Source organism: Pagrus pagrus (genome assembly GCF_965226575.1).
Source record: "Pagrus pagrus genome assembly, contig: HAP1_SCAFFOLD_34, whole genome shotgun sequence".
Classification (NCBI taxonomy): Eukaryota; Metazoa; Chordata; class Actinopteri; order Spariformes; family Sparidae; genus Pagrus; species Pagrus pagrus.
In genome coordinates this window covers 401,983-474,071 of record NW_028175429.1, presented here as the reverse complement: position 1 = coordinate 474,071, position 72,089 = coordinate 401,983, and the positions used below count along the sequence as shown (strand labels likewise).

Below are 72,089 nucleotides of genomic sequence, written 5' to 3'. Positions count from 1 at the left end.
TCATGACTGTATCTCCATACACCCATATTTGGCCAAACAGGTCTCAGTCAATCTCTAGCCAACTATGCATTTTAAATGACTAAAGGGTCTCAATGGCACAATTTGGGTGTTTTAGCCTTTAGATACTGGGAAAGTGGTCTTCAATAATCTCATGAATGCTGGAGTCATACTTAAGTTACTCCCTGGTGTGTCAAACAAAGGTGTCATGACTGTATCTTCATACACCCATATTTGGCCAAACATGTCTCAGTCATTCTGTAGCCAACTTTTTCATTTTTGATAAAGGGTCTCAAAGGTACAAGTTGGGTGTTTTAGCCTTTAGGTACCGAGAAAGTGGTCTTCAATAATCTCATGAATGCTGGAGTCATACTGAAATTACTTCCAGTTGTGTGAAACAAAGGTGTCATGACTGTATCTCCATACACCCATATTTGGCCAAACAGGTCTCAGTCATTCTCTTGCCAACTTTGCATTTTTGATAAAGGGTCTAAAAGGTACAAATTGGGTGTTTTAGCCTTTAGATACCGAGAAAGTGGTCTTCAATAATCTCATGAATGCTGGAGTCATACTTAAGTTACTCCCTGGTGTGTGAAACAAAGGTGTCATGACTGTATCTTCATACACCCATATTTGGCCAAACAGGTCTCAGTTATTCTCTTGCCAACTTTGCATTTTTGATAAAGGGTCTAAAAGGTACAAATTGGGTGTTTTAGCCATTAGATACCGAGAAAGTGGTCTTCAATAATCTCATGAATGCTGGAGTCATACTTAAGTTACTCCCTGGTGTGTGAAACAAAGGTGTCATGACTGTATCTCCATACACCCATATTTGGCCAAACAGGTCTCAGTCATTCTGTAGCCAACTTTGTATTTTTAATAAATTAAGTGTCTCAAAGGTACAAGTTGGGTGTTTTAGCCTTTAGATACTGGGAAAGTAGTCTTCAATAATCTCATGAATGCTGGAGTCATACTAAAGTTACTCCCTGGTGTGTGAAACAAAGGTGTCATGACTGTATCTTCATACACCCATATTTGGCCAAACAGGTCTCAGTCATTCTCTTGCCAACTTTGCATTTTTGATAAAGGGTCTAAAAGGTACAAATTGGGTGTTTTAGCCTTTAGATACCGAGAAAGTGGTCTTCAATAATCTCATGAATGCTGGAGTCATACTTAAGTTACTCCCTGGTGTGTGAAACAAAGGTGTCATGACTGTATCTTCATACACCCATATTTGGCCAAACAGGTCTCAGTTATTCTCTTGCCAACTTTGCATTTTTGATAAAGGGTCTAAAAGGTACAAATTGGGTGTTTTAGCCATTAGATACCGAGAAAGTGGTCTTCAATAATCTCATGAATGCTGGAGTCATACTTAAGTTACTCCCTGGTGTGTGAAACAAAGGTGTCATGACTGTATCTCCATACACCCATATTTGGCCAAACAGGTCTCAGTCATTCTGTAGCCAACTTTGTATTTTTAATAAATTAAGTGTCTCAAAGGTACAAGTTGGGTGTTTTAGCCTTTAGATACTGGGAAAGTAGTCTTCAATAATCTCATGAATGCTGGAGTCATACTAAAGTTACTCCCTGGTGTGTGAAACAAAGGTGTCATGACTGTATCTTCATACACCCATATTTGGCCAAACAGGTCTCAGTCATTCTCTTGCCAACTTTGCATTTTTGATAAGGGGTCTAAAAGATACAAATTGGCTGTTTTAGCCTTTAGATACCGAGAAAGTGGTCTTCAATAATCTCATGAATGCTGGAGTCATACTTAAGTTACTCCCTGGTGTGTTAAACAAAGGTGTTATGACTGTATCTTCATACACCCATATTTGGCCAAACATGTCTCAGTCATTGTGTAGCCAACTTTGCATTTTTGATAAAGGCTCTCAAAGATACAAGTTGGGTGTTTTAGCCTTTAGGTACAGAGAAAGTGGTCTTCAAAAATCTCATGAATGCTGGAGTCATACTTAAATTACTTCCAGATGTGTGAAACAAAGGTGTCATGACTGTATCTCCATACACCCATATTTGGCCAAACAGGTCTCAGTCATTCTCTTGCCAACTTTGCATTTTTGATAAAGGCTCTCAAAGGTACAAGTTGGGTGTTGTAGCCTTTAGATACAGAGAAAGTGGTCTTCAATAATCTCATGAATGCTGGAGTCATACTTAAATTACTTCCTGTTGTGTGAGACAAAGGTGTCATGACTGTATCTCCATACACCCATATTTGGCCAAACAGGTCTCAGTCATTCTCTAGCCAACTATGCATTTTAAATGACTAAAGGGTCTCAAAGGTACAAGTTGGGTGTTTTAGCCTTTAGATACTGGGAAAGTGGTCTTCAATAATCTCATGAATGCTGGAGTCATACTTAAGTTACTCCCTGGTGTGTGAAACAAAGGTGTCATGACTGTATCTTCATACACCCATATTTGGCCAAACAGGTCTCAGTTATTCTCTTGCCAACTTTGCATTTTTGATAAAGGGTCTAAAAGGTACAAATTGGGTGTTTTAGCCATTAGATACCGAGAAAGTGGTCTTCAATAATCTCATGAATGCTGGAGTCATACTTAAGTTACTCCCTGGTGTGTGAAACAAAGGTGTCATGACTGTATCTCCATACACCCATATTTGGCCAAACAGGTCTCAGTCATTCTGTAGCCAACTTTGTATTTTTAATAAATTAAGTGTCTCAAAGGTACAAGTTGGGTGTTTTAGCCTTTAGATACTGGGAAAGTAGTCTTCAATAATCTCATGAATGCTGGAGTCATACTAAAGTTACTCCCTGGTGTGTGAAACAAAGGTGTCATGACTGTATCTTCATACACCCATATTTGGCCAAACAGGTCTCAGTCATTCTCTTGCCAACTTTGCATTTTTGATAAGGGGTCTAAAAGATACAAATTGGCTGTTTTAGCCTTTAGATACCGAGAAAGTGGTCTTCAATAATCTCATGAATGCTGGAGTCATACTTAAGTTACTCCCTGGTGTGTTAAACAAAGGTGTTATGACTGTATCTTCATACACCCATATTTGGCCAAACATGTCTCAGTCATTGTGTAGCCAACTTTGCATTTTTGATAAAGGCTCTCAAAGATACAAGTTGGGTGTTTTAGCCTTTAGGTACAGAGAAAGTGGTCTTCAATAATCTCATGAATGCTGGAGTCATACTTAAATTACTTCCAGATGTGTGAAACAAAGGTGTCATGACTGTATCTCCATACACCCATATTTGGCCAAACAGGTCTCAGTCATTCTCTTGCCAACTTTGCATTTTTGATAAAGGCTCTCAAAGGTACAAGTTGGGTGTTGTAGCCTTTAGATACAGAGAAAGTGGTCTTCAATAATCTCATGAATGCTGGAGTCATACTTAAATTACTTCCTGTTGTGTGAGACAAAGGTGTCATGACTGTATCTCCATACACCCATATTTGGCCAAACAGGTCTCAGTCATTCTCTAGCCAACTATGCATTTTAAATGACTAAAGGGTCTCAAAGGTACAAGTTGGGTGTTTTAGCCTTTAGATACTGGGAAAGTGGTCTTCAATAATCTCATGAATGCTGGAGTCATACTTAAGTTACTCCCTGGTGTGTGAAACAAAGGTGTCATGACTGTATCTCCATACACCCATATTTGGCCAAACAGGTCTGTCATTCTGCAGCCAACTTTGTATTTTTAATAAATTAAGTGTCTCAAAGGTACAAGTTGGGTGATTTAGCCTTAAGATACTGGGAAAGTAGTCTTCAATAATCTCATGAATACTGGAGTCATACTTAAGTTACTCCCTGGTGTGTGAAACAAAGGTGTCATGACTGTATCTTCATGCACCGATATTTGGCCAAACAGGTCTCAGTCATTCTCTTGCCAACTTTGCATTTTTGATAAAGGGTCTAAAAGGTACAAATTGGGTGTTTTAGCCTTTAGATACCGAGAAAGTGGTCTTCAATAATCTCATGAATGCTGGAGTCATCCTTAAGTTTCTCCCTGGTGTGTGAAACAAAGGTGTCATGACTGTATCTTCATACACTCATATTTGGCCAAACATGTCTCAGTCATTCTGACGCCAACTTTGCATTTTTGATAAAAGGTCTCAAAGGTACAAGTTGGGTGTTTTAGCCTTTAGGTACCGAGAAAGTGGTCTTCAATAATCTCATGAATGCTGGAGTCATACTTAAATTACTTCCAGTTGTGTGAAACAAAGGTGTCATGACTGTATCTCCATACACCCATATTTGGCCAAACAGGTCTCAGTCATTCTGTAGCCATCTTTGTGCTTTTAATAAATTAAGTGTCTCAAAGGTACAAGTTGGGTGATTTAGCCTTAAGATACTGGGAAAGTAGTCTTCAATAATCTCATGAATGCTGGAGTCATACTTAAGTTACTCCCTGGTGTGTGAAACAAAGGTGTCATGACTGTATCTTCATACACCCATATTTGGCCAAACAGGTCTCAGTTATTTTCTTGCCAACTTTGCATTTTTGATAAAGGGTCTAAAAGGTACAAATTGGGTGTTTTAGCCTTTAGATACCGAGAAAGTGGTCTTCAATAATCTCATGAATGCTGGAGTCATACTTCAGTTACTCCCTGGTGTGTGAAACAAAGGTGTCATGACTGCATCTCCATACACCCATATTTGGCCCAACAGGTCTCAGTCATTCTGTAGCCAACTTTGTATTTTTAATAAATTAAGTGTCTCAAAGGTACAAGTTGGGTGTTTTAGCCTTTAGATACTGGGAAAGTAGTCTTCAATAATCTCATGAATGCTGGAGTCGTACTAAAGTTACTCCCTGGTGTGTGAAACAAAGGTGTCATGACTGTATCTTCATACACCCATATTTGGCCAAACAGGTCTCAGTCATTCTCTTGCCAACTTTGCATTTTTGATAAGGGGTCTAAAAGATACAAATTGGCTGTTTTAGCCTTTAGATTCCGAGAAAGTGGTCTTCAATAATCTCATGAATGCTGGAGTCATACTTAAGTTACTCCCTGGTGTGTGAAACAAAGGTGTTATGACTGTATCTTCATACACCCATATTTGGCCAAACATGTCTCAGTCATTCTGTAGCCAACTTTGCATTTTTGATAAAGGGTCTCAAAGGTACAAGTTGGGTGTTTTAGCCTTTAGGTACCGAGAAAGTGGTCTTCAATAATCTCATGAATGCTGGAGTCATACTTAAATTACTTCCAGATGTGTGAAACAAAGGTGTCATCACTGTATATCCATACACCCATATTTGGCCAAACAGGTCTCAGTCATTCTCTTGCCAACTTTGCATTTTTGATAAAGGCTCTCAAAGGTACAAGTTGGGTGTTGTAGCCTTTAGATACAGAGAAAGTGGTCTTCAATAATCTCATGAATGCTGGAGTCATACTAAAGTTACTCCCTGGTGTGTGAAACAAAGGTGTCATGACTGTATCTTCATACACCCATATTTGGCCAAACAGGTCTCAGTCATTCTCTTGCCAACTTTGCATTTTTGATAAGGGGTCTAAAAGATACAAATTGGCTGTTTTAGCCTTTAGATACCGAGAAAGTGGTCTTCAATAATCTCATGAATGCTGGAGTCATACTTAAGTTACTCCCTGGTGTGTGAAACAAAGGTGTTATGACTGTATCTTCATACACCCATATTTGGCCAAACATGTCTCAGTCATTCTGTAGCCAACTTTGCATTTTTGATAAAGGGTCTCAAAGGTACAAGTTGGGTGTTTTAGCCTTTAGGTACCGAGAAAGTGGTCTTCAATAATCTCATGAATGCTGGAGTCATACTTAAATTACTTCCAGATGTGTGAAACAAAGGTGTCATGACTGTATCTCCATACACCCATATTTGGCCAAACAGGTCTCAGTCATTCTCTTGCCAACTTTGCATTTTTGATAAAGGCTCTCAAAGGTACAAGTTGGGTGTTGTAGCCTTTAGATACAGAGAAAGTGGTCTTCAATAATCTCATGAATGCTGGAGTCATACTTAAATTACTTCCTGTTGTGTGAGACAAAGGTGTCATGACTGTATCTCCATACACCCATATTTGGCCAAACAGGTCTCAGTCATTCTCTAGCCAACTATGCATTTTAAATGACTAAAGGGTCTCAAAGGTACAAGTTGGGTGTTTTAGCCTTTAGGTACCGAGAAAGTGGTCTTCAATAATCTCATGAATGCTGGAGTCATACTTAAATTACTTCCAGTTGTGTGTAACCCAGGTGACATATTCTTCTCCTCTTTGTCAGTCAGATTAAAATCTGGCAAACGGTGTCTGTTTGAAATCTTCTTCTCTCTGTCAGTTTAAAATCTCGCGGGGTTAGGTCTGGTTCTCGCGTGGTCCAGCTGGACCAATTGCGGTGATGCTGTTTAGGGACGTCACGGGGTCACGTGGGGTGTCGCGACCAACCGCGTTTAAGTAGAGGGCCGCGGTGTCAGTCTCGGTAAGAGCTGTGCGGAAGCTACAGGTGAGGCGAGCGACAGGTCGGGTAAACTATTATTTTACTCTGCTTTTCATTGTTATGACGACCGATTGATAAGCGATCTGTTAACTCATAGGAGCCTCTTGCCGGACCCAGATTGCTGTGCGGAGATCTGCAACGAGTGAGCGTGTAACTTGCACAGAGACCGGTGAGTTCAATTGTTTGTAGCTTTAGCATTAGCCAGCCAGCGCCGTTCATTTCAATTGACGTGGTTAGCGTTTGGTTAAACATGCCTGGGTTCTCCGAAATCAAAACATTGAATCGCTGTGCAGAAGCACATTGCTGTACTGGAAATTAATGTATTTTTAATCATGGCATTCGTAACATAAGGGATGTGTCTTATGAGCTTTTGAATCATGATATTTGTATTGATAGTATGTGGTTAAATCATGATTGCTAAATGATATTGTAAATGTTGTTTATGATTTGCAGAAGATGTTTATTTATTCTATTGTTGAATCATGAATATTTGGAGAAAGTTACTTGAGTGCTATTAGTGCTTTGGTCGAATTATGTGCGCATTGTATTAGTATTAATTGATTGATTATAATATATAGAACTATGGTCCTGTCCTTCAGGCCAGGTTCTGGATTGATGGCGAGCTAAGGAGCAGGCCTAGAGCCTACAGCTGGACAAGACGGCGACGAATCATCTCCCCTCCTGCCAGGCCGGTAGGGGGCTTCCTGTAGCCCATAACAAACTCTCACCCCACTTGCTGCCCCATTGCCGTCACCACACACACACACACACACCTTCTCCCGCATATACTTTCCCCCTGGACTCAACTTTAACCCAGACGTGGGTTCTCCATGAACTGTGGGTGGGCAGCTGGGTTGTGAACTGTGCTCAGTGAGCAGAACATCTAGGGTTCTTTGCTATGTCTAAAGTATCCTCGATCACATATGGTTGAATGCGTAGCTACACGAGTCATTTGGACTGGCCATCCAAAAGTATTGATTATATGTTTCCACTGTACAAAATTAGCACTTTAACTGTTGTTGTTTGTTGTTGATGTCAATACATTTTCCTAAAAGCAAATCTCAGTCTCTCGTTTACTCCCTCCGAGTTCGTAACCTGTCTTCTTGTCGTGGGTCTATATTGATGCTACATTGTGATTACTAGTCCTAGCCTTAAGCTAATGTAGCGTGGGTACAACAAAGGTGTCATGACTGTATCTCCATACACCCATATTTGGCCAAACAGGTCTCAGTCATTCTCTTGCCAACTTTGCATTTTTGATAAAGGGTCTCAAAGGTACAAGTTGGGTGTTTTAGCCTGTAGGTACCGAGAAAGTGGTCCTCAATAATCTCATGAATGCTGGAGTCATACTTAAATTACTTCCAGTTGTGTGAAACAAAGGTGTCATGACTGTATCTCCATACACCCATATTTGGCCAAACATGTCTCAGTCATTCTGTAGCCAACTTTGCATTTTTGATAAAGGGTCTCAAAGGTACAAGTTGGGTGTTTTAGCCTTTAGGTACCGAGAAAGTGGTCTTCAATAATCTCATGAATGCTGGAGTCATACTTAAATTGCTTCCAGATGTGTGAAACAAAGGTGTCATGACTGTATCTCCATACACCCATATTTGGCCAAACAGGTCTCAGTCATTCTCTTGCCAACTTTGCATTTTTGATAAAGGCTCTCAAAGGTACAAGTTGGGTGTTGTAGCCTTTAGATACAGAGAAAGTGGTCTTCAATAATCTCATGAATGCTGGAGTCATACTTAAATTACTTCCTGTTGTGTGAGACAAAGGTGTCATGACTGTATCTCCATACACCCATATTTGGCCAAACAGGTCTCAGTCATTCTCTAGCCAACTATGCATTTTAAATGACTAAAGGGTCTCAAAGGTACAAGTTGGGTGTTTTAGCCTTTAGGTACCGAGAAAGTGGTCTTCAATAATCTCATGAATGCTGGAGTCATACTTAAATTACTTCCAGATGTGTGAAACAAAGGTGTCATCACTGTATCTCCATACACCCATATTTGGCCAAACAGGTCTCAGTCATTCTCTTGCCAACTTTGCATTTTTGATAAAGGCTCTCAAAGGTACAAGTTGGGTGTTGTAGCCTTTAGATACAGAGAAAGTGGTCTTCAATAATCTCATGAATGCTGGAGTCATACTAAAGTTACTCCCTGGTGTGTGAAACAAAGGTGTCATGACTGTATCTTCATACACCCATATTTGGCCAAACAGGTCTCAGTCATTCTCTTGCCAACTTTGCATTTTTGATAAGGGGTCTAAAAGATACAAATTGGCTGTTTTAGCCTTTAGATACCGAGAAAGTGGTCTTCAATAATCTCATGAATGCTGGAGTCATACTTAAGTTACTCCCTGGTGTGTGAAACAAAGGTGTTATGACTGTATCTTCATACACCCATATTTGGCCAAACATGTCTCAGTCATTCTGTAGCCAACTTTGCATTTTTGATAAAGGGTCTCAAAGGTACAAGTTGGGTGTTTTAGCCTTTAGGTACCGAGAAAGTGGTCTTCAATAATCTCATGAATGCTGGAGTCATACTTAAATTACTTCCAGATGTGTGAAACAAAGGTGTCATGACTGTATCTCCATACACCCATATTTGGCCAAACAGGTCTCAGTCATTCTCTTGCCAACTTTGCATTTTTGATAAAGGCTCTCAAAGGTACAAGTTGGGTGTTGTAGCCTTTAGATACAGAGAAAGTGGTCTTCAATAATCTCATGAATGCTGGAGTCATACTTAAATTACTTCCTGTTGTGTGAGACAAAGGTGTCATGACTGTATCTCCATACACCCATATTTGGCCAAACAGGTCTCAGTCATTCTCTAGCCAACTATGCATTTTAAATGACTAAAGGGTCTCAAAGGTACAAGTTGGGTGTTTTAGCCTTTAGGTACCGAGAAAGTGGTCTTCAATAATCTCATGAATGCTGGAGTCATACTTAAATTACTTCCAGTTGTGTGTAACCCAGGTGACATATTCTTCTCCTCTTTGTCAGTCAGATTAAAATCTGGCAAACGGTGTCTGTTTGAAATCTTCTTCTCTCTGTCAGTTTAAAATCTCGCGGGGTTAGGTCTGGTTCTCGCGTGGTCCAGCTGGACCAATTGCGGTGATGCTGTTTAGGGACGTCACGGGGTCACGTGGGGTGTCGCGACCAACCGCGTTTAAGTAGAGGGCCGCGGTGTCAGTCTCGGTAAGAGCTGTGCGGAAGCTACAGGTGAGGCGAGCGACAGGTCGGGTAAACTATTATTTTACTCTGCTTTTCATTGTTATGACGACCGATTGATAAGCGATCTGTTAACTCATAGGAGCCTCTTGCCGGACCCAGATTGCTGTGCGGAGATCTGCAACGAGTGAGCGTGTAACTTGCACAGAGACCGGTGAGTTCAATTGTTTGTAGCTTTAGCATTAGCCAGCCAGCGCCGTTCATTTCAATTGACGTGGTTAGCGTTTGGTTAAACATGCCTGGGTTCTCCGAAATCAAAACATTGAATCGCTGTGCAGAAGCACATTGCTGTACTGGAAATTAATGTATTTTTAATCATGGCATTCGTAACATAAGGGATGTGTCTTATGAGCTTTTGAATCATGATATTTGTATTGATAGTATGTGGTTAAATCATGATTGCTAAATGATATTGTAAATGTTGTTTATGATTTGCAGAAGATGTTTATTTATTCTATTGTTGAATCATGAATATTTGGAGAAAGTTACTTGAGTGCTATTAGTGCTTTGGTCGAATTATGTGCGCATTGTATTAGTATTAATTGATTGATTATAATATATAGAACTATGGTCCTGTCCTTCAGGCCAGGTTCTGGATTGATGGCGAGCTAAGGAGCAGGCCTAGAGCCTACAGCTGGACAAGACGGCGACGAATCATCTCCCCTCCTGCCAGGCCGGTAGGGGGCTTCCTGTAGCCCATAACAAACTCTCACCCCACTTGCTGCCCCATTGCCGTCACCACACACACACACACACACCTTCTCCCGCATATACTTTCCCCCTGGACTCAACTTTAACCCAGACGTGGGTTCTCCATGAACTGTGGGTGGGCAGCTGGGTTGTGAACTGTGCTCAGTGAGCAGAACATCTAGGGTTCTTTGCTATGTCTAAAGTATCCTCGATCACATATGGTTGAATGCGTAGCTACACGAGTCATTTGGACTGGCCATCCAAAAGTATTGATTATATGTTTCCACTGTACAAAATTAGCACTTTAACTGTTGTTGTTTGTTGTTGATGTCAATACATTTTCCTAAAAGCAAATCTCAGTCTCTCGTTTACTCCCTCCGAGTTCGTAACCTGTCTTCTTGTCGTGGGTCTATATTGATGCTACATTGTGATTACTAGTCCTAGCCTTAAGCTAATGTAGCGTGGGTACAACAAAGGTGTCATGACTGTATCTCCATACACCCATATTTGGCCAAACAGGTCTCAGTCATTCTCTTGCCAACTTTGCATTTTTGATAAAGGGTCTCAAAGGTACAAGTTGGGTGTTTTAGCCTGTAGGTACCGAGAAAGTGGTCCTCAATAATCTCATGAATGCTGGAGTCATACTTAAATTACTTCCAGTTGTGTGAAACAAAGGTGTCATGACTGTATCTCCATACACCCATATTTGGCCAAACATGTCTCAGTCATTCTGTAGCCAACTTTGCATTTTTGATAAAGGGTCTCAAAGGTACAAGTTGGGTGTTTTAGCCTTTAGGTACCGAGAAAGTGGTCTTCAATAATCTCATGAATGCTGGAGTCATACTTAAATTGCTTCCAGATGTGTGAAACAAAGGTGTCATGACTGTATCTCCATACACCCATATTTGGCCAAACAGGTCTCAGTCATTCTCTTGCCAACTTTGCATTTTTGATAAAGGCTCTCAAAGGTACAAGTTGGGTGTTGTAGCCTTTAGATACAGAGAAAGTGGTCTTCAATAATCTCATGAATGCTGGAGTCATACTTAAATTACTTCCTGTTGTGTGAGACAAAGGTGTCATGACTGTATCTCCATACACCCATATTTGGCCAAACAGGTCTCAGTCATTCTCTAGCCAACTATGCATTTTAAATGACTAAAGGGTCTCAAAGGTACAAGTTGGGTGTTTTAGCCTTTAGGTACCGAGAAAGTGGTCTTCAATAATCTCATGAATGCTGGAGTCATACTTAAATTACTTCCAGATGTGTGAAACAAAGGTGTCATCACTGTATCTCCATACACCCATATTTGGCCAAACAGGTCTCAGTCATTCTCTTGCCAACTTTGCATTTTTGATAAAGGCTCTCAAAGGTACAAGTTGGGTGATTTAGCCTTAAGATACTGGGAAAGTAGTCTTCAATAATCTCATGAATGCTGGAGTCATACTTAAGTTACTCCCTGGTGTGTGAAACAAAGGTGTCATGACTGTATCTTCATGCACCGATATTTGGCCAAACAGGTCTCAGTCATTCTCTTGCCAACTTTGCATTTTTGATAAAGGGTCTAAAAGGTACAAATTGGGTGTTTTAGCCTTTAGATACAGAGAAAGTGGTCTTCAATAATCTCATGAATGCTGGAGTCATACTTAAGTTACTCCCTGGTGTGTGAAACAAAGGTGTTATGACTGTATCTTCATACACCCATATTTGGCCAAACATGTCTCAGTCATTCTGTAGCCAACTTTGCATTTTTGATAAAGGGTCTCAAAGGTACAAGTTGGGTGTTTTAGCCTTTAGATACCGAGAAAGTGGTCTTCAATAATCTCATGAATGCTGGAGTCATACTTAAGTTACTCCCTGGTGTGTGAAACAAAGGTGTCATGACTGTATCTCCATACACCCATATTTGGCCAAACAGGTCTCAGTCATTCTGTAGCCAACTTTGTATTTTTAATAAATGAAGTGTCTCAAAGTTGTGTGTTTTTGCAATAAAATATGGGAATGTTTGTATGGTCGTGGTGGAAGTAGCTTTAGAATTAACTAAGGGTTCATCTAATTTGGAGCTATATTGGCCTGAAACTGTTGGAAATATTCAAATGTTTTGCAGATGAAATTACTGAGAGGCTTCAAATCACCACAGGACTGGAGTGCAGAATCACTGAAAAAACTTTTTGCCTTCTAGCTTGAGAGGAAAAAAAGTTTCTCTCGCAGGGGAGTAGAGTAGTTATCTCACAATAGTGTTTTCTCTGTACATACATTTCATTATAATCACTATATACTGTCCTTACCAATGCCCTCCGAGGCAAACTGTGATTTGTGAATTTGGTCTATACAAGTTTGATTTGATTTGTGCTATGTATATCATTGCTTTGGAAATTAAAGACCTTTCTTTATTGAAATACCTCACAGGAAGTGGATGGTGCTTTGTTTCAAGCAAAGCAGGCCCACTACGTGCAAAGGCTGAGAGAGTTGAGGGCAACAAACCCAAGGCCACCAACTCTCTAACAGACATAGATAGATGGACAGATAGCTTATTAATCACAAAGGAGATTGTCTCCGGGGAGAGAAAATCCTTGGGCCTTCATTTTCTCAACAATATGGAGAAATGTCAGGTATAAGTACTGCTGCACCTAGTTGAGGCACCCTTTCTCTATGGCCCCTCCTGAGGTTTCTTCCATCTCTGTTCCTTGTTAAGGGATTTTTTTTTGGGGGGAGGGGGGCTTCCTTTCCTGACCCAAGGGTCAAAGGACAGTGGATGTCTCTCCCTGTACAGATTGTAAATACCTCCGAGGCAATCTTTCAGTTTGAGCTATCCAAATAAAGTTTGATTGGAGGTCGGCACCAGTGACTTGACTTACTTGTTGCAGTGGCCCAGGTTGGTGTATGACTCATATGTTGCTAAAATGGTTCTCTTTGTTTTCTAGTTGGCCAACTGCATCGAAAAAGGCTGGGTATAAACCAACATCAGTCAAGAATGTGCTCACCAACGCGAAGACCTTCCTCTCCCACGTAGAGCTCTTTCACTGAAAAGAAAACCACCTGACAGCCACCCAGATTGGCCAGAGACTGCATCAAGAGACTGCAGTCAGACTTTCTGGGGGAGGTGGTGGTTCATAGGCAGTGGGTCAAAAGGAATAAGAGGGGTAATGGTTTTCGAAGGAACACTGCTAAATCATCATTAAACATTTCCCCAGTTTGGGATCAATAAAGTAAATCTATCTTTCAAGGCAGCGTATTTCATTTACAAAAAACAGAACAAACTGAAAAATCTTCCTATTAATGTCTGCTCAATGTTTGTCATGTGTATATCCAGGGAAACTGGTCAGTGCCTCGGAGGAGCAAAAATTCATCATGGTGGCAGCGATGAGGACCCCTGCTCTGCTGAGTAAGTATCCTCCTTATCCTTTGCTTTGTTATGGATGGGTTTCTCTTTTGGTGAAGGACAGATTGTAAAGCCCTCTGAGGCAAACTGTAATGGCTAGTTTGCATTATGAAATTTGATTTCTGTCAAGCTAATGCACAACTTTAATTGTGGTCCCAAAACACCCATTAAGAGTCTTAAGAGCTTTAGGAGATCCCAAAGTATGACAAAGGTAGAAGAGGAGGCTCCTTTCTTGCTTTCGTGGGCCATACAAAAATGGACAGATTTAGATAGCACCTTTCTCATCCTTGCGACCATTATAGGCGCTGTCCAACTCTAGTCAGCATTAACCCCATTCACACACATTCATGCATGTACCGATGGCTATGCCACCAGGAGCAATTGGGGATTCAGTATCTTGCTCAAGGATGCTTCGACGCATGGACTGCAGGGGCACGGGAATCAAGCCACCATCTTTCCAGTTGGTGGATGACCACTCTGCCTCCTGAGCCACAGCTGCCCCTAATGAAAGACTAATCATTTTTTTTCTTTTCCACAGTAAATGCAGGAAAAGGTACAATGGATCACCGTAGAGCTCCTGCAGGGTTACCTTGTCATCGTCACTGGACACTGGCCAGTGGTGTACTGCAGCCTCACAAAGAAAGAGGTCTGGGAGCAAGAAGAAAAGGAGGGCTTTTACATGGTGTGGGTGAGTTAAACATGATGGCCTGTGGCAAGGAAATTGAGTTGACCACAACTAGACTTGGTTATGTCTTTGAAGATGTTTCACCTCTCATACAAGTTTTATCATCATCATCATATATGATCATCATCACCAAGTCAAGTTGTATTATTTTTTATGTGTATTTTAGATCGAGAGTAACAACACCCAGGCCACATATGGGCACGCCCAGATGGTACTTGATTCTTCTGAGCATCGGTGGCTGCGAAGATTCATCAGAGTCCTCGATTGAGTCTACCCAAAAGTGCCTCTTGTTTTCCATAATATGGAGGGAAAAGAGCACCGGAAGCTGGGCCTTCTGCTGAATGCAACATGGAGCAACGCAGGCCTCACCAGTAGCGTGACATTCAACCAGATCCACTCCAGCATGAGCAGTCAGGTGAGTGGCACCTTTCACCCTAACCCACCACCCTCCACCATCAATCAGGGTTAAGTGTTACCATAAACTTACACATGTCTAAGGAACATTACTAAATCCAGGAGCTGAAAGTGGAAGTGTAATAGTTTTTGATGGAACCAAGTCTTTGAAAGACTTATAACCAAGTCTATTTGCGTTCGATTGAATTTCCCTAAATCTTTGAAAGAATTCTTAACAAGAACAGTTGCATTCGATTGAATTTCCCTGAGGTTCCTTTGTGTCGGTCCATGCTGCCTTCAACACCAGGCCCAGCCTCCGGTGCACTTTTCCCTCATTGTTGGGAAATATCACAGGTATTTTTGAATATGCACGCTAAAGGAGTCTGATGAATCTCCGGAGCATCCATGCTCAGTAGAATTGAGCACCATCTGGGTGTGCTTCTTCTTATTCTTATGACTCTCGATCTAAAAAATAGCTTTACAATAGCATAGCATAATTTGAGTGGTGTTGATGACAATCATAATAATAATAATAATAACTTGTATTTATATAGCGCCTTTCAAAATACCCAAGGTGCTTTACATGAGAATTAGCAGGGGTTTGGAGTTGGCTTAAAGGAACAGATTAAGGGAGAGAGGGCGAAGAGGTGGGTTTTGAGGAATGATTTCAAGGTGTCCAGGGTTGGGGCATTGTGGATATTGGGAAGGAGGGTTCCAGAGGGTTGGTGCAGACACACTGAAGGCTCTGTCCCCGAAGCTTTTAAGTCTGGTGCGAGGGATGGAGAACAGGCCCATGTCCGAGGACCGCAGGTTCCGGGATGGAGTGTGTTGGTGGAGAAGGTCGGGCATGTAGTTTGGGGTGAGTGCATGGAGGCATTTGTAAGTGAGGAGGAGAAGTTTATAAGAAATACGGTATTTGACCAGGAGCCAGTGGAGATGGATGAGGTTAGGGGTGATGTGCTGCCAGAGTTTGATGTAAGTGAGAACCCTGGCTGCTGAGTTTTGCACAAACTGGAACATGTCCAGGGTTTTACTGGGAACCCTGACAGGACTCCATGACATTAGTCCAGATGGGAAAAGAGGAAAGCGTGAATCAGAGTTTCAGCAACAGAGAGTGAGGGCCAGAGATGGGAGATGTTCCTGAGGTGGTAGAAGGCAGACCTGGTGATGGATTTGACGAGACTGGTAGGAGAGGGTGGAGTCCATGATGATGCCCAGGTTGCGTATTTCATGGGATGGAGTAATTGAGCAGCCGTCAATGTGGAGGAGGAGATCCCCAATCTTCCGGAGCACTGGATTTGGGGCCACGACCATGAGCTCTGTTTTGGGGACAAACTGAGATCGGTTTGCTAGATAGGACTGAAACCATGTAAGGTCTGTACCGGTGATGCCAAGGTAATGGGATAGGCATTTGAGGAGGATTGTGTGGGAAACAGTGTCAAAAGCTGCAGAGAGGTTGAGGAGAATGAGGATACTGATTTTGCCAGAGTCTGCAGCGATGAGAAGGTCACTAGTTATTTTGATGAGGGCGATCTCTGTGCTGTGGTGTGCTCTGTAGGCTGATTGCAGGGGTTCGTAGAGCTCATGGTCAGACAGATGTTGGTGAAGCTGGGCAGCCACTGCTTTTTCCAGAACCTTGATGAGGAAAGGCAGGTTGGAGATCGGCTGGAAGTTGCTGAGACCATCAGGGTCCAGACCAGGCTTCTTTAAGATGGGAGTGATGGAAGCAGTTTTGAAACTGGGGGGAACAACACCAGATGCTAGGATGGAGTTGATTATGTCAGTGATGAAAGGGCAGAGGGCAGGGAGGCAGGCCTTCACCAATGGAGTTGGCATGGGGTCCAGCAAACATGTGGAAGCCTTGGCCTTTGATATCAGACCCGAAACTTGCCATCATATATGATGATGACGATGAAACTTGTATGAGAATCAAAGACTTAAAACCAAGTCCAGTTGCGTTCAATTGATTTCCTTGAGATAACTATGAACTGGATGATGGAGAATATTCACAGACTTGCTTTTGGAAGGAACATTACTAAATCTTTAAGCTGTAATTGAAAGCGTAATGGTTCTGGAAAGAACACTACTAAATCTGAAAGATGAAACTGGAAGTGTCATGTCAGATCCACCCCAGGTGGCTTTTTAATGCTAAAAAATGAAACAAACATAACATTTTGAAGACTAATGTTCACCCTCTGTTTGTCATCTGTATGTGACAGTGAATTTATAATCCATTTCCTCCTTCCAAGGCACGGAGACAGCTGTCCAAGGATGAGTTTGGTCGGGTTGTGGCCGCCATGTGCCATTACGTGGCTCTCTGAAGGAGAGAAGGAGTTAATGAAGACGAGAAGGCGGCTTTTCGGAGCAGCAGGGAGGGAAGAAAAGCAAAGGAAAGAAGGACAATGGTCAGAAGGATGAGGAGACGTGCCCAAGCCTTTGAACCAGACACCGACCCTGAGCGCCTGATGATCAAGACGGATGCAGCGGAAAAGCAGGGATCAGAAACAATTTGACTCAAATGAAGAGGGGGGGCAGCGTGCACACGGACCAAGGGAGGCGAAATTGTCCAGGTTCCCAGGCTTTAGACAATTGATGGTTAGCCTAAAGAAAATTGAGGATTTGTAGTTAAGCATTGCTGAGTGGAGTCATATATTTTATATCTGTATATATTGTACTTATGTATATTTTATATCTGTAGATATCTTATATCTGTATACATTATCTATTATTTTATATCTGTATATATTTATTTATTTTATATATTTAGTTGTGCCTGTGCTGCAGAGGCTGTAAGATGGGAAAGAAGAAGAAGAACGGGGACATTATCACATGCTGCCTCACCTCCTGGAGGTGAAAGGTCAAACTATATAGAAACTTAATAATCATGTCATCAGAACTTCTCATCTTCTCTGCAGGTTAGAGGTTGTCAGTTGGGAGCACAGAAAATAGTAACAATATGATGCCTGGAAATGTGGACTACAGTCAGACAACTGAAATTACAGTTAAATGAAACAGCTGCAAAGAGTTTTTGTTTTTTTAAAGAGAAGTTTTTATTTCCATCAAATTGTAGGAGCAGTGACAGTACAAAAGGTCTCGCATTGTAAAAATAGAAAAATAGATTAAGGTTATGATCAAATTTTTAAAAATCAAATAAAACGCTTGTTGCTCACAGTATTTTAGCAAACAACTGTGTTCAAACATGTCCTTGTTCACACAGGTCACAAACATCATGGACCGGATCTACTAAACGTTTGTGTGTGTAAAAACGTGTGCAAACTTGATATCACCCCCCCAAAAAATGTGCCAGCTGATCAACTTACGGGTTGCACTAAGGATTGTGTCTGTCAAATGTGCAAAATAGCGCGCGCTGTCAATTTTGCACGTTTGGCATAATGAATATCCAATTTGGGGCGTTTTTACCAAAGTGTGCAAAATACAGGGAGGAGAAAATGCAAATGTGTTCATTTAGCACACGCAATGTGATTTACTAAACCTGACGATGATTTAGGTGGTGGTGACTGCATCTGTATTTAGTACGTTTGAAAGGAAGATGCTAAGCAGTTGCGGGCTGCAGCAATGGACCACTAGCGGGCTTCCCGGCCCGCTAGTGGTCCACTTGGATGGAGGGACCTCACCACTACCTGTGTGCCCTCTTCACCCCCTCTCACCGCGGCATTTATGACCATCGTAAGACAAGACACATCGCTGACGCAGCAGCCTGGTGTGACCCGAGTGTCCCCCCGATCGCCTGTGCCAAAGAGGATACATAGCGATCTTCCTGCGTAGGTGCGCACAGATGTAAATGGTAAATGAACTAATTTATATAGCGCCTTTCTTGTCTTTACGACCACTTAAAGTGCTTTACACTCGAGTCGACATTCACACACTGGTGGCCGAGGCTACTGTACAAGGTGCCACCTGCTCATCAGCATATCCAGTCACACGCATTCATACACCGATAGCTATTGGGGTTCAGTATCTTGCCCAAAGATACTTCGACATGTGGACTGCAGGGACCGGGGATCGAACCACCGGCCTTCCGGTTGGTGGACGGCTGCTCTACCTCCTGGGCCACAGCCGCCCTGGTACTAGATGTGGGCTGCCCCCCCAGTTTTGCTAAGGTTTTATTAAAGGCTATTTTTTCTTTTGTTCTCTGCCTTACGTCTTGCCATCTTCTTTTAACTTCCCCTGTTGTTCTCCTGGTTTTACCAACGCATTGACTTGTTCACAAATACTCTCCCATATAGCGTTTTTTCTAGTGATATTATTTTTTTCATTTCATTCATTTTGCGCTTACGGGCTGCCTGCTCCTTCAAACTCTCCACGGCGGAAACCATTAAGACACGCAAAAAACACGCAAAACCCTCTTTGCATACTGCTTTCTGCACCTGTTGTCATTTACGCAATTCTCCTTAGTTGATCACCCGCAAAACGCACGCTAACCAAACGTGCAATCTGTTGGACTGCGCACGCAATATAGTACCCCTTATTTGGGATCTTAGTAGATCCGGCCCTATGACCGATAAATTATGAGTCCACCATGTTGCTGTTAAGTGATGGGCTGGAGTCAGCTTTGTTATGACAAACTTAGGCACTAATGCCAGACCCATCAGCCACACACTGACTGTAATTGTCAGCCTGTGTTAGACATTTTGAAATTGATTCAGTCTCTCTTCTCTTCTTCTGTGTAGTTCTGGATGGTTTGGTGATGTGTCCTCGGTCTTTCTTGTAGATGGGAATACACATGAGTTTTGCCTTCTCCTGGACGATGATGGTCACTTAGAGCAGTATCATCACTTGACTTCACACAGCAGAGGGTGGACGCTGCGGTGAGAAAAAGAGAGAAAGTTTACAACACAGAAGAAGAAGACGACTGATTTTGCCTAATCTGAGGCTGGACTGTCACACACAGAGGAGTCATTAACCACAACCACAACAGTTAACCACAACTGTTACAGCAGCAGAAGTATACATGTAAAAGTGCAGGTAGTTTAAATAGAATGAAAGAAAATGAAAGAAAATATAAAATAAATCCTAATATATACAGAATATAACAAAATATCAAATATACAGAATATAAACTATAAAAACTATAAAAACAGGAAAAGAGTGAGAGTGGAAAAACAATGTGGCAGTGAGCAGGTATGCAAAAACAGGACTATACAGCAGAGAGTTGCGAGTTGACTCTGACAGACAGATGTGAGTTATTGTACATTGTGATAGCTTGTAGCAGGAATCATGACAACACCCAGGTACTTGTAGTCCTCAACCTCCTCCACATCCTCGCCCAGAACACACAGTGGCTGTGAAGTAGTCCTCTTCCTCCTGAAGTCAATCACCATCTCTCTGGTCTTGTTGACATTCAGCCTCAGGTGATTGCATCCAGCCCACTCTACAAAGTCATCCACCACTGCTCTGTACTCCCCTTCCCTTCCCCAACTTATACACCGGACAACAGCTGAGTCATCAGAAAATTTCTGTAAGTGACATGACTCAGAGTTGTATTGGAAATCTGTGGTGTATAAGGTGAAATGGAAAGGGGACAGCACAGTCCGCTGTGGAGCTCCTGTATCACTGACCACCGCATCAGACAGGACACTGCCCAGACAGACAAACTGTCACCTGCCTGTCAGGTAGTCAGTAATCCAGGAGACAATGGAGGTGTCGACTCCCAGCACCCGCAGCTTCTCGCCCAGCAGCAGTGGCTGAATAGTGTTGAAAGCGCTGGAGACATCAAAGAATATGATTCTCACAGTGCTGCCACTACTACCCAGGTGTGAATGGGCTCATTGCAGCAGATAGATGACAGCATTGTCAACTCCCAGATTGGGCTGGTAAGCAAACTGTAGAGGGTCTAGCAGCTCCTTCACCCGCGGTCTCATGTGGGCCAAGACCAGCCTCTCCAGCACCTTCATCACATGAGATGTGAGGACAACTGGTCGGTAGTCATTGAGGTCCGATGGAGTTGACTTTTTTGGGATAGGAACAAGTCAGGACATCTTCCACAGCACTGGGACTCTCTCCAGACTCAGGCTCAGGTTGTAGAGATGTTGGAGAACAGGAGACAGCTGGCTAGCACAGGTCTTCAGGATCCTGGGGCTGATACCATCAGGTCCTGCGGCAGGGAGGAGAGGGGGAGGGGTGTAAACAGTGTGGGTGAGTGGGGGGCTCTCTCCAGACATCCTGATGGTTGGTTGCCCTTCACTTTACATCCAGTGATCTGTTTCATCCCAGTCCACACATCCCTCACATTGTTCTGCTGGAGTTTGGCCTCCAGCTTCCTCCTGTAGCTGTCTTTACACCCCTCAGCATCTCCCTGAGTTCATGCTGCACTCTCCTCAGCTGCTCTCCGTCACCAGACCTGAAGGCCCTCTTCTTCTTGCTGAGGAGTGCTTTCAGGTCACTTGTAATCAATGGCTTGTTGTTGGGGAAGCAGTGAACAGTCCGGTTGGTGTGGTGGTGTGTTCACAGAACCTGATGTATTCTGTGATGCAGTCCGCCATGTCATCGATGTCCTCCCCATGTGGCTCACAGAGTACATCCCAGTCTATTGTCTCAAAGCAGTCCTGCAGTGCCCCAGCAGCCTCCTGAGTCCACATCCTTACTGTCCTTGTGTGAATATACATAAATAACATAAATAAAAAAATTTCAAGCAGCCTCCCATGAATGCCCAGCATGTCTTTCTTTGCCACACACAGGACTTTCTGGCAGTCATCAAGGCTCCTCTGATCCCGAATGAAGCGGTCATACCTAGAATAAAATACAAGACAACAGTAAGCAGGAGAGTTACACATGTGTCTGTATCACATAATCTTGAAATAGCAGCAGTGAAACAGAATCCATGAAAAAGGAAAGAAATAGCAGGCAGATTAACAACTGATCGGACTTCACAGGTAACCCTGCTGAGAGACATTGCCACGGGTTTCCTGAAGGCCGTGAGAGGTCAGTCCGCATGACACTTCAGGCCTGTGTTAGTGACGCTTTATAACACCTGGCTGACCAGATAATGGACATGGAGCAGAAACATTCAGTCTCCCTGCTCATTGTTCTGGTGGATTTCAACAGAGCAAACCTCAACCATGACCTGCCTAAATATATACAGCATGTGTCCCACCAGGGACACAAACACTCTAGACCACTGCTATTCAACATTAAAGAACGCCTATCGCTCTGTCCCCCATGCAGCCTTGGGGCGCTCTGATCACTGCATGGTTCATCTTCTACCAACTTACAGGCAGAAGTTAAAATCTGCTACGCCTGTAGTAAAGACTGTCAGGAGATGGACCACCGATGCAAAGCTGGAACTACAGGCCTGCTTTGACTGCACAGATTGGAATGTTTTTGAGGCTGCAGCTTCCGACCTGGATGAACTCACTGACACTGTGACATCGTACACTATCTTTTGTGAGGACACGTGTGTACAGACTAAAGCCTTCTGCACATACAAAAATAATAAACCCTGGTTCACTTCAAAACTCAAGCAGCTTCGCCAGGTCAAGGAGGAGGCCTACAGAAGTGGGGACAGAGTCCTGTACAACCAGGCCAGAAACACACTGACAAAGGAGGTCAGAGGAGCAAAGAGGCATTGCAAACAGGTTTTCAGCCTGTTCAGGTTTCGAACTGAATGAGTTCTACTGCAGGTTTGAGAAATCATTCACACCCATCACCGTGCCGCCCCTAAGTGCCAGCAGTTGCAGCAGCTCCTGCTCAATTTGAGTTTCTTTCACTTTTTTTAGCAGTTTTTAGCAACTAATCTTAATTTCTGGATACCAAAGTTGCTGTGTTTGCTCTGGTCTTTTTTTGTTTTTTACACTTTCCGTGACCGGAGGGCCCCATGCCCAGCCACGACCCTATTGTTTACAGTCGGGATCAGCTGCTAGCCCTATGTTACACAGCGGTGCTGCCCCAGGATAGACCCGATGTTCCCCGTGAGTTGAAGAAGAGGAGACGGGGGACCCGAGCTGGAATTCAGTGCCGTAGGAAGAGTCGTTTCTGACCTGTCCTTCCGACCATCGTTATGGGGAATGTGAGATCTCTTCCCAACAAGATGAATGAGTTAACGGCGCTGACCCGGCACCTGAGGGAATATCGTGAGTGCAGCATCATAGTGTTTACGGAGACATGGCTGAACTCACTAACACCGGACACGACTGTTTCTCTGGAGGGATTTCATTTGCGGCGCACGGACAGGAGCGGTAAGAAGAAAGGAGGGGGGCTGGCTGTGATTGTTAACGATAGATGGTGTAACCCCGGGCACATCACTGTCAAAGAGCAGCTGTGTTGTAAGGACATTGAGCTGTTAGCTGTTAACATGAGACCGTACTATCTGCCCAGGGAATTTTCACATGTTCTGGTGGTAGCAGTGTACATTCCCCCCCTGTCCTGCACTCAGCTGTGAGCAGGCTGCAGACACAGCACCCACAGGCCCTCCTCCTCATCTCTGGGGACTTCAACCATGCCTCTCCTTCCTCCACTCTGCCCAAATTTACCCAGTATGTCACCTGCCACACCAGAGACAATAAAACACTGGACTTATTTTATGCCAACACCAAGGAGTCATATTTATCATCACCTCTCCCTCCCCTGGGGAGATCAGACCACAGCCTGGTTCATCTCCTGCCTATGTATAAACCCTTAGTGCACAGACAACCAGCTGTGACCCGCACAGTCAGAAGATGGTCTGAGGAGACTGAAGAGGCTCTGAGGGACTGTTTCGAGACGACTGTCTGGGAGGAACTATGTGATGTTATTTATTAATGTATATTTATTATTCTTCTATCATCTTGCTGCTGCAATAAGTGGAATTTCCCCACTGTGGGATGAATAAAGGATATTCTATTCTATTCTATTCTATTCTATTCACCCGCTCTGACCCTGACATCAGACAACCATCACCACCCCCTGCTCCACCCTCACCCCTCCCCACTCACCCCCCACCATCAGCACTCCCTGCTCTACTCACCCCCCACCACCAATGAGGATCTGTGAAGGGGATGTGTACCAGCTCTTCAGGAGACAGAAGACCAGGAAGGCCCCAGGTCCAGACGGCGTCTCACCCTCCTGTCTGAAAGTCTGCGCTGACCAGCTGTCCCCCATCTTCACAGGGATCACTGGAGATGTGTGAAGTCCCCTCCTGCTTCAGACACTCAACAATAATCCCGGTCCCAAAGAAACCCTCCATCTCAGGACTGAATGACTACAGACCCATCGCCCTGACGTCTGTAGTCATGAAAACATTTGAGAGACTGGTGTTGACTCTCCTGAAGGACATCACAGGACCCCTGTTTGACCCCCCGTAGTTTGCCGACTGCAAACAGGTCAGTGGAGCATGCAGTCAACATGGGACTGCACTACATCCTCCAACACCTCGACTCCCCAGGGACCTATGCAAGGATCCTGTTGGTGGACTTCAGCTCAGCGTTCAACACCATCATTCCAAAAGTCCAAAAGTCCGCACTAAACTGACCAAGCTCACAGTTCCAGCCTTCACCTGTGAGTGGATCACAAACTGCCTGACAGACAGGAGGCAGCAGGTGAGGCTGGGGAAAATCACATCCAGCACCTAGACAATAAGCACTGGAAGCCCCCATTTCTCTCTCTACACCAACGTCGTCAACAGATAACTTGAGTGCAGAATCACTGACAAAATTTTCAGCCTTCTAGCTTGAGAGGAAAAAAAGTTTCTCTGGTTGAACCAAGAAAGATCCAGGCCCTTAGACCTGTACACCCTTAGACCATATGTAGGTGTTGGTGCTAGATTGGCTTGTTAGGCAAATCCTTGGGGCTACATCCACCAAAGTTTATACACATTATCTAGGCTCCCCAAGGACCATGTCCTGTGAATTGCAGTTGCAGATTTTCTTTTAATGGATACAATGAAAGAATGAGGGGGGGAATAAGTCTGTTGCTGAAGGTGCTTCTGTGTGAGGTTAGCACCTGGTGGAGAGGGTGAGTACTGTTGTCCGGGATACTATGCAGTTTGCACAGCATCCTCCTCTCAGACACCACCACCAAAGAGTCCAGTTGGACCCCCAGGACAGAGGCAGCCTTCCTGATGATCCTGCTGATGTTGTTGCTGTCTGCTGCCCTCAGCATGCTGCCCTAGTATACAATCCCCAAATAGATGACTCTGGCCCTTCTTGTACACAGCCTCAGTGTTCTTGGCCCGGTCCAGTTATTTGTCCAGCTGTACTCCACAGTATTTGTAATCCTGGACAACCTCCACAGTCACACTGTTGATGGAGATGTGTGGGGGCAGATTTCCTCCTGCAGAAATCCACCACCACTTTGTCTTGGTGGTGTTGAGATGCAGATGATTGGTCACACACCATTCGACGAAGGAGTCCACAACTCCCCTGTACTCCTCCTCCTTCTCACTGACACAGCCAACGATTGCAGAGTCGTCCGAAAACTTCTGCAGTTGGCAGGTCTCAGAGAGGAACTGAAAGTCCGAGGTATACAGGGTGAACAGAAATGGGGAAAGAACAATTCCCTGTGGTGCCCCAGTGCTGCTGAACACAGTATCAGACACACAGACCTGCAGTCTGACATATTGTGGTCGACCCATCAGTCTGTAATCCAGGAAACCAGGGGAGAGTCCACCTGCATCGCCGTCAGCTTACTTCCCAGCAGGGCAGGCCTGATGGTGTTGAACGCACTGGAGAAGTCAGGGTGGAGCAGGCAGATGATGGCATCCTCCACTCCTAGTTTTGGCTAGTAGGCAAACTGAAGAGGGTCCAGTGATTAGCTGACAAGGGGCCAAAGAAGTGAGAGGACCAGCCTCTCCAGAGACTTCATCAGGTGGGACGTCAGTGCCACCGGTCTGTAGTCGTTGGAGGTGCTGGGACGTGCCTTGTTCGGTATAGGATGTCTTACTGGGTATTATATATATATATATATATATATATTACTTTTCTATAATAACTCCATGGCAGGCGCTGCTAAGCTAGTGGCGTTGTACATCCTCGCCAACAACGATGTTCCGACTATGTCACTGAGGCGGGTAGACTCCTGATGAGGCTCCAGCCTAGCCCCGACCATCGACCCCGACGTGGGACGGCGGGCAGGAGCAGGCTGAGTAGCCCCGTTGGTGGTCCACTCCCTTCGGTGACATCGTCAACGGAACATCAGTGTTGGTCGTTAATCTGATCGTTTATTTGCAGATTCGTCATGATAACAAATCATCTGCATGGATAGTGGCGATCATATCGCCTTCAACTTTCAAACAAATCAGCCCATTTCAACAGATGGAAGAACAAAATACGATCCGCATGATGCCGAATCCAATGCCGGTAACATTGACTTCGTCCAACTTGAAGTCAAACATGCTCATTTCAAACACAATGAGAAGTAATAATTCTATTACTGCTGTGCGATGTTACACGGGCCCTACCATAGTTGTTGTGAAATGTTTCTTTGCTTGCATCGAGCCCGGCCGATGGCCCACCCCCGGGAGCCATACAACCCACTGTGATTTGTAGGTTCGTTCAGCTCCAGCTCGCGCAAAAAAGGGACGTTCCACACACAACGTGGCAAAGTGCCATTTGCATAAAACTTGGGGGCTGCACTAACATTAGTGAGTTTGAGACCCATGATCTGAAGGCTAAAACACCCAACTTTTACCTTTGAGACCCTTTGTTATTAAGATACAAAGTTGGCTAGAGAATGACTGAGTCCTATTAGGTGAAATATGCTGTATGGCGATACAGTCATGACAGGAAAACTTAGGTATCACTCCAGCATTCATGAGATTATTGAAGACCACTTTCTCAGCATCTAAAGGCTAAGACACCCAACTTGTACCTTTGAGACCCTTTATTAACAATGCAGATGAATTGACTGGAGTGCAGTTCGAAATCCCCGCTGCCGGAGCTTAACGAACGTGCCAGCTCGTTAACCCCGTCTGTGTCTCTTGCATATCCCATAGAGAGCTGCTGCTCCTCCAACTAGAAGTTCCATAAAACTTCCAGGTTCGACGAAAAACGGCGAAAAAGTCGGATCCATAGCATTGTTGATGTTTAAGAGTTCCTTCCGAGTGTATAATGAGGCGCCCATCCGTGGCACCATCTTGGATTTATAATAATATAATATAATAAACACCCAACTTGTACCTTTGAGACCCTTTATTAAAAATGCAAAGTTGGCCACAGAATGATTGCGACCTGTTTGGCCAAATATGGGTGTATTGAGATACAGTCATGACCCCTTTGCCTCATACAACAGGAAACTTAAGTATGAATCCAGCATTCATGAGATTATTGAAGGCCACTTTCTCTGTATCTAAAGGCTAAGACACCCAACTTGTACCTTTGAGACCCTTTTTTAAAAATTCAAAGTTGGCTACAGAATGACTGAGACCTGTTTGGCCAAATATGGGTGTATGGAGATACAGCCATGACACCTTTGTTTCACACAACAGGAAGTAACTTAAGTATGACTCCAGCATTCATGAGATTACTGAAGACCACTTTCCCAGTATCTAAAGTCTAAAACACCCAACTTGTACCTTTGAGACCGTTTATTAAAAATGCAAAGTTGGCTACACAATGACTGAGACCTGTTTGGCCAATTATGGGTGTATGGAGATACAGTCATGACCCCTTTGTCTCATACAAGAGGAATTGAAGTATGACTCCAGCATTCATGAGATTATTGAAGACCACTTTCTCGGTATCTAAAGGCTAAGACATCCAACATGTACCTTTGAGACCCTGTATTAAAAATGTAAAGTTGACTACAGAATGACTGAGACCTGTTTGGCCAAATATGGGTGTATGGAGATACAGTCATGACATCTTTGTTTCACACAACAGGAAGTAACTTAAGTATGACTCCAGCATTCATGAGATTAGCAAAGACCACTTTCTCTGTATCTAAAGGCTAAAACACCCAACTTGTACCTTTGAGACCCTATATTAAAAATGCAAAGTTGGCTACAGAATGACTGAGACCGGTTTGGCCAAATAATGGTGTATGGAGATACAGTCATGACTCTAGCATTCATGAGATTATTGAAGACCACTTTCCAAGTATCTAAAGTCTAAAACACCGAACGTGTACCTTTGAGACCCTTTAGTTATGAAAAATGCAAAGTTGGCTTGAGAATGACTGAGACCTATTTGGCCCAATATGGGTGTATGGTGATACAGTCAGGACTTCAGCATTCATGAGATTATTGAAGACCACTTTCTGGGTATCTAAAGGCTAAAACACCAAACTTGTATCTTTGAGACCCTTTATTAAAAATACAAAGTTGGCTACAGAATGACTGAGACCTGTTTGGCCAAATATGGGTGTATGGAGGTACAGTCATGACACCTTTTTTTCACACAACAGGAAGTAACTTAAGTATGACTCCAGCATTCATGAGATTATTGAAGACACGTTCTCGGTATCTAAAGGCTAAAAGACCCAACTTGTACCTTTGAGACCCTTTTTTAAAAATGCAAAGTTGGCTACAGAATGACTGAGACCCGTTTGGCCAAATATGGGTGTATGGAGATACAGTTATGACCCCTTTTTCTCATACAATAGGAAATGTAAGTATGACTCCAGTATTCATGAGATTACTGAAGACCACTTTCCCAGTATCGAAAGGCTAAAACACCCAACTTGTACGTTGAGACCCTTTATTAATGATGCAAAGTTGGCTAGAGACTGACTGAGACCTGGTTGGCCAAGTACGGGTGTATGGAGATACAGTCATGACCTCTTTGTCTCACACAACAGGGAGTAACTTCAGTATGACTCCAGCATTCATGAGATTATTGAAGACCACTTTCTCTGTATCTAAAGGCTAAAACACCCAACTTGTACCTTTGAGACCCTTTATTGAAAATGCAAAGTTGGCTACAGAATGACTGAGACCTGTTTGGCCCAATATGGGTGTATGGTGATACAGTCAGGACTTCAGCATTCATCATATTATTAAAGACCACTTTCTCAGTATCTAAAGGCTAAAACACCCAACTTGTACGTTGAGACCCTTTATTAATGATGCAAAGTTGGCTAGAGAATGACTGAGACCTGTTTGGTCAAATATGGGTGTATGGAGATACAGTCATGACCTCTTTGTCTCACATAACAGGGAGTAACTCAAGTATGACTCCAGCATTCATGAGATTATTGAAGACCACTTTCTCGGTATCTAAAGGCTAAAACACCCAACTTGTACCTTTGAGACCCTTTATTAAGAATGCAAAGTTGGCTACAGAATGACTGAGACCTGTTTGGCCAAATATGGGTGTATGGAGGCACAGTCATGACACCTTTGTTTCACACAACAGGAAGTAACTTAAGTATGACTCCAGCATTCATGAGATTTTTGAAGACCACGTTCTCGGTATCTAAAGGCTAAAACACCCAACTTGTACCTTTGAGACCCTTTTTTAAAAATGCAAAGTTGGCTACAGAATGACTGAGAGCCGTTTGGCCAAATATGGGTGTATGGAGATACAGTCATGACCCCTTTGTCTCATACAATAGGAAATGTAAGTATGACTCCAGCATTCATTAGATTCCTGAAGACCACTTTCCCAGTATCTAAAGGCTAAAACACCCAACTTGTACCTCTGAGACCCATTACTAAAAGTGCAAAGTTGGCTACAGAATGACTGAGACCTGTTTGGCAAATATGGGTGTATGGAGATACAGTCATGACCTCTTTGTCTCACATAACAGGGAGTTACTTAAGTATGACTCCAGTATTCATGAGATTACTGAAGACCACTTTCCCAGTATCGAAAGGCTAAAACACCCAACTTGTACGTTGAGACCCTTTATTAATGATGCAAAGTTGGCTAGAGAATGACTGAGACCTGTTTGGCAAAATATGGGTGTATGGAGATACAGTCATGAGACCTATGTTTCACACAACAGGGAGTAACTTCAGTATGACTCCAGCATTCATGAGATTATTGAAGACCACTTTCTAAGTATGTAAAGGCTAAAACACCCAACTTGTACCTTTGAGACAATTTATTAAAAATGCAAAGTTGGCTACAGAATGACTGAGACCTGTTTGGCCAAATATTGGTGTATGGTGATACAGTCAGGACTTCAGCATTCATCACATTATTAAAGACCACTTTCTCAGTATCTAAAGGCTAAAACACCCAACTTGTACGTTGAGACCCTTTATTAATGATGCAAAGTTGGCTAGAGAATGACTGACACCTGTTTGGCAAAATATGGGTTTATGGAGATACAGTCATGACCTCTTTTTCTCACATAACAGGGAGTAACTCAAGTATGACTCCAGCATTCATGACATTATTAAAGACCACTTTCTCAGTATCTAAAGGCTAAAGCACCCAACTTGTACCTTTGAGACCCTTTATTAAAAATGCAAAGTTGGCTACAGAATGACTGAGACCTGTTTGGCCATATATGGGTGTATGGAGATACAGTCATGACACCTTTGTTTCACACACCAGGGAGTAACTTTAGTATGACTCCAGCATTCATGAGATTATTGAAGACCACTTTCCAAGTATCTAAAGGCTAAAACACCCAACGTGTACCTTTGAGACCCTTTAGTTATGAAAAATGCAAAGTTGGCAAGAGAATGACTGAGACCTGTTTGGCCCAATATGGGTGTATGGCGATACAGTCAGGACTTCAGCATTCATCATATTATTAAAGACCACTTTCTCAGTATCTAAAGGCTAAAACACCCAACTTGTACATTGAGACCCTTCATTAATGATGCAAAGTTGGCTAGAGAATGACTGAGACCTGTTTGGCCAAATATGGGTGTATGGAGATAGTCATGACACCTTTGTCTCACATAACAGGGAGCAACTTCAGTATGACTCCAGCATTCATGAGATTATGAAAGACCACTTTCTCAGTATCTAAAGGCTAAAACACCCAACTTGTATATTGAGACCCTTTATTAAAAATGCAAAGTTGGCTAGAGAATGACTGAGACCTGTTTGGCCCAATATGGGTGTATGGAGATACAGTCATGACTCCAGCATTCATGAGATTATTGAAGACCACTTTCTAAGTATGTAAAGGCTAAAACACCTGACTTGTACCTTTGAGACTCTTTATTAAAAATGCAAAGTTGGCTACAGAATGACTGAGACCTGTTTGGCCCAATATGGGTGTATGGTGATACAGTCATGACTCCAGCATTCATCAGATTATTGAAGACCACTTTCTCAGTATCTAAAGGCTAAAACACCCAACTTGTAATTTGATACCCTTTATTACTTTTATTCTCCAGTTCTTGTATGCTCTTACTCAATATCTCCAGTGTTTCCTCGGTGGGGGCTGTCTGCGCTGGGGGCTGCGTTTGGCCGTGTTTGGGATGTCTCTGTCTCGTGGTGAAAATCAGTGGGCTTGGTGGGGGGCCTATGGCAGTGCTTAGCCGTGCTGCTGTGGGGCCCTCGCTGGCATGTAGCTGGGTGGGCGCCCGAGTGGAGGTGTCCTGGCCTGGGCTGTGGGCGGCCCCTGGTGCAGACGGCCTCCTGTGACAGCGTTTCCTGACCTGGCTCCTCTGTGTTCTGCCACATGTTCTTAAGATCAATTTTATTTGTGTGTGTGTGTGTGTGTGTGTGTGTGTGTGTGTGTGTGTGTGTGTTTATATGTGCTGGGGTTGGGGCCTTGGGTGGGGTAGGGCGGGATGGGGGTTTTTTTTAAAACATGGAAAGCACTTTGTGCTACATTTTTAATGCATGAAAAGTGCTTTAAAAATAAAGTTATTATTATTATTATTATCATTGTTATTATTATTAATATAAAGTTATTATTATTATTTATTAATAATGCAAAGTTGGCTACAGAATGACTGAGACCTGTTTGGCCAAATATGGGTGTATGGAGATACAGTCATGAGACCTCTGTTTCACACAACAGGGAGTAACTTCAGAATGACTCCAGCATTCATGAGAGTAGCAAAGACCACTTTCTAAGTATGTAAAGGCTAAAACACCCAACTTGTACCTTCGAGACTCTTTATTAAAAAGGCAAAGTTGGCTACAGAATGACTGAGACCTGTTTGGCCAAATATGGGTGTATGGAAATACAGTCATGAGACCTCTGTTTCACACAACAGGGAGTAAATTCAGTATGACTCCAGCATTCATGAGATTATTGAAGACCACTTTCTCAGTATCTAAAGGCTAAAACACCCAACTTGTAATTTGAGACCCTTTATTAATAATGCAAAGTTGGCTACAGAATGACTGAGACCTGTTTGGCCAAATATGGGTGTATGGAGATACAGTCATGACACCTTTGTTTCACACAACAGGAAGTAACTTTAGTATGACTCCGGCATTCATGAGATTATTGAAGACCACTTTCTAAGTATGTAAAGGCTAAAACACCCAACTTGTACCTTCGAGACTCTTTATTAAAAAGGCAAAGTTGGCTACAGAATGACTGAGACCTGTTTGGCCAAATATGGGTGTATGGAAATACAGTCATGAGACCTCTGTTTCACACAACAGGGAGTAAATTCAGTATGACTCCAGCATTCATGAGATTATTGAAGACCACTTTCTCAGTATCTAAAGGCTAAAACACCCAACTTGTAATTTGAGACCCTTTATTAATAATGCAAAGTTGGCTACAGAATGACTGAGACCTGTTTGGCCAAATATGGGTGTATGGAGATACAGTCATGACACCTTTGTTTCACACAACAGGAAGTAACTTAAGTATGACTCCAGAATTCATGAGATTGTTGAAGACCACTTTCTTGGTATCTAAAGGCTAAAACACCCAACCTGTACCTTTGAGACCCTTTATTAAAAATGCAAAGTTGGCTACAGAATGACTGAGACCTTTTTGGCCAAATATGGATGTATGGAGATACAGTCATGATTCCAGCATTCATGAGATTATTGAAGACCACTTTCCAAGTATCTAAAGGCTAAAACACCCAACGTGTACCTTTGAGACCCTTTAGTTATGAAAAATGCAAAGTTGGCAAGAGAATGACTGAGACCTGTTTGGCCCAATATGGGTGTATGGTGATACAGTCAGGACTTCAGCATTCATCATATTATTAAAGACCACTTTCTCTGTATCTAAAGGCTAAAACACCCAACTTGTACCTTTGAGACCCTTTATTAAAAATGCAAAGTTGGCTAGAGACTGACTGAGACCTGGTTGGCCAAGTACGGGTGTATGGAGATACAGTCATGACCTCTTTGTCTCACACAACAGGGAGTAACTTCAGTATGACTCCAGCATTCATGAGATTAGTAAAGACCACTTTCTCAGTATCTAAAGGCTAAAACACCCAACTTGTACCTTTGAGACCCTTTATTAATAATATAAGGTTGGCTAGAGAATGATTGAGACCTGTTTTGCCAAATATGGGTGTATGGAGATACAGTCATGACACCTCTGTTTCACACAACAGGGAGTAACTTCAGTATGACTCCAGCATTCATGAGATTAGTAAAGACCACTTTCTCAGTATCTAAAGGCTAAAAGACCCAACACCCACCCAAGACTTTAAACAAACATAAATTCTTCCTCAAAAACTTTCATGTATTCAAGAACATTTATTCTGTCCTCAAGGACATGGCAATTGACTCAACACTGTGTCTTTAATCAATTTCGGTCCCTACATTTCAAATAACTTTGAGTAAAGATGTTGAGACAAACTCCGAACAAACATGAAATCATCAAAATCATATTTAGGAACTTCACTGTGTCCTAATGGATGTGTTCCCTGGACATCCTGTTCTCCTTTGTGACCTAATCTGAACTATTTTTAGGTAAAGGTTCATATATAAACCAGTCTTATATTTATCTTAACGAACACAGAACTTTATGGGATTCTTCATCCTTGGACTTTTCTTCCTCTGAAGAACATGGCTCCTAAAAGGATGCAAAAAGATGTTGTTTTCCAATATATCTGTAATGTAGTAAACAGCCCTAAAACCTTCTTCATACTGCTCACCTTTGTTTCACAATGCTGTCATGACCTCCTAGTGGGACGCATTTTTCTCATCTTCTGTGTGCAAGGAACATGGCTCCTTAAGATGGGGGACAGGCAGATATTGGTTCATGTATGACTTGATTTCATGCACACAAAATTAAACCAGTTTACTTCCACTCACCTTTCCTTCAACATCGACCTTGTCTCTTTTTCCCATGGATCCATTGTCCTCTGATTTTTCTATCTGTGAGGAGCACAAATCCTAAAGAGTAGATTTTGTGATTTAGAGGTCATGGACAGAAATCCTTTAAAAATAACAATACTGTCTGTACACATCACTATACCAAGCTAAATACTCCTCACCTTAGCTTCAACACGGGCTGTCAGACCCTCCTCAATAGATGTATTCTTCTCATTGCCCTCTGAATAGGGAGGCGGCGCCTGGAGACATATCATGAGATTTGTTTTATTTAAGGGACAGATACATTGATGTTGGATTTTTACTCACACTCTAAATGTTAAGATGGTCCTGTTATTCAACAGAATTACATTCAAAGGTTTCCAGCTGCCACACTATGAAATGTATACTCCAGAGTTCACAGTTATACACAGCATCCTAAACAGCATGCAGTTAATCATAAAACAGAGACATGAATATCTGAACGCTACTCACAGAGTCGGTAGTCTCCATTCTGCAATACAAGTCGTCTTCTTCCTCACACCTGAGCTGCAATGATGAGCGCAGTATGAAAGAATATTCTTACTGTTGGCACAAAAGACCCTTACATGTGCAGATTTCTTTAGTTTAACCTTCCTCACGTGTTCTATTCTTATGTGCCTATCGATGCATGAGTTTTAGATGTATCTGCTTGAGTAAAGATGTGTGTGAAGGTCATTAGTCATCCAGGTCATGGTAAAGCAAAGGCTCATCTAAAGTCTGAAGGCAACTGGACTGTTTGAAAATCTTAATGATGTAAACTAAATGTCTAAATAACTATAATTGAAAATATTATTTACATGTCATATGGTGTCAATGTGAGATTGTTTAAAACACCCTTTCTCCTGTGATGTAAAGAAAATAAAGCCTACAAATATCACTTTTGAAAAAGTTCCACAAAATCAGACATTTTAAACTACAACAATCACAAAAAGCCCACAAAATCCCAGGTGGAGTGGAAATAAATATACAAAGTATATGAAAATATTCCAAAGCATATTCTGTAAATGATGTAATAAATGTTTTATTGATTATGTCAAATGAGATCTATTTGACCCATATTAAATATGGAGAGACAGCTTTAGAGTAAGTTGGGTTCATAATTGCCACAGCTCTATAATATTAAAGTAGTGTGCTACTTAAAAGCAGAATACATAGTATCAGACATTTTACAAGTTTTAATCTTTTACTGCAAAAGTGGGTCCTCAGTTATTACTATACAGGCAAAATGGACAGATTCACTCGCGGAACTTTTACTTCCACCTCCACCAATCATAGCTCAGAGATTACTGAGAGATCAAAGTGGGCCACAAATCCACATCTGAACAGTATTATAGCAAGAAAAAGAGTAAAAGTGTGGTGTAATTGTGCAGCATTACAGCAATGTAACAGAAAAAGGAAACAGAAAGTGGCCTATAAACCATAAATTGACTCTTACCTGCAGAAGAGCTGAAATCTTTCAAAACCTGTGCAGATTTAGCAGAGCACAATGTAGGAAGATGCCGAAACCTCGAGGCCAGTTCAGAAAAGTGAAGAAAATCCACATGACTGACACACTGGAGCAGCCAATCAGTGCAGTCATTAACTTTTCAGCCAATCAGAGCAGACCCAGTGTGTGAAGGGCAGGAAGAGAGCAAAAGTTGAGGAGGAATCATGGACGGAGGTGTGGCAGCAATCAGCAATCAGGTAAAATCCAAAAATACTGACATGTTGGATATCTGCAGGGCTGCCACGTTTCAGAAAATGACAAGAGTGAGACTCTAGTGACGGGACGCGTTCGGGTTAGGAAAAAAAAATAGGCCTTTTTTAACATCGCTTTGGCCTGTTTTAACGTCGATTCATACCTTAAGACTGATGTCCTCACCTACATGCCAGCGGCTTTCCCTTCACTGTGGCCTCGTAATGCTAGTCTTAATTAACCAGAAATCAGAAATGAAAATTGTCACAAGAATTTTGACAAAATACATTTGTTTGTCAATATTTCATTTCAACCAACACTCCATCATTTAGCTGGGGACATGTCTCATGTTTTCGGTGTTTGTTGCAGATTTTGATGCCATGATGGGGCAGGGAGCTCTGACTTAAAACATTGTGGCTAGAGGCTCGCCATCTTCACCGTCATGATGGATGATAGAGTTCCCTCGAGAGCCAAACTGTTTCGGGTTTTGGTTTTGTTCAGAGAAAACTCGTTCTGCATCAGCATTTGAATGAGGAAGTACCAAGCAGGAGAACGTCGAGTGGGTTTTGAATGTCGGCGCTGTTGTGTGTGAAAGATAGTTAGAGACGCCAAGACCCGCCTTCTGATTGGTTTATATTGCATGGTGCCTTCCTTGGTTGGTTAGATTTAGACACAAAGGACTGATGGATTAGTCTGGGATTGGTTATCTCGGTCAGTCAATCAGAGTTACTCGAACTAGGGCAAGCCGCGAGGACCAAAGTTTATTATGACGAAAAAAATATTGAGTATTGAATATGGAAATATAAGCGTGAGAAATGTCAAGTGTGGCGTGTGGTGTGAGACTGGGTCAAATTGCGTGACTGTCACACTCAAAGCATGACGCTTGGCAGCTCTGTATCTGTGTAGTCTGGGCAATGAATGACTGCTATTAAATGGTAATCTAACTAATTACTATTTCCATCGTTACAACGCCGTTACCGTTACCGACAGTTAAATGGGGCACGTTATAAACTAAAGCTACTCATTGAAGCTGTTGTCATCCGAATGGCCGTCAGGCACCAACCTCACTAACTCTTCCCAGGACGCCGGCGTCCTCGCTCCCCTCTCCCTCCTGTTAAATGTTATCTCCCAGGGAAACACGTCATCAAAAATTCAGGTAGCTCTTGACTTTGCAAAAATAACATTTTTCTTGTATCTCCTATATATTTTTGCACAAGAGCAGCCTTAACACACATAGTCCAAAATTGCGATGAGCGGAGAGAAGTCATATCTTGCCGTTTTTCGACGCGACCTTGAGCGCAGCACGGAGTTAGCTGTTTTATAAAAGGTAAGAGTCTCACTCCTATGGGAAAATGGGATCAAAATTTTAACTTTCCATGTGTAGCTTGATTCTGGTGATGTGTTATGGTGTTTGTGTGTCACTATCACACCTGTCTTCAATACGGTACAATGTTAGAAGCTGGCTAAGTGTTGTTTGATCACTGACAGTCATGTATGGAAGCCGAGAGACCGACTTATCTTTAACATGAGCTGGAAACTCAATCATCAATCAATCAAATTTTATTTGTATAGCCCAAATTCACAAATCACAGTTTGCCTCGGAGGGCTTTACAACCTATAGAGAGACGACAACCTCTGTCCTTAGACCCTCGGTTCGAGTGAGGGAAAACTTGCCGCATTAGAGGTTTCTTCCATTAGGTGGAAGAAACCTCAGGAAGAGCCACAGAGGAGGGATCCCTCTCCTAGGACGGACAGACGTGCAGTGAGTTCCGCGTGTACAGAACAGATCAGCAAAATCACATTGCATACAATTATAAATGGTTAACAGTAGTAAAGGTATATAATGATACAGTACATTAACAATAGTGAGATGTATATAACAGGAAAGTGATTGGCACTAACATCAGAAAAGCTTAGCAGTAATGGTAGTGTATAATGTATCTCAATGATAAGATATGGTTGATATTAATAACAGCAGTAGTGGGTGTCAGGCAGGGCCATGGCAGAGGGTGCAGCCAACGATCCATGACCGAAGTGCAGCCATGATCCATGAAAACCTGCAGGACGAGAAAGCACAAGGACTCTGCGGAAGAAGTCGTCAGTAGTTTTCAGTAATGTGACATGACTGATGCAGTTGGAGAGGAAGATGAGGAGGAGAAGAGAGAGGCTTAGTGTGTCATTTGTCCCCCAGCAGTCTAGGCCCATAGCAGCAAAAAGAGCCAGTGGCGGCTCCTGACAAATTTCTCAGGGGGGCAACTGTTGCGATGATGGCTAAGATGACCCGTTCAATGGGTAAAATAATAACAAATGAAAGTCAGATAGCTAACTTTACAGTGTTACATTGCATTGTTTAATTCAACCACTAGACATGAATGGTACATACGGTACAGCATTGTATGTATAGCTATATCAAGTTAAATCCAATACATTTGGTTCTACAATAAAACACGTTCACCGTGGTCATCAACAGATACATTGTCATCTACTAGTTTGCCCATGAAATCAGTGTTAACACAGTCTACAATTTACAGCCATCATGGATGCCATAGTGAAAATCAAATCAAATTATACATACATTATATATCTTTTTTTTTTCATTATTTATTTATTTATATATCATCAAAACTGTAATTAATAAAATTTTTCCAGAACTTATTCAGTATATATTTGGCTGGCAATATGCAATCAATACAACTATTTACAATTCAACATTTGGAGAGTACAACATAACACAACTCACCATTTAATAATACACTCACTCGTCACTTGTATTGACATTTTGCTCGCCTCTCTTTCAAGCAGGCAAAGTGATCAATTACCCTCAATTACCCTCTATCAGGCATGTTCTTAACAAGTTCTCTCTCCATGGAAAGCATCCTTGCCACGCAAAGCTAACTTAAACACGGCACAGAATTTTACAGTCAATAAGGCGGCCTAGGATATGCCTGTTCTTGTTCACCTCATCGTTGTGACGACGCACAGCTATCCTGTAGCTCTCATCCAGTTGTGAGGTCCAAAGTTTTAGGCAGCTGTTCATATGTTTCTTCACCTTTTCCGAGAGATGGTGCATATCAGTGACACCTGTGTTTGTCCAGGCGGTGTCCGTGTTGGCATCAGGGTGAATTAGAACACAGGGGTAGCAGAACAGAGCATTAGCCACTTCACATCATGCTAGCCATGTTTCCGCTCGTACCAGCTCCGGGAAAGTCTGCGACTGTATGTTTTCCCCACTTTTGTTGACATCTACTTTAATAGCCAATTTATCAACACTGCTTCGATCACTGAACGGCAATTCCCTCAATGAAATGATGGAGTTGCAGTTGCTAGCCATGTCAATCTTGTGGTCTCCCGATGCATGCGAGTGGTGTACGTATTTTTTTTCGCGCTGTATATACCTTATTGGGGCAGCCTGATAGTAAGGAATTGCAATAGACCTGCCTAACAAATGCATGGACTAGTTTTTCTGCGTCTTTTAGAGACAGGATGGGCTTTCCTGACGCTGGAGCTGGAGGCTAAATTAACGCCATCCAAACTTGTTATATCATTAGATAGTGCATCTCTAAATTCTTTAGGGCCAAGAACTATAACTTAACTATAATTGCAGGTCATCCAGGTCTTAATGTCCTTGAGACATGCTTGGAGTTTAAGTAACTGATTGGTTTCATCTGGCTTCATTGAAATAATTGGGTGTCGTCTACATAGCAGTGAAAACTAGAAAAGGAGTGTGTACATTATGATGAGATTCTTCAGAGACTTGACATAAATGAATAGGAGACAGGGGTCATCAGATTAACAGCAGAAATATCATAGGCCTGAGGTTCAGAGGTTACCACGGCAACTTGAGGTGGTTGCCAATGACGATAGGGGCCCCCCAGGCTGAGACACACAGAAACATTGAGAAGAAGAGCAATTTTCTGCCTCTGCACTGGTCTCACCTTTGGGCTTACTCTGACAAAACGGTAGCTCCCATCAGAAAAAAACACAGACCATCATCACTGTAAGGACTTCCTGAACAATTTGGTATGATTTTGATTTTTCTACAGTAAATATTTTGGAGACACTTGCGAGTTTAAAGTAGGGGTCTGTTCTGCTTCTCTCAGAAAGTCTTTGTATTGGAGTCAATGAGGAGCAGAGACAGATGTGGCCGCACTTAGAGGCTGCCAATTCAAATTCTGTAAGTCTCTCAGATATTTTGAGCAGATTGTGAGAGACAGAACAAGTTTGTCTACAAATTTGGAAAAAATCATGTGTGTAGAGTGTAAATTGTGGCAGGGAGGAGTGTGGAAAGAGAAAAAAGCTGGAATGTTTTTGGGCTCTCTCCCACTCCAACCGATGATGTCACGCACTCTGACATGAACATTCCGCGCAATACGCACCCATTATACTCTCAAAATTTCTCCAAAAATGATCATGGTCATTGAATAGTGATTGATCAAAAACTATATGACCTATCGAAACGTGGAATAGTACACTAATACACAAGACTTGTGTCTACTGTTTAAAGTTTAAATGGAGTCTCTAGGTGAAAGTATGCCGGAGCAGTAGAAAGCAGTAGGCAGTACGAAAAGTCAGATGATTTGTTCGTTTTTTGACCTCCTCCCATTCATTCCTTATGAGAAAGTTTTTGCAGTTTTTCGCGACCTACGACCTCCATTTCCTTGAAGACGAAGGAGATGATCGTGGACTTCAGGAGGAGCAGACACATATATACACCGACAGATGCAGGAAAAGGGCCTCCAGCATCTGGAAAGACCCCACCCACCCGGCAAGCACATTGTTAGTCCCCCTCCCCTCAGGCAGGAGGCTGCAGAGCATCAGGTGCTGTACCACCAGTGACCAGACTGAGGAACAGCTTCTTCCCAGATGCTGTGAGACTGTTGAGCTCTGGTGGAGCACTGTAGGACTGTTGTCTCCTGCACAATAAACTGCACAATATCTCAGAACTTGCACTGCACACCTGTCACCTTGTACAACCCCACAGACCTATTTCCTGTTTTTATTTTATTGCTCTTGCTCTATTTATATTATATATATTCTTTACATTTTAGCGTAGTTTATTTATCACTCAGTAACAGAACCTTAGAACAGTTTTTTCGTATCATGCCATGTGAACATGTCTGGCATGACAATAAAGAATCCTTGAATCCTTGTTTTCCTGTTTAACTTCTCTTCTCGAATTTGGGGTGCTTTTGTTCAACTGCATTTCATTGCTAGACTGTCATGAAGAGTTTAGATTTGTCATCTCCATCTTCTAGAGGAGGTTTCAACCTTTCGAATGACGTATGACGTGCTAATTGACCCCCCGCCAGAGCAGTGTATACCTGAGTGTAACGGTGTGGCCGTTCATTTGGTTACCATGTGTCCATTTGGAACTCGGCCTGGATCTCTTCATGGAAAAACACTGTAGAATGGTCACACTTTGTGCTATCTTCTTCAAATTTGAAACATGTGTTCACTTATACTGTGCCTACAGCCCCATACTGTCATTTATCCCCTCAGATGAAACCACAGGCAGTTATTCATCCTGAAAAACATTTTTGATTTTAGGCAGCCCAAAATTTTACATTTTTACTGACTTCAGAGGCCCATTACTCTGTCTCTGTGTCACCTACAGTGTTTCTGTTGCAGTTTCAGTTTCAGTTGCACAAGAAACTACAGAGTACATGTAGCCAGAGCAGTTCAGAAGTTACAATCATTTTAATTTGGGTATGGCATTTTAGATGTTTTTGCACTTCATGAACTGATTCATTCCTTTCTTAGTTCAGTTGAGCTCAGCAGAGCGTGCCAGCCGGGAGTGGAACTGTTCTGTGACTCACTCAAGAATCTTCGGTGAACGACGCAGCCAAATTCTTAGACATATTTAAACTTTGAAAAAAAAGAAAGAGTAACGCAATAGTTACTTTCTCTGGTACCTGGTTACTTTTATAGTAGAGTAATTCAGTTACTAACTTACTTACTTTTCGGGAGAAGTAACTAGTAACTATAACTAATTACTTCTTTTACGTAATGTGCCCAACACTGGTAATGTCCGATTAAGGAAACACAATGGAGCAGGACCCAAATGCAGGAATAAAAAACTTCATTCATTAAACAAAAGATCAAAAAGACCAAATCATGACATTATGGATCGATTCATTGTTTACATGACATAAACAAGGAAGAAAGAAGCTAATTTTACAAATTTACCCAGGAATGTGGGAATTATATTTTGTAAAGTAAAAAAAGCATAAACTTACACCCAGATAATTAAAGTAATAATAAAGTAATAATACTCTACTGTTGGGCTTTTATGAGCAATATTTTTGTGCCCATGTACAGGAACCTGATGATGAGCCTCAGACAGCAGGACCACAGCAACAGGAATCTTCTGACTGCAGCCCTCCAAGCAAGCAGTATGAGAGGTGCAAGCACAAGTGTCTCATTTGTGGGAAACTGTATGCTGATATAGTCCAGCACCTGAGAAGCACAGAAAAGGTGGTCAACAAAACAGAGTTGAGTCTTCTGAGCAAGTTTTCCCATCGACAGTAAGTGTCCTGTTTCCTCTTCAGAATGCTCTTAAAGAGGCTTCTTATGGTGCTTTTTCACTATCAATGAAATAGGGTCCAAAACAATATTGTTAATCACTGTTGTATAGTGAGTTGTTGCTTTTAAATAATCACTGTAATAAAAGTGCTTTTTTCAGTAACAAATAACGTAATGCAAATGTAAATATCAGTCTGTGATGTATGAGGCTACAACTGATTTTGCAAAAGTCTCTCAAAAATAGATGCAAGGCAGGTCATGAATAATCTGTATGAGCAAGTGTCATATATTTTTTTTAACATTTTTAAGTGTAAAGTGGTTACACATGTTACAAAGAAATGTGTGCATATTTTCTTTCTTCAAACATTTTTTCTACTACTAAATCAAAGACTCTTCTTGCTTCTCCAGTTTTCGTGCAAATCTGGACTGCCCAGTGCGTTTCTGCCAGTCTAAATATATTAACCGACTCGACAAGCATTTGCAAAGGATCCACAGCCTGAAGGTAGTCCCTCTGTGTGATTTATGTGTATTGTTGAGTTAGGTTGAGATCTTAAACCCAGCTACTTGGTCCTTGTAGTGCTGCTTGTTCTTCCTTGCTGTGTGGTGGGTCTGTGGTCTTCATTTGATCCTTGTGTGGTAAATATAGATTCGGAAATGCTGTATTTATTTAGTGCTACAAATCCCACAGAAAGAATATTGCTGGTTAAATACATGCATGATGCTAAAGGTAATGAGATATCAATAATGTAACTTTTTCAGACAGAATGAAATGATTTACTTAATGTACGTTCTGCTTTTTTTGCAGAAGCCAATGGTTAAACTGTACATACAGAAAGCGAAGGACAGATACATTGCGAGAGAACTGGCCCTCCTATGTACTTCGAACCCCACACCACCAATGGTCTCACATCTTGACGAGGTGGATGATGCAGCAATCGAAGAGGGCGTCAGGAGGGTGATAGAGGCTGCTTCCCATGCTGCAGCTTCTACCACTGTGCCTCCTCTTGCGGGCCCCATGTCTAGTTCTCCCCTTGCCAGCCAGGCTTCTTGTGACCCAGAAGCACCAGCTATGCTGGATCCTTCTCCCTCAACCAGCCAGGCTTCTTGTGACCCAGAAGCACCAGCTATGCTGGATCCTTTTCCCTCAACCAGCCAGGCTTCCTGCTACACAGAAACCGTTGACCAACAGGCCACGCAAACAAGAAGGCGTTCTGTCCTGAGGGCCCCTGATCCTGGGTGCAGGAACTGCCAGCTTCTTTCTGCTGAACTAATGGTGGCGAAGAACCTGCTCCAGATGAGGAACGATGAGCTCAAGCAGCTACATTCTTCAACAATGCGTGCAACTGTGAGTGTTGAGTTATTCCTCTGGTGTACTTCTTAAATATGACCAATTTTTTCAGTAACTCTTAATTAAAAAATCTGTTTCATGTGCTTTTTTCAGGCAGCAAAACATCGCAGACGTGCACCATTTCCCCCCAGCAAAGCCCCTTGCTATGGTGAAGATACCATCATATCATAGTCACTGTACTAGTATTGAACTTGAAAGATAGGGGATGTTGTGTTAATGTGCAGATCCATGCAAAAATATTATGATGATGATGATATATGATTTGCTTTATATTCTTTCCTCTTTAGTAAGATTGGTCGAGGAATTTAGGGGCCACACAGAAGGTGCCAACCCTGGTAGGAAAACTTCTGAAAATGCCAAGCAGCGAGCCAAACATGTTGTCGATTTTCTAGAGTACATGGCAGACTCATCAATCCCAAATGTTGACCTTCTTTTCCTGAGTAACCATGCTAGAATCCGTGGGTAAGTACTACACTGTAAGAAGCATCAGTGCATCGAAGGGTAGAGGACATGACTGTATTTGTATTTTTGTCTTCAAGTTTTGTTGCAGTCCTTCAAGAAAAAGGCTTCAAACCCCCAACACAGAGATGCTATTTGATGGATGTTGTGGCCTTTATGAAATATATTTCAAACATGGCACCACAATCTGTCAGACTCGGAACAAAAAAAATCAATGCCATCTTGGTAGAGCTGAGGGCCCGGATCAGAGATATTGGCCGGGATGTGGTCGGGCACCAGCTCAGTGTGAGGCGAAGTAAATCTGGTATGTTTAACATTAATAACCCCACGTCCAAACATCAACATCACATCGTTAAAAGCAGGGAACATGCATATAATAAATGCTATTCAAAATTTCAGAGAGACTGGTCAAGGCACAGAAACATGCATGGTTTATAGATGAGGCTCCGAAGAAGATCACTGCAGTACTGGGTATGAATCATTGCTCAGCATAAGTTTTAGATTTGTAAAAATAAGGTTTATTTAATGTTATGGGGCTTCTCCAGACTCAAACTTTGGGTGAAGATACCGTTCTGCAGATTTTACATTACAGGGATTAACATCTACAAAGTGGGTTTTTATATATGGGCTGGTCTCTGCTGCTTTTGTGTGGCCAACGTGTGGTACTTAGGTAAGAACATCATCATTGCGAGTGAATGCATACAATGTCCTTCCTCTGCTTTTACAGTTGACCTTGAGAAGCATCCAGAGGACCGAGCATGTCTGAAAGAGTTTTTTGGACTGCTGGGTGGCTATATTATTGCAACAACAGGCCACCGAAAGGGTGTTGTGATCAACATGACCACAAAGGAGGTCAAGGCAGCAGAAAAGACTAAGCAGGGTGCCCGCATCATCCGTGTAAGTGCAAACATTATTACAAAAACTGAAAGGACACAAGAGACATACACATTTTTATATCAGTTGGTCAGAGTGAAAAGTCAACTTTCCTGAATTATTAGGTTGGACAGCACAAGACTCAAAGGTACTTTGGTGAAGCAGCTGTACCCCTCAAGCCAAGCGAGTATTCCTGGTTGCAGCGTTACAACCTGCTTCGAAACAGAATTGAAGGAGGCAAAGAGGCTTCTACCTTCTTTCACACAACCAGTGGAGGCGTCCTGCTGAAGCTGTCTGAATATTTCAAGGAGGCCTGGGAGGGGATGGGCTTGGGGACAGCCCCAACTTTCAACATGCTGCGCTCCTCTGTTGCCACTTATGTGAGATAACTTCTCATGGTTTTTTGTATCTTAAAAACAATTAAGTGTGGTGAAAAGTTAATGAATTTTGCACTTTACACACATTTCTTTTTTACATTCATTCCTCCAGGCCAAGCGACAGTTGGGCCATAAAACCTACCAGAAAGTGACGACTTTTATGTGCCATGATGCAAACACAGCCAAAAGATTTTATCAAGGTTTTTTAAACAATCTAAATCAATGCCAAACCTATTTTTTCTTGTAGTATCCATCAACTTGTATTCATTTTATCCATTTCTTTGCACAGCGGAGGACCCAGCAGAGGTCACACTTCAGAGTAGAGGATTGTCAATGATGGCAATTTCTACATATGCTGCAAAGACAAGGAAACGCAGAGAGAAACACAAGAAAGACAAAACCATGACCACTGCTTCTGAAAGGGAGGACAACGAACCTACACAAAATGAAGACAATCAGGGGTTTGAAGAGGAGGAGCAGGAACCATTGGGCCAAGAGAAGCCTGTGAGAAAAAGGCTTAACCAGCTGCACAACAAGAAGACCCTTGTGCCCTCAGACCAGCAGGTGAGACATGTGACTAGCTGCAGTGTTTCCACACACAAATTAAAATACGTCATTCTAAAATGAGCTTAATATACTTTATTTTTCCTAAAAAAAGATGGTGAGCTCATCTGATGAGGATGATGCAGCTGATATGAAAACCACACTAACTGAAACAGTACCAGATCCTGAAGAGGATGAGGAACATGTGCCAAAAAGGACTTACCAGCTGCGTGAGAAGAGGGCATCTGTGCCTTTGAACCAAAAAATGGTGAGTTTTGACAGTTTTCAGTACTTCCACTTTTGACGTTTTAAAAAAAACAGACGGTGACCTCAGTACATGAAACAAGCTAAAATCATATCACAAAAAGCTAAAGTTTTACCACATTAGCAAAATAAAAACTTGAAACTTGGCTTTTAAAACCCACACTTGTGTATTTCATTTGTTCTTTAATTCATATTGCTAAATTAACAGTATACACAGCCATTGATGAGCCAATCTCCAGACCTAAAACTGAATACAGCCCTGGTTTCAGTGAGTCCTGTCACTCTCAAGACACCTGTAGTAAGTATAATGTCAACATATACCACCATATACCACATAAAACACAAACAAGAAAAGCTCTTACTCATGTCAGAAAAAGTATTTTACAGTAAACAGACTTGTTTAGACAGATAAAATCTGTTTCTATGAGGCCAACAAATCAAAATGATTACTTTTGACTGTGAAGTAGATCTGCTCACTTTTTGTGGCTTTCTAAACTGTTTACAACATGCTTTGACCTTTTCCCACAGAATGACAAGGTGGCAGTCAAAGTCCGTCCTGGTGTAAGAGCACCGCACTTAAACACACCTGAACATCCGAGCTAGACGAACTACATGATCTAGAATATATTTTCACACCTTATTTCTTTTTCTTTTTTTAGATGCAGCAGGTTTTTGTAAGCCCAGAAACAGCAAAATTGTTGTCAACTCACTCAAGAAAAACTGTGTGTGACCGAGTCAGTATGGTGAATAAGATGAGTGGTGAGGGTAAGAGTGAAAAGGGAAAGAAGAGAGAAACAAAGATTCAAGAGAAGACTTTGGAGAAAATGGAGGGTAAGTGTAAAAGGGAAAAGAAGAGAGAAACAAAGATTAAAGAGAAGACTTTGGAGAACATGGAGGGTAAGCGTAAAAAGGGAAAGAAGAGAGAAACAAAGATTCAAGAGAAGACTTTGGAGAACATGGAGGGTAAGTGTAAAACGGGAAAGAAGAGAGAAACAAAGATTCAAGAGAAGACTTTGGAGAACATGGAGGGTAAGCGTAAAAAAGGAAAGAAGAGAGAAACAAAGTTTCAAGAGAAGACTTTGGAGAAGATGAAAAGTAAGAGTCAAAAGGGAAAGAAGAGAGAAACAAAGATTCAAGATGAGCCTGTGGTGATGACGAGGAGTAAAGTTAAAGAAGTGCAAAAGAGAAAGATAAAAGAGAAGCATCTGGAGAAGAGTGAGAGGGAAAGTGAAGAAGGATCAAGTGGAGCAGCAGAAAAAACCTGGAAGATACCTTTGAAGAGAAGGAAATTTCAAGAATGACAGGAAGAAAGGAGAAGGCAGGAGGAAATAGAAACTGTTCAAAACGTATGCAACATTAAAATGTTCAGTCACCATACAGAGTTCCTTGAATTTGATGTGTTCATTAGAACTGCTCAACTCGAAAAATAGTGGAATTTATTTTTCCGCAGTTCATAAGTCCGGTAATAGAATAGAATAGAATAGAATAGAATAGCCTTTATTCGTCCCACAGTGGGGAAATTCCGGTTATTGCAGCAGCAAGAGGATAGGAGAATTATAAATAAATATAACAGTATATACAATATAAACAGGAAAAAGACAAAAAAACCAACAACAATGACATACAGTGACATACAGTGACAAACAGAAACAACGGCAAGACAATGGCAACAGTGCATAATGGATAATTTAAAAAATCTGCATGTTTGAGTATCTATTGCACGTAACAGTTTATTGTTGAGTCTGAGTGTATGAGTGGTCTACTTAGAGCAGTGCTGGTTAATCCTAGCATTTAAATCTTTACAAGGTTTAGCTAAACATCTCAGGGATCTCAGGCTGAAAGTTTTGTCAGTTATTCTGCACGCCATGTGGGCCAGTCCTGTGGTGGTTTGAACCCTCTCAGTCTTTCCCTCTGCCAATGAGGTCCATATTTGGCCAAACAGGTCAAAGTTATACTCGAGCCACCTTTGTACTTTTAATAAATAAAGGGTCTATACTGTAATGTTAGATCTGACCAATAGTGCAGAATCACTGACTAAACATTTCTAAACCAGTTTCTAGAAGTTGGAGGCCCTAATTTATTTCTAAGTTATTTCTCCTAGTTCAAGTTTCAGGCCTCCATCTGCTTTGGTGACCAAATGAGGTCAAAAGAGCAACTGGTCTGGGAAGGCCTCAGTCAGTGTCAAAGGTCATTGGAGATCATCCTTTCATTGTATATATTAAAAAAAAATCTGCAATTGCAATTCACAAGGCATGGTCCTTGGTGGGCCAAGATAATGTGTATAAACTTTGGTGGATGTAGTCCCAAGGATTCACTTAACAAGCCAATACAGCACCAACACCTAGACCAGATGGTCTAAGGGTGTATAAGTCTAAGGGCCTGGATCTTTCTTGGTCCAACCAGAGAAACTTTTTTTCCTCTCAAGCTAGAAGTCTGAAAGTTTTGTCAGTGATTTTGCACTCCACGTGGGCCAGTCCTGTGGTGGTTTGAACCCTCTCAGTCTTTTCATCTGCCCATGAGGGCCATATTTGGCCAAACAGGTCACAGTCAATCTCTAGCCAACTTTGTATTTTTTTTTTTTTAATATATTTTTATTGCATTTTTTCAAAACACACAGAACTGCTCAGACATGACAGAAAAGAGGAGGAAAAAAACAGTATGTGGGTACAGCAAATAGAAATATGTTATGGAAATAAAAATAAATGATCAGCCCCCTTCCCATCAATCTCCTGCAGCAAGACATGGCAGTATCCAGATGACAATCAATACAGAGCATACAAGCATAACAAGGCAGGAAGGTGCTTGTTAGAAAGTGAGCACTTAGAACAATGTTATGGAAACAGGCTAGGCTGATTCGGGAAATCCACAAAGCAAGCAGGATGAAAGGCTGGGTCCAATATGTTGCAAGTAAGGGTTTCAGACCCTATGGAAAGCATCTTTTTTGCAGTGAAACATACATGTGATGTAGTCACTAGGAATGCAGTCCATAACGATGTTGTGCCATGATTTTTTTGTTGGAGCAACATTCTTGATCCAGATGAGCAGAATGTTCTTTCTAGCAGCAAAAGTTAGTATATTGAAAAGTCTCCTGTGTTTACTGTCAGTGATCTGATCATCCAGGAGACCAAGTATCAGGCACATAGGGTCCATCCGTATTGGGACACCAAAGATTGCAGTTAGTTCATTCACAATACTAGACCAGTACATTTGTAACTTCACACATGACCAGAGGCAGTGAAAGTAATCACCAGTCTCACAATTGCATTTCCAGCAAAACGGGGAATTACTTGCGTCCATTTCATTCTTGACAACAGGTGTTATATGTTTGCAATGTACAATTCTGAACTGTATGGATTTGGTGCGATTACACACAGAGATTTTCATGGCCTGAGACCAGACTTCCTGCCAGTCAGCATCATCTATGGCAATGCCAAGATCTTTCTCCCAAGCTTGCTTGGTGGCTTGTGAGGTATGAGGAGAATTAGAGTTTAGGGCTCTGTAAAAAACAGTAATGCATTTCTTACTAATCTGTAGAGACAAGGCCTTCTCAACACATGAAGTGGTGTTATTAGTCATTTAAGTGGTGTTTTTAATTATGAAATCTCTAATTTAATGTAAATATCTGTAAAAGTCACCTTGATTAAATAAACCAAATTGTTGTTACAACTGCTGAAAGGATAGTAAAATTTGGCCATTAAATAGATCACCTATTTCCTTCAGCCTCTGGGTGCTCCATACTTTAAAGCCCTGGTCCTTACAGCCTGGCAGGAAGTCCGGGTTGTCAAGAATGGGAGTGAGAGGAGATGTCAACTGAGCCCGGCTTCCTATAGAGCGAATGGATCTCCAGGCTCTGATGGTACTGAGAGTAATAGGGTTAGAGCAGAGTTTTTTGACAGATTCAGGGTTATTCATAAACAATAGATTTACCAAGGGACACTTTGACTGAGAGGACTCAATATCATGCCAAATGGAGGCTGGATCATAGTTGTGCCAGCTTGTAATCACCCGCAGGTGTGAAGCCAGTTGGTAAAATCTCAGATTTGGTACATGTAGCCCTCCATCACAACCTGCCATTTGAAGTTTTGTCATCTTGAGACGGGGCCTCCTCTTGCTCCAAATGAAGGAGGTTAGCCAGCCTTCAAGCACCTTAATAACCTTGTTTGACAATAATATAAGGATCATCTGCAGTGGATATAGCAGTCTGGGCAGGACGTTCATTTTTGTAAGAGCCACCCTACCTAGCCAGGAAAGAGGGAGAGGGGCCCAGCGGTCTAAGTCAGCCCTTAGCATCCAAGGGGGGGGGGGGAGTTGGACTTAAACATCTGACCAAAAGTAGGTGTTACATGCACTCCTAAGTAAATGAAACCGGAAAGGGCTCAGTCATATCTGGAACTCAAGTAAACGATCCCAGGGGCATAGCTTCAGATTTTGCAATGTTAATTTTACATTCCAACAAGACGGTGAATGACGAAATGACCTTAAGCAAGTAGGGAACAGAAATTTGAGGTTGCGATAGATGTATCAAAATGTCATCAGAGTATAAGGTGATTTTGTGTTCCCTTTCACCAACAAAAATACCAGAAATTAAACCTTTTTGCCTTACTGACTGGGGCAGCGGCTCAACAGCAATATCAAATAACAAGGTCCTGACATCTCGTTCTAGTATCAAACAATCTAACACAATTAGGGTCAGTAATAGAGACTATATTTTGAGAATCTGCCCTCTTTTTTACAAGACTGGCAAGATATTTTCCAGGTTTGTCCCCAAACTCATATAGTTTCTGCCTGGCAAATTTAAGGGACTGCTCAGAGTCCTGAATCATAAAAGTATTCAATGCAGCACGTGCAGATAACAGTTCCTTGAGAAAATCAGGACTCGAGCTAGATGTGTGATTTTTCTCCAATTCAGCTAGTCGGGATTCAAGACGATTACGCTGCTGTGTACACTGCTCCAACAATCTCATGAATGCTGGAGTCATCTTTAAGTCACTTCCTGTTGTGTGAAATAGAGGTGTCATGACTGTATCTCCATACACCCATATTTGGACATATAGGTTTCAGTCATTCTCTAGCCAAGTTTGTATTTTTAATAAATAAAGGGTCTCAGAGGTAAAAATTGGGTGTTTTAGCCTTTAGATACTGAGAAAGTTGTCTTCAGAAATCTCACAAATGCTGGAGTCATGCTTAAATTACTTCCTGTTGTGTGAAACAGAGGTGTCATGACTGCAATAAAATGTGGGGATGTTGGTTCCAACAACCAACATCTGCGGTATAAACCCAACATCTCCATATTAGACCCTTTTGTGGAAAAAACCTGTAGGAAATACCAAATCAAATCAAATCAAATCAAATATTATTTGTATAGCCCACATTCACAAATCACAGTTTGCCTTGGAGGGCTTAACAATCTGCACAGAGACGACACCCTCTGTCCTTAGACCCTCAGTTAAAGTGAGGAAAAACTTGTCCCCAAAAAACCCTTTTAGCAGGGGAAAAAAGGTGGAAGAAACCTCAGGAAGGGCCACAGAGGAGGGATCCTTCTCCCAGGATGGACAGACATGCAATGAGTGGCTCGTGTACAGAACAGATCAGCAAAGAAATAGGGTCTAATATAGAAATGTTGGGTCTATACTGTAATGTTGGATCTGACCAATAGTGCAGAATCACTGACTAAACATTTCTAAACCAGACCCTAATTTATTTCTACGTTATTTGTCCTCGTTCAAGTTTCAGGCCTCCACCTGCTTTGGTGACCAAATCATGTCAAAAGAGCAACTGGTCTGGGAAGGCCTCAGTCAGTGTCAAAGGTCATTGTAGATCATCCTTTCATTGTATACATAAAAAAAAAATCTGCAGCTGCAATTCACAGGACATGGTCTTTGGGGGGCCTAGATAATGGGTATACACTTTGGTGGATGTAGCCCCAAGGATTCACTTAACAGGCCAATACAGCACCAACACCTACAGATGGTCTAACGGTGTGTAGGTCCAAGGGTCTGGATCTTTCTTGGTCCAACAAGAAAAAACCTTTTTCCTCTCAGGCTAGAAGGCTGAAAGTTTTGTCAGTGATTTTGCACTCCACGTGGGCCAGTCCTGTGGTGGTTTGAACCCTCTCAGTCCTTTCATCTGCCCATGAGGGGTCACTCCATTTGAATTTTTCTCCAGTTTTAGTCACATAACTGGGCCAATATAGCTCCAAATGAGCTGAACTTGTCAGGAAGCACTTATATTGCATGTCCAAACCAGGTTCTAGACGTTGGAGGCCCAAAGTTATTACTGAAGCTACTTTCAGTATGGTAGTAGCAACATAACATGTTTCCTGGATAACATGATTTTACACATCTCAGGGATCTCCTAGTTCAAGGTTCAGGCCTCCATCTGCTTTGGTGACCAAATGAGGTCAAAAGAACAACTGGTCTGGGGAGGCCTCAGTTAAGGTCAAAGGTCATTGGAGACCATCCTCTCAGTATATACATTAAAAAAAACGAACCTCTGCAACTCTGTCCCTTTAACCTAAAACTACACTGGCTGATTCACAAGCCCCCCAGCTCGTTGGTCCTGGTACATAGAAAGCTGAAAATCACAGGACATGGTCCTTGGTGGGCCTAGATAATGTGTATAAACTTTTTTCCTCTCAAGCTAGAAGGCTGAAAATTTTGTCAGTGATTCTGCACTCAAGTGATCTGTTGACAACATTGGTGTAGAGAGAGAGATGCACACATCTTCCAGTGTTTATTGTCCAGGTGCTAGATGTGATTTTCCCCAGCCTCACCTGCTGCCTCCTGTCTGTCAGGCAGTTTGTGATCCACTCAGAGGTGGAGGCTGGAACTGTGAGCTGGGTCAGTTTGGTGTGGAGGACTTTTGGAATGATGATGTTGAACGCTGAGCTGAAGTCCACCAACAGGATCCTTGCATAGGTCCCTGGGGAGTCGAGGTGTTGGAGGATGTAGTGCAGTCCCATGTTGACTGCATGCTCCACTGACCTGTTTGCAGTCGGCAAACTGCGGGGGGTCCAACAGGGGTCCTGTGATGTCCTTCAGGAGAGTCAACACCAGTCTCTCAAATGTTTTCATGACTACAGACATCAGGGCGATGGGTCTGTAGTCATTCAGTCCTGAGATGGAAGGTTTCTTTGGGACCGGGATTATTGTTGAGTGTCTGACGCAGGAGGGGACTTCACACATCTCCAGTGACCCGTGTGAAGATGGGGGACAGCTGGTCAGCGCAGACTTATAGACAGGAGGGTGAGATGCCGTCTGGACCTGGGGCCTTCCTGGTCTTCTGTCTCCTGAAGAGCTGGTACACATCCCCTTCACAGATCCTCATTGATGGTGGGCGGTGAGTGGGGAGGGGTGAGGGTGGAGAAGGGGGTGGTGATGGTTGTCTGGTGTCAGGGTCAGAGTGGGTGAATAGAATAGAATAGAATAGAATAGAATAGAATATCCTTTATTCGTCCCACAGTGGGGAAATTCCACTTATTGCAGCAGCAAGAGGATAGAATAGTAATAAATAAATATTACAGTATATACAATATGAACAGGAAAAAAAACCAACAGTTACATAGAGCGACATACAGTGACAAAAAAAACAACAGCAAGACAATGGCAATAGTACACAATGGATAATTTAAAAATCTGCATGTTAAATTGGGTATATATTGGACGTAACAGTTTATTATTGAGTCAGAGTGTATGAGTGGTCTACTGAGAGCAGTGCTGGTTGAACAGTCTGACAGCAGCAGGAAGGAAGGACCTGCGGTACCTCTCCTTCACACACTTGGGATGAAGGAGTCTGTCGCTGATGGAGCTGCTCAGTGCGGTAACAGTGTCCTGCATGGGGTGGGAGTCGTTCTCCATCATTGATGATAGCTTTGCTATCATCCTACTCTCTCCCACCACCTGCACTGAGTCAAGGGGGCAGCTCAGGACAGAGCTGGCCCTCTTTATCAGCTTGTCCAGTCTCTTCCTGTCAGCGATGGAAATGCTGCTGCTCCAGCAAACCACTCCGAAAAAGATGGCTGATGCCACCACAGTATCGAAGAAGGTCTTGAGGAGAGCTCCCTGCACCCCAAAGGACCTCAGTCTTCTAAGCATATAGAGTCTGCTCTGGCCTTTTTTTGTAGAGAGCATCAGTGTTTACAGTCCAGTCCAGTTCATTGTTTGGGTGAACACACAGGTACTTATAAGAGTCTACTCTCTCAATGTCCATTCCCTGGATGTTCATCGGGGTCGGGAGGGAGGGGCTGCGCCTGCGGAAATCCACCACCAGCTCCTTGGTTTTTGCCGTGTTGATTTGGAGGTGGTTCCGCTGGCACCAGTCCATAAAGTCCTTGCTCACTTCTCTGTACTCCCTGTCATTGTCCTCTGAGATGAGGCCGACGATGGCAGAGTCATCAGAAAACTTCTGGAGATGGTAGGTGGCTGAACTGAGTCTGAAGTCTGCAGTGTACAGGGTAAACAGGAAAGGAGCCAAAGCTGTTCCCTGTGGAGCCCCTGTGCTGCAGACCACCATGTCTGAGACACAGTCCTTTGACCTCACATACTGTGGACGGTTGGTGAGGTAGTCTGTAATCCAGGATGTGAGGTGATGATCAACTCCTGTGAGCTCCAGCTTGTCCCACAGAAGCACAGGCTGGATGGTGTTGAAAGCAGTGGAGAAATCAAAGAACATGATCCTCACAGTGCTTCCAGGCTTCTCCAGGTGAGAAAGAGCTCTATGTTGGAGGAAGATGACGGCGTCAACCACCCCGAAGCCAAGATGGTAGGCAAACTGTAGCGGGTCCATCAATGGTTCCACCAGGGGGCGGAGATGGACGAGGGTGGAGGGGTGAAGTCCTGGAGGTGTCGACGAGGGGAGCTGCAGCAGGAATGGCTGGGCTGGGGGATGGGTGGATGGCTGATCAAACCTATTGAGTATAGATTCAGGTCATTTACCCACTTCTGGTCCCCCACAGCCTAGGAGTCTGGTTCTTTGTGGCCGGAGATTGTTTTGAGGCCTCTCCAGACTCTGCTGATGTTGCTCTGCTGCAGCTGGTCCTCCATCTTCTTCCTGAAGTGGTTCTTCCCCTCTCCGATCTTCCTCCTCAGCTCCCTCTGTACAGTCTTCAGCTCCTCTTTGTTGCCCGACTTAAAGACCTTCTTCCTCTCATTAAGTAGAGCCTTTATGTCGGGGTTAATCCAGGGTTTGTTGTTGGAGAAGCACCGTACAGTCTTGGTGGGTACAGTGTTCTCCATGCAGAAGTTTTTGTAGTCAGTGATGCAGTGTGTGAGGCTGTCGATGTCCTCCCCACGAGGATCACAGAGTTCCTCCCACACAGTCATCTCGAAACAGTCCCTCAGAGCCTCTTCAGTCTCCTCAGACCATCATCTGACTGTGCGGGTCACAGCTGGTTGTCTGTGCACTAAGGGTTTATACATAGGCAGGAGATGAACCAGGCTGTGGTCTGATCTCCCCAGGGGAGGGAGAGGTGATGATGAATATGCCTCCTTGGTGTTGGCATAAGATAAGTCCAGTGTTTTATTGTCTCTGGTGTGGCAGGTGACATACTGGGTAAATTTGGGCAGAGTGGAGGAAGGAGAGGCATGGTTGAAGTCCCCAGAGATGAGGAGGAGGGCCTGTGGGTGCTGTGTCTGCAGCCTGCTCACAGCTGAGTGCAGGACATCACAGGCTGCGTCACCATTAGCAGAGGGGGGAATGTACACAGCTACCACCAGAACATGTGAAAATTCCCTGGGCAGATAGTACAGTCTCATATTTACAGCTAACAGCTCAATGTCCTTACAGCACAGCTGCTCTTTGATAGTGATGTGCCTGGGGTTACACCATCTATCGTTGACAATCACAGCCAGCCCCCCTCCTTTCTTCTTACCGCTCTCCCGTGTCCTGTCCGCACGCCGCAAATTAAATCCCTCCAGAGAAACAGTCGTGTCCCGTGTTAGTGAGTTCAGCCATGTCTCCATAAACACCATGATGCTGCAATCACGTTATTCCCTCAGGTGCCGGGTCAGCGCTGTTAACTCGTCCATCTTGTTGGGAAGAGATCTCACATTCCCCATAATGACAGACGGAAGGACTGGTCAGAAACGACTCTTCCTATGGCATTGAATTACGGCACGGGTCCCCCGTCTCCTCTTCTTCAACTCATGGGGAACGTCGGGTCTATCCTGGGGCAGCACCGCTGTGTTACGGAGGGCTAACAGCTGATCCCGACTGTAAACAATAGGGCCGTGGCTGGGCATGGGGCCCTCCGGTAAAAAACAAAAAAAAAGACCAGAGCATAGGTGCACCGTTGTAAGAGAAAATGAACACACAAAAAGAAATTAAGATTAGTCGCTAAAAACTGCTAAAGAAAAGTGAAAAAAACTCAAATTGAGCAGGAGCTGCTGCAACTGCTGCCACTCAGGGGCGGCGCGGTGATGGGTGTGAATGATTTCTCAAACCTGCAGTAGAACTCATTCAGCTCATCGGCCAGTTGAAGACTCTCTGCAGTGTGGGGGGGCAGGGTCTCCTGTAGTTGGTGACACCCTGCAGACCTCTCCACACTGATGCAGGGTTGTTGGCTGAAAAGCTGTTTGTAATGCCTCTTTGCTCCTCTGACCTCCTTTGTCAGTGTGTTTCTGGCCTGGTTGTACAGGACTCTGTCCCCGCTTCTGTAGGCCTCCTCCTTGACCTGGCGAAGCTGCTTGAGTTTTGAACCAGTTAACCAGGGTTTATTGTTTTTGTATGTGCAGAAGGCTTTAGTCTGCACACACGTGTCCTCACAAAAGATAGTGTATGATGTCACAGTGTCAGTGAGTTCATCCAGGTCGGAAGCTGCAGCCTCAAAAACATTCCAATCTGTGCAGTCAAAGCAGGCCTGTAGTTCCAGCTTTGCATCGGTGGTCCATCTCCTGACAGTCTTTACTATAGGCGTAGCAGATTTTAACTTCTGTCTGTAAGTTGGTAGAAGATGAACCCTGCAGTGATCAGAGCGCCCCAAGGCTGCATGGGGGACAGAGCGATAGGCGTTCTTTAATGTTGAATAGCAGTGGTCTAGAGTGTTTGTGTCCCTGGTGGGACACTTAACATGCTGTCTATATTTAGGCAGGTCATGGCTGAGGTTTGCTCTGTTGAAATCCACAAGAACAATGTGCATGGAGTCTGGATGTTTCTGCTCCATGTCCATTATCTGGTCAGCCAGGTGTTATAAAGCGTCACTAACACAGGCCTGAAGTGACAGGCGGACTGACGTCCTCGTGGCCTTCAGGAAACCCGTGGCAATGTCTCTCAGCAGGGTTACCTGTAAAGTCTGTTCAGCTGTTAATCTGCCTGCTATTTCTTTCCTTTTTCATGGACAGGTGACAGAGAGGAGCTGAGGAGAGTGCAGCATGAACTCAGGGAGATGCTGAGGGGTGTAAAGACAGCTACAGGAGGAAGCTGGAGGCCAAACTCCAGCAGAGCAATGTGAGGGATGTGTGGACTGGGATGAAACAGATCACTGGATGTAAAGTGAAGGGCAACCAACCATCAGGCGGTCTGGAGAGAGCCAACGAGCTGAATGGCTTCTCTAACAGGTTTAGCTCACAGCCTTCCTGCCCCCCACTCACCGACACTGTTTACACCCCTCCCCCTCTCCTCCCTGTGGTGAGCTCTGCTGTGCAGCAGGTGAAGGAGCTGCGAGACCCTCTACAGTTTGCTTACCAGCCCAATCTGGGAGTTGACGACGCTCTCATCTATCTGCTGCATCACTCGCGTGGTGGAGCGTCGGGCTTTGATTGGGTGATAGTAGTGTGAGTAGTGGGTGTGATAGTAGGTGAGGTTTGGCACAATAGCAACAGAGGGCAGCAGCTTTGCAAGATAACATGAACCACACCAACCTGGTCTGAGGGCTTGATAGACACGTTGGCCGCAGAACGTGCTGGCGCAGTGAGCCGAAACCGTCGCTGGAGGGCATGGCGATGACAGGATTGTCATCACCGGTGCGGTTCAGGCTTGTGGTGCCCGTCAGGTTGAGTCGTCCTATGTACGGAAATCTGTCTTTGCACTCTGAGGCCCGGGCATGTTCCCAGACCGTGCCGCATGTGGCTGTGACGTGTTGCTCACATGCAGACTCGCCCAAATAGTGATCATGTAATGAGTGAAATTTTCTGACAAAACACACTTCACCTCTCTTCCATGTCGGGTTGGTGGTCATGACGGGGTCATACACCCCCGCAGTGCGTGTGTCATGTTATGGAAGCGTGCCACAGATCCCTTGTAGTCGATGATGCTGATGTTGATTGCGCTGAACCAGTCCTGGGAGGTCTCGATGACTCGGCTGGTGGCCCCCAGGATTCTTGTGAATGCCATCATGGCCCCCAAGGTTTCAGAGACATTCAGGGGCCACGGTTTTGCTGGGATGGCGGTGCCCACCCCATGTGGGAGCTGTGTGCAGACGTAGCAGCTGTTGTTGATTATACGTCTCACCGCAGTTGTGACGACTCGGTACCAGGCGTTGTCCTCCGGTTTGGTGACAGGAGGGGGGTAGTTGGTGTTGAGTCGTATGCGTCTTTTACATCTGTCGTTGTGGCTCCGGCTGTCCCCTGGAGTGTTGGGCAGCGTCAGCAGCAATGGCAGGGCGGCGACAGCAGCCAGCAGGAGCAGGTAGCACATACCTCTCTTCCAGCTGTGTCACTTCGTCGTCGTCGGTGTCGTCTGGTCGGTCGGGCGGTCGCATCCTACTGGGGGGGTGCGCTCTGCGAGGCGTCGTCCGCTGGCCGGGAACCGTTTGCAGTGGCTGGCGTGGACCAATGTGGCTCTCTCCGCGATCTTTACTGCAGTCAGGAGCACCTGGAACGGTCCGTTCCATCTCCAGGCTTTCCAGTTCTTTCTCCTTAAGTCTCGGATGACGACCCAGTCCCCCGGCTCCAAGTCGTGCAGCTTATGGTCTGTGGAGATGGGAAGGGCGCTTTTGACCTGTTTGTGGATATCAGAGAGAACAGAGGACAGGTTTGCACAATAACACAGCATTTCATCTTCGCATTACCCCTATCCCCGGGAGCTGTCTTGTGCCGGGCCCAATCCCGGTGTGGAGAGGTATACCAAACAGTATTTCAAATGGGCTGAGGTTGTTTTTAGTTCTAACTCTAGCTCTCATTTGCATTAGAACAACTGGCAATGCTTGGTCCAAGGCAGACCTGTCTCATCACAACATTTAGCAAGTTTGTTTTTCAAGGTGCCATTCTCTCTTTCTACGGCCCCCCCGCTTGCCGGGTGATAGGCGCAGTGCTGTTTTAGGTCAAAACCTTAGTAGTCGACACTTTTCAGGGCTGCGCTAATGAAAGGAGTGCCATTATCACTTGAAATTTTTGCTGGAATTCCCCATCGTGGAATAATTTCAGTGATTAGCGCTTTAGCAACTGCTGCTGCATGCTGTTTGGATGTAGGAAAAGCCTCAACCCATTTGGAAAACATGTCGATGTATCCACCCTTTTCGTCAACAGTCTGGGTGAAAGGTCGTAAACAGTCAGGCAGGCCCAAAGTCGGGGGAGCCTGCAAGGCTAGTTTCAAGTCAGTGAAGGCTTTATCAGCCTCAGTCGTCCATTCAACCTTATCATTTGCAGCGAGGCCTTTCCCATGAGCGATTGCCGCCAGGGGTGCCTCTATCTCTGCATAGTTAAGGTATGACGTCATGCCCAAGAAGCTCATTACCTGTTTCTTGGTGAGAGGCCTCGGAATAGACTGAATTGCAGCTATTCTGGAGGGGGAGAGTGTCTTCCCCTTCCTTGTGATCACGTGTCCTAGAAAAACAACTTCCTCACAGGCAAATTGCAGTTTTGACAGGCTGGCCTTCTGACTGTTATCTGCCAGATGGCAGAGAAGGGCCACGGTGTCTGCTGTGCAGGCCTCCCTTGTGGGAGAACACAGCAATAGATCATCCACGTAAGTCAACAAAGCGCTGCCGTGAGGTAGAACTAACGGTTGTAAACTGTCTCGCAGCGCAGCATTGAATATTGTAGGTGATTCAGACAGCCCCTGGCATAAACGCGTGAAAGTGTAAGTTTTTTGTTCAAACGTGAAAGCAAACCAGAATTGGCTGTCGGGATGCACAGGAATGCTGAAAAAAGCATTTGCCAAATCAACAACTGAAAACCACTTACTGTCCGGCGGAACTTGTGAGAGAATTGTGTGTGGGTTTGGAACGGTCGGAGCGCATGCGTGAATGGCTGCATTTACTGCTTGTAGGTCCTGTACGAACCTCCATTCATCGGGCTGGCCAGCTGGTCTGATCTTTTTGACCGGAAAGATTGGAGTGCGCACAGGCGAGTTTTCGCACGGGATGATAACACCAGCTGTGCAGAGTGCCTCAAACACTGGTTTGATGCCCTCCACAGCTTCTTTCTTCAGGGGATATTGATTTTGACACGGCCTGTAGGAAGATTTTGGAGTTATTATTACAGGTTCAGCATTTTTAATGAGGCTCACATCGTATTTGTGCTGTGCCCAGAGATGTGCTGGCACTTCGCTTAGCTCTGGCACTTCAGAAACCTCATTAACAAAAAACTTTTCATGACAAGCATCAAAAGAATCGTGAAAATTTCCCCTTTTTGACCCGATAAACTTTGACAAATCCCATTTTGTATCAGGTATGAGTTCAACAGATCGTACTGCAGTTACGACTGCTGAAAATCTTTTTCTGTATGTTTTCAAACGCTCGTGATACTCAACATTAGGTTCTGACGTTCGTGTCCAACCTGTTGCGTCATTGCATGCTCTGGTCTATGGTCCCAAGTCCTGCCACCTCGTTCCCTTTGTTTTGACCAATGAGATGTGAGGATCAGAGTTCGGTACTGAAAACAACTGTTGAGAGTGGGAATCTAACAGAGTTACTGAAACCGCACATTTTTTCTCATTCCAATACATCCACATAAGTTTTAGCTTGTCATTTTTCTCTCCCTCCCTGTACCATTTGCTTTCAAACTTTTTGTCAGCTCAGAGGGATATGTGTGCTGTGCAATGTAGGTCATGTGCTCTCATCATGGCGGTGTGCGTGTGTGCGCGGTGCATGCTCTGGCTGTCCGAGAAGAGGTCGCCAAAATGGTGAGACAGACATGCATCACCTATGACAATGGGCACCTCGAGGAATGCTTTAGACATTCTTTTCTGTTATCCAAACACTGCCCCATAAATCTTATGGGAAGAGATCTGATGTGTGCTTTGGGTATCGGTCTAATGTCGACCCCGGTGTAAGACCCTTGAAATTTTTCAAAACGCCGATTTTGGAAACGGACTGAGCTAGTTGCCGACTAGTAACTAGCCGCTGAGCTAACAGCTGAGTGAGCTAACAGCTGACTTGGCTAACGTTAACAGCGCTAAAAAAAATAAAAATAATAACTAGCGCAACCGGACAATAAATGGGGCCAAAGAAGGTACCAGAGGTCGACGACATAAAAAAGTCACTCGACTTCCTATCTGAAGAAATTTCCACTGTCAGGCTGGAGCAGGAGGGAGTCTTGACGCTGCTGGAGGAGGTGAAAGCCCTTCACATCCAGAATGAGGAGAAGGATAGGAAAATCGCCTTCCTTGAGAACAGAGTTGCCGACCTGGAGCAATACACCAGGATGAACGACATCATCATCACTGGGCTCGATATAAAACCCCGGTCATACGCTCGTGCAGTGGCCACCAACGTGGGAAGAGCCTGGGGACCTGGACCTGGATGTTAACTCCACGGAACAACAGGTGGCCGCATTTCTGCAGACCAGAGGCATAGAGCTGGACTGTGGGAACATCGAGGCTTGCCACACTCTGCCCAGAAGAAGCGTGAAAGAAAAACCAGCTGTCATCATGAAGTTTGTAAACAGAAAACTCAAGATTGCACTGCTGAAACAGGGCAGGAAACTAAAAGGGACAAACATATTCATCAATGAGCACCTGACCAAACACAACGCAGACATCGCCAAACAAGCACGCTACCTGAAGAAACAGGGTGTGTATTGTTTGTTTATTTATCTTTGTGTTATCTTCAGTATGTGTATGTCATATGTATGTATGTATGTATGTATGTATGTATATATATATACACAGTACAGACCAAAAGTTTGGACACACCTCATTCAAAGAGTTTTCTTTATTTTCATGACTATGAAAATTGTAGATTCACACTGAAGGCATCAAAACTATGAATTAACACATGTGGAATTATATACTTAACAAAAAAGTGTGAAACAACTGAAAATATGTCTTATATAGGTTGTCTATATATAGGTTCTTCAAAGTAGCCACCTTTTGCTTTGATTACTGCTTCGCACACTCTTGGCATTCTCTTGATGAGCTTCAAGAGGTAGTTACCTGAAATGGTCTTCCAACAGTCTTGAAGGAGTTCCCAGAGATGCTTAGCACTTGTTGGCCCTTTTGCCTTCACTCTGCGGTCCAGCTCACCCCAAACCATCTCGATTGGGTTCAGGTCCGGCGACTGTGGAGGCCAGGTCATCTGGCGCAGCACCCCATCACTCTCCTTCTTGGTCAAATAGCCCTTACACAGCCTGGAGGTGTGTTTGGGGTCATTGTCCTGTTGAAAAATAAATGATGGTCCAACTAAACGCAAACCGGATGGAATAGCATGCCGCTGCAAGATGCTGTGGCTGGTTCAGTATGCCTTCAATTTTGAATAAATCCCCAACAGTGTCACCAGCAAAGCACCCCCACACCATCACACCTCCTCCTCCATGCTTCACGGTGGGAACCAGGCATGTAGAGTCCATCCGTTCACCTTTTCTGCGTCGCACAAAGACACGGTGGTTGGAACCAAAGATCTCAAATTTGGACTCATCAGACCAAAGCACAGATTTCCACTGGTCTAATGTCCATTCCTTGTGTTCTTTAGCCCAAACAAATCTCTTCTGCTTGTTGCCTGTCCTTAGCAGTGGTTTCCTAGCAGCTATTCTACCATGAAGGCCTGATTCACACAGTCTCCTCTTAACAGTTGTTCTAGAGATGTGTCTGCTGCTAGAACTCTGTGTGGCATTGACCTGGTCGCTAATCTGAGCTGTTGTTAACCTGCGATTTCTGAGGCTGGTGACTCGGATTAACTTATCCTCCGCAGCAGAGGTGACTCTTGGTCTTCCTTTCCTGGGGCGGTCCTCATGTGAGCCAGTTTCTTTGTAGCGCTTGATGGTTTTTGCAACTGCACTTGGGGACACTTTCAAAGTTTTCCCAATTTTTCAGACTGACTGACCTTCATTTCTTAAAGTAATGATGGCCACTCGTTTTTCTTTACTTAGCTGCTTTTTTCTTGCCATAATACAAATTCTAACAGTCTATTCAGTTGGACTATCAGCTGTGTATCCACCTGACTTCTGCTCAACACAACTGATGGTCCCAACCCCATTTATAAGGCAAGAAATCCCACTTATTAAACCTGACAGGGCACACCTGTGAAGTGAAAACCATTTCAGGTGACTACCTCTTGAAGCTCATCAAGAGAATGCAGAGTGTGTGCAAAGCAGTAATCAGAGCAAAAGGTGGCTACTTTGAAGAAACTAGAATATAAGGCGTATTTTCAGTTGTTTTACACTTTTTTGTTAAGTACATATTTCCACATGTGTTAATTCATAGTTTTGATGCCTTCAGTGTGAATCTACAATGTCAACAGTCATGAAAAGAAAGGAAACTCATTGAATGAGAAGGTGTGTCCAAACTTTTGGTCTGTATTGTATATATATATGTGTGTGTGTATGTATGTGTATGTATGTTTATATATGTATATTGCACTCTGTGTCATCTTCAGTATGTGTGTGTATGCTATATATTATAATAATATAAAGAATAATATATTATAATGTTTTATATTTCATTAGGATAAATATTTTTGTAATAGATTTATGTTTTGTCAGATATAGAACAAAGGAAATTGACAAATGGAAGTTATTATTATTGTTATTATTATTATATTGATAGAAGTCAAAGTATTTCAGTGGTATTATTTATTAAAAGGGGGTGGAATAAAATAAGTTTATACTTCCTCCCACTCCTTTTCGGATATGTAAACAGAATTTATAGTTACTTTGTTATACTTTGTTATTTTCAATTTTTATTTTTTATTTTTTTACTTTCTCTGATGATGATAATTTTGTTTTTTACATGTTTGAAATAAACTATCTAAACTAAACTATCTAAACTAAACAAATTATATATTAAAACGTGCGTCTTCATCGGGATCAGTGTGCTATTACTTTTCTTCACAGAATAGGAATTTCGAATTTCAAATACAAATCTCATCATAATGTACACACTCCGGCAGTAGCCCCCGTGGCCCTTTCAAAATTTCCTCAGAGGAAATTTTCTAGTTACTTTAATTATTTGGGTGTAAGTTTATGCTTTCTTTACTTTATAAAATAATATTTCCCACATTCCTGGGTAAATTCGTAAATTTAGTTTCCTTTTATTCTTGTTTATCTTATGCAAACAATGAATCGATCCATAATGTCATGATTTGGTCATTTTGATCTTCTGTTTAATAAACGTATTTAAGTTTTTTATTCTTGCATTTGGGTCCTGTTCCATTGTGTTTCCTTAATCGGACATGACACATCATCTCAACTGAACCCTGAATTTTGTAACCTATAGCACAACTAAGATGATACACTGATTTGTTTTGTTTTTTTACAAATTGTATATTTTCTCTTCCTGTGACAAAAAATCAAAATAAAGTGACATTTTAAGTTACATTTTAAAAAAATTCAGCCCAGTAAAATCTGCAAAAGTAATTCCTGCTGTTCTAATACCTTCATGCTGTGATCTATCAGGGAAAAATCAGCTAATAAAAACAACAATTTAAAACCCAGCCTGTTTGGAGGGAGCCTGGGTATATTTAAATGCAAGTAACAGGTTGTAAAATGTTATTTAAGCTATTTTAAGCATGTTTTAGCTAAGGTTATTTAAGTAAAACATGCTAATGAATACTAATAAAGTGCAACAAAAACAACAAGCAGTCATTCATTGCCCAGACAGCACAGATATCCAACATGTCAGTATTTTTGGTTTTTACGTGATTGCTGGTTGCTGCAACACCTCCGTCCATGATTCCTCCTGAACCTTTGCTCTCTTCTTGCCCTTCACGCACAGAGGACATGGGACTGCTCTGATTGGCTGAAAAGTCAATGACTGCACTGATTGGCTGCTCCAGTGTGTTAGTGATGTTGATGTTGCTAAATCTGCACAGGTTTTGAAAGATTTCAGCTCTTCTCCAGGTAAGAATCAATTTCTGGTTTGTAGCCCACTTTCTGTTTCCTCTTTCTGTTACATTGCTGTAATTGCTGTTACACCACACTTTTAGTCTTTTTCTAGCTAAAATGCTGTTCAGATGTGGATTTGTGGCCCACTTTGGTCTCTTTTGTAGATAAAGTTTTATTTTAGTTTGAAATCTCCGAGCTACAATTGGCGGAGGTCGAGGTAAAAGTTCTGCGAGTGAATCTGTCCATTTTGCCTGTATAGTAATAACTGAGGACCCACTTTTGCAGTAAAAGATTAAAACGTGTAAAAAGTCTGAGACAATGTAATCGGCTTTTAAGGAGCACACTACTGTAATATTATAGAGCTGTGGCAATTAGGAACCCAACTTACTGTAAAGCCGTCTCTCCATATTGAACATGGGTCAAATAGATCTCATTTGACATAATCAATAAAAAATTAATTACATCATTTACAGAATATGCTTTGGAATATTTTAGATACTTTGTGTATTTATTACCACTCCCCCTGGGATTTTGTGGACTTTTGGTGATTGTTGTAGCTTAAAATTTTGTGGATTTTTTTCAAAAAAATGTGTTGAAAGTTCTGATATTTGTAGGCTTTATTTCCTTTACATCACAGGAGAAAGGGTATTTTAAACAATCTCACATTCTTGTAAACACCATATGACATGAAAATTATATTGTGTATGTATGGGGTCTGGGGGCTAAGAGGATATCTTTCACTCTCTGACTCTGTCTCTCAGCCAAACTAGTGTGAGGAGGTCTAATATGTTGCAACAGATCAGTTTTCCTGCACCATGTTTAACATGTATGTTCCCATATACAGTCCTGCCCTAACCGTAACACTTATGTTTTACAGTGAAACCCAGGCAGTGCAAACTGAATCTGCAGCCCACCAATCCAAGTATGTCATTATGCTTGTGCATCAACATTGCTGCCTCCCAGGATGTTTCACCGTGCTATGGACTGTTGCCATGATGATATTATGCGCTCTTACCCCAGAACAAGCTTATTCTCTAAAAATAACATCTGACAATGATCTCTATTATGGAGCTAGAGATAGAAATGTGTCTCTTAACTGTCAGTTCACCCTTGATTCTGAGGATTTGGAAAATTTGGACATAGAGTGGAGCATTGTGCTACCAATCAGGCAGGGAGATGAAAAACATATACTCCGGTATACTCAAAGTACCATTCAAAATAAGTTATATGCCCCTTTAAAGAACAGGATCTACTTTACATCTCCTGAGCCCCAAGACGGTGATGCTTCTCTAAGCATCACTGACCTTAAGCTTACAGATTCTGGAACGTACCAATGTAAGGTGAGAAAGTCAGCTAGAGAACAGATTAAATACATGTTTCTGTTTGTAATGGAGAGGCCAGACAAGCCGGTATGTTACATGGATGGTGAAGCTGTGTTAGGTACAAATATAAGGCTCAGATGCAAATCCTCACAAGGCACTCCACCACTTAAGTACAGATGGAAAAAGCGAAGCGGAAACCGGATGCTGCGTCCGGACGCTTTTGTTGATGCTCGAAGAGGGGACTTATACTTGGATCAGATCACAGAGAGGCACTCTGGAGCCTACCGCTGTACCGTCCAGAACCGTGTGGGTATGGAAAACTGTGAGCTTATACTCAAAATCACATCTCCATCAATAGTGACTGAGGGACATGGACCTATAGCAGGAACTACAGCTGGAATTACAGCAGGAGTGGGTATTGAAGACTGTGAACCTATACTCAATATCACATCTCCATCAACAGTGATTGACGGACATGGACCTATAGCAGGAACTACAGCTGGAATTACAGCAGGAGTGGGCATTGAAGACTGTGAGCCTGTACTCAATATCCCATCTACATCAACAGTGATTGACGGACATGGACCTACAGCAGGAACTACAGCAGGAGCTGTTGTTGCTGTGATTGTGCTCATCACTGTAACGCTCACCCCAGTCATTTACTACCGCCACAGAAAAAGGCATGGAAGGTTAAGGAGGAATCCATGGGCTCAGAGAAACTCATACATCCATAGGCCCATAAGAATAGAACAGGTAAGGAAGGTTCAGCTAAAGAAATCTGGATATGTAAGAGTGTTTTGGTCTTTTGTGCCAACAGAATATTCTTTCATACTGCGCTCATCATTACAGCTCAGGTGTGAGGAAGGAGAAAACCTGTATGAGGTAATGGAGACTACCGACCCTGTGAGTAGCTGACATATTCATGTCTCTGTTTTATGATTAACTGCATGCTGTTTAGGATGCTGTATATCACTGTAACCTCTGGAGTCATCTAGTCATTAAGGAGCAAAACCAGTAGTTAGTATACATTTCATAGTGTGGCAGCTGGAAATATTCTTTCATATTGAGCTCATCATTGCAGCTCAGGTGTGAGGAAGAAGAAAGCCTGTATGAGGGAATGGAGACTACCGACCCTGTGAGTAGCTGACATATTCATGTCTCTGTTTTATGATTAACTGCATGCTGTTTAGGATGCTGTATATCACTGTAAACGCTGGAGTCATCTAGTCATTAAGGAGCAAAACCAGTAGTTAGTATACATTTCATAGTGTGGCAGCTGGAAATATTCTTTCATATTGAGCTCATCATTGCAGCTCAGGTGTGAGGAAGAAGAAAGCCTGTATGAGGGAATGGAGACTACCGACCCTGTGAGTAGCTGACATATTCATGTCTCTGTTTTATGATTAACTGCATGCTGTTTAGGATGCTGTATATCACTGTAACCTCTGGAGTCATCTAGTCATTAAGGAGCAAAACCAGTAGTTAGTATACATTTCATAGTGTGGCAGCTGGAAACCTTTGAATGTAATTCTGTTGAATAACAGGACCATCTCAGCATTTCAATGTGAGTAAAACCCCAACATCTATCTATCTGTCCCTTGAATTAAAAAAAATCCCATGATTTGTCTCCAGGTGCTGTCCTCCTCTGCAGAGGACAATGAGAAGAATGCATCTATTGAGGAGGATCTGACAGCCTGTATTGAAGCCAAGGCGAGGAGTATTGAGCTTGGTTTAGTGATGTGTGCAGACAGTATAGTTATTTTTTAGAGGATTTCTGTCCATGACCTCTAAATCACAAAATCTCCTCTGTAGGATTTGTGCTCCTCACAATCAGAGGACAATGGATCCATGGGAAACAGAGATCAGGTTGATACTGAAGGACCGGTGAGTGGAAGTAAACTGGTTTAATTTTGTGTGCATGAAATCAAGTCATACATGAACCAATATCTGTCTGTTCTCCATCTTAAGGAGCCATGTTCCTTGCACACAGAAGATGAGATTGATGTTGAAGGACAGGTGAGTGGAAGTAAACTGGTTTAATTTTGTGTGCATGAAATCAAGTCATACATGAACCAATATCTGCCTGTCCCCCATCTTAAGGAGCCATGTTCCTTGCACACAGAAAGTGAGAAAAATGCATCCCACGAGGAGGTCATGACAGCATTGTGAAACAAAGGTGAGCAGTATGAAGAAGGTTTTAGTGCTGTTTACTACATTACAGATATGTTGGAAAACCACATCTTTTTGCATCATTTCAGGAGCCATGTTCTTCAGAGGAAGAAAGGTCCAAGGATGAAGAATCCCTTAAAGTCCTGTTAACATAAATATTAGACTGGTTTATATGTGAACATTTCCCTCAAAACAGTTCAGATTAGGTCACAAAGGAGAACAGGATGTCCAGGAGCCACATCCATTAGGACACAGTGAAGTTCATAAATATGTTTTTGATAATTTCATGTTTGTTCAGAGTTTGTCTCAACATCTTTACTCAAAGTTATGTGAAATGTGTGGACCTGGCCCTAACTGATTAAAGAGGAGGAAAGGACATCCAAGTGCTACGTCGTTGAGAACAGAATAAACGTTCTTAAATATATAAAAGGAAGAATTCATGTTTGTTTTAACTTTTTGAAAAGGTTTCAAAGGTAAAAGTGGGGTTTTAGCCTTTAGATACTGAGAAAGTGGTCTTCAAAAATCTGATGAATGCTGAAGTCATGACTGTATCACCATACACCCATATTTGGCCAAACAGGTCTCAGTCATTCTCTAGCCAACTTTGCATTTTTAATAACTAAAGGGTCTCAAAGGTACAAATTGGGTGTTTTAGCCTTTAGATACTGAGAAAGTGGTCTTCGATAATCTCATGAATGCTGGAGTCATAGTGAAGTTACTCCCTGTTGTGTGAGACAAAGAGGTCATGACTGTATCTCCATACACCCATATTTGGCCAAATAGGTCTCAGTCATTCTGTAGCCAACTTTGTATTTTTAATAAATAAAGGGTCTCAGAGGTAAAAGTTGGGTGTTTTAGCCTTTAGGTACTGAGAAAGTGGTCTTCAATACTCTCATGAATGCTGGAGTCATACTTAAATTACTTCCTGTTGTGTGAAAAAAAGGTGACATGACTGCATCTCCATACACCCATATTTGGCCAAACAGATCTCAGTCATTCTCTAGCCAACTTTGCATTTTTAATAAAGGGTCTCAAAGGTAGAAGTTGGGTGTTTAAGCCTTTAGATACCGAGAAAGTGGTCTTCAATGATCTCATGAATGTTGGAGTCATACTGAAGTTACTTCCTGCTGTGTGAGACAAAGGTGTCATGACTGTATCTCCATACACCCATATTTGGCCAAATAGGTCTCAGTCATTCTGTAGCCAACTTTGTATTTTTAATAAGGGTCTCAAATGTACAAGTTGGGTGTATTAGCCTTTAGATACTGAGAAAGTGGTCTTCGATAATCTCATGAATGCTGGAGTCACACTTAAATTACTTCCTGTTGTGTGAAAAAAAGGTGACATGACTGCATCTCCATACACCCATATTTGGCCAAACAGGTCTCAGTCATTCTGTAGCCAACTTTGTATTTTTAATAAATAAAGGGTCTCAGAGGTACAAGTTGGGTGTTTAAGCCTTTAGATACCGAGAAAGTGGTCTTCAATAATCTCATGAATGTTGGAGTCATACTGAAGTTACTTCCTGCTGTGTGAGACAAAGGTGTCATGACTGTATCTCCATACACCCATATTTGGCCAAATAGGTCTCAGTCATTCTGTAGCCAACTTTGTATTTTTAATAAGGGTCTCAAATGTACAAGTTGGGTGTATTAGCCTTTAGATACTGAGAAAGTGGTCTTCGATAATCTCATGAATGCTGGAGTCATAGTGAAGTTACTCCCTGTTGTGTGAGACAAAGAGGTCATGACTGTATCTCCATACACCCATATTTGGCCAAATAGGTCTCAGTCATTCTGTAGCCAACTTTGTATTTTTAGTAAATAAAGGGTCTCAGAGGTAAAAGTTGGTTGTTTTAGCCTTTAGGTACTGATAAAGTGGTCTTCAATAATCTCATGAATGCTGGAGTCACACTTAAATTACTTCCTGTTGTGTGAAAAAAAGGTGACATGACTGCATCTCCATACACCCATATTTGGCCAAACAGGTCTCAGTCATTCTCTAGCCAACTTTGCATTTTTAATAAAGGGTCTCAAAGGTACAAGTTGAGTGTTTAAGCCTTTAGATACCGAGAAAGTGGCCTTCAATAATCTCATGAATGTTGGAGTCATACTGAAGTTACTTCCTGCTGTGTGAGACAAAGGTGTCATGACTGTATCTCCATACACCCATATTTGGCCAAATTGGTCTCAGTCATTCTGTAGCCAACTTTGTATTTTTAGTAAATAAAGGGTCTCAGAGGTTAAAGTTGGTTGTTTTAGCCTTTAGGTACTGATAAAGTGGTCTTCAATAATCTCATGAATGCTGGAGTCACACTTAAATTACTTCCTGTTGTGTGAAAAAAAGGTGACATGACTGCATCTCCATACACCCATATTTGGCCAAACAGGTCTCAGTCATTCTCTAGCCAACTTTGCATTTTTAATAAAGGGTCTCAAAGGTACAAGTTGGGTGTTTAAGCCTTTAGATACCGAGAAAGTGGCCTTCAATAATCTCATGAATGTTGGAGTCATACTGAAGTTACTTCCTGCTGTGTGAGACAAAGGTGTCATGACTGTATCTCCATACACCCATATTTGGCCAAATAGGTCTCAGTCATTCTGTAGCCAACTTTGTATTTTTAATAAATAAAGGGTCTCAGAGGTAAAAGTTGGGTGTTTTAGCCTTTAGGTACTGAGAAAGTGGTCTTCAATAATCTCATGAATGCTGGAGTCATACTGAAGTTACTTCCTGTTGTGTGAGACAAAGGTGTCATGACTGTATCTCCATACACCCATATTTGGACAAACAGCTCTCAGTCATTCTCTAGCCAACTTTGCATTTTTAATAAATAAAGGGTCTCAAAGTTGGGTGTTTTTGCAATAAAATATGGGGATGTTTTGTGGTTGTGGTGGAAGTAGCTTTAGAATTAACTAATGATCTAAAATCTGGGTTGGACATGTAATATAAGTGCTTCCTGACAAGTTCAGCTCATTTGGAGCTATATTGGCCTGAAACTGTTGGGAAAATTCAAATGTATTGCAGATGAAAAGACTGAGAGGCTTCAAACCACCACAGGACTGGAGTGCAGAATCACTGACAAAACTTTCAGCCTTCTAGCTTGAGAGGAAAAAAGTTTCTCTGGCCGGGGAGTACTTTTGGAGAAGTAGTTATCTCACAATAGTGTTTTCTGTGTACATATATTTCACTGTAATCACTATATACTGTCCTTTCCAATGCCCTCCGAGGCAAGCTGTGATTTGTGAATTTGGTCTATACAAGTTTGATTTGATTTGTGCTATGTATATCATTGCTTTGGAAATTAAAGACCTTTCTTTATTGAAATACCTCACAGGAAGTGGATGGTGCTTTGTTTTAAGGAAAGCAGGCCCACTACGTGCAAAGGCTGAGAG

The 72,089-nt window shown here is 42.8% G+C and overlaps 1 protein-coding gene across 2 annotated transcripts; it reads left to right on the top strand.

Moving 5' to 3' along the window:
• Window positions 1-38,325: 38,325 nt before the first annotated feature.
• Window positions 38,326-47,390, top strand: LOC311253702 (uncharacterized protein). Of its 2 annotated transcripts, XM_084384196.1 has the most exons (16): window positions 38,326-39,647; window positions 41,946-42,151; window positions 42,558-42,651; window positions 42,955-43,494; window positions 43,591-43,645; window positions 43,785-43,959; window positions 44,037-44,260; window positions 44,356-44,427; window positions 44,684-44,853; window positions 44,955-45,209; window positions 45,319-45,406; window positions 45,496-45,770; window positions 45,865-46,017; window positions 46,222-46,311; window positions 46,542-46,574; window positions 46,673-47,390. In XM_084384196.1, exons 4-16 carry the CDS (start codon window positions 42,961-42,963, stop codon window positions 47,312-47,314), a joined length of 2,766 nt encoding a protein of 921 aa, XP_084240322.1. In that variant the 5' UTR covers window positions 38,326-39,647; window positions 41,946-42,151; window positions 42,558-42,651; window positions 42,955-42,960; the 3' UTR covers window positions 47,315-47,390. The 2 variants fall into 2 exon arrangements, 1 of the variants encoding a protein (XP_084240322.1); XR_014621819.1 differs by lacking the exons at window positions 41,946-42,151; window positions 42,558-42,651; window positions 42,955-43,494; ... (10 more) ...; window positions 46,542-46,574; window positions 46,673-47,390 and adding an exon at window positions 40,249-40,570.
• The last annotated feature ends 24,699 nt before the right edge of the window (window positions 47,391-72,089 follow it).

Coding starts and splice junctions, on each gene's coding strand:
- LOC311253702 (XM_084384196.1), top strand. CDS start 42,961: ATGGTTAAACTGTACATACAGAAAGCGAAGGACAGATACATTGCGAGA. Junction 43,495..43,590: donor CTTCAACAATGCGTGCAACT/GTGAGTGTTGAG, acceptor TGCTTTTTTCAG/GCAGCAAAACATCGCAGACG. Junction 45,407..45,495: donor AGCCAAAAGATTTTATCAAG/GTTTTTTAAACA, acceptor TTCTTTGCACAG/CGGAGGACCCAGCAGAGGTC.